At 42.5% G+C, this 72,089-nt stretch overlaps 2 protein-coding genes across 4 annotated transcripts in view; both read left to right on the top strand.

Moving 5' to 3' along the window:
- dmc1 (DNA meiotic recombinase 1) overlaps positions 1 to 14,251 on the top strand; it is a 190,276-nt gene extending 176,025 nt beyond the window's left edge. Inside the window, exon 14 of the mRNA XM_072588265.1 lies at positions 14,182 to 14,251. Within this exon, the coding sequence (XP_072444366.1) occupies positions 14,182 to 14,251 (70 nt within the window). The remainder of the gene's footprint in view (positions 1 to 14,181) is intronic.
- Positions 14,252 to 30,584: 16,333 nt separating this feature from the next.
- Positions 30,585 to 69,332, top strand: LOC140489163 (probable ATP-dependent RNA helicase DDX17). Of its 3 annotated transcripts, none has more exons than XR_011963107.1 (13): positions 30,585 to 30,820; positions 31,932 to 32,100; positions 44,655 to 44,751; positions 45,575 to 45,708; positions 46,744 to 46,809; positions 47,533 to 47,674; positions 48,638 to 48,798; positions 49,026 to 49,198; positions 49,731 to 49,841; positions 50,186 to 50,247; positions 53,253 to 53,312; positions 53,490 to 53,952; positions 60,087 to 60,238. XR_011963107.1 is itself a non-coding variant. In XM_072588395.1 (13 exons), the coding sequence occupies exons 1-13, from the start codon at positions 30,774 to 30,776 to the stop codon at positions 66,076 to 66,078; spliced, it is 2,088 nt and encodes a 695-aa protein (XP_072444496.1). In that variant the 5' UTR covers positions 30,588 to 30,773; the 3' UTR covers positions 66,079 to 69,332. The 3 variants fall into 3 exon arrangements, 2 of the variants coding, with proteins under 2 accessions (XP_072444497.1, XP_072444496.1); XM_072588395.1 differs by lacking the exon at positions 53,490 to 53,952 and adding an exon at positions 65,447 to 69,332 and having other exon boundaries at positions 30,588 to 30,820; positions 60,087 to 60,320; XM_072588396.1 differs by having other exon boundaries at positions 53,490 to 60,159.
- The last annotated feature ends 2,757 nt before the right edge of the window (positions 69,333 to 72,089 follow it).

The following is a 72,089-nucleotide window of genomic DNA, read 5'->3' as shown; positions in this document are numbered from 1 at the left end:
GTTTTTAGCTTGGAGTAGGCATTGTCTTGCTCGGGACCCCATTCCACCCTCTCTGCCCTGGGCCTACCCCCCTTCACCAGGCGCTGGATGGGCTCAGCGATGGTGGCGAAATGCGCTATGAAGGCGCGGCAGTAGTTGAAAAGGCCCATAACGCGGCGGATACCCCTGACCGTGTCCGGCCGTGGCATGTCGGTAATGGCCGACTTACGATCGGGAGGCAGGGTCCTGCTACCCTGGCTAATGTCGTGGTCCAGGTATCGATCTGTGGTCAGGCCGATCTGGGCCTTTATGGGGCCGATTCTAAAACCTGCCCGGGAGAGGGTGCGCAGGACGGTGGTCAGGGCTCCCAGGTGGGAGCGCGCATCCGTGGACGCGATCAGGAGGTCATCCACGTACTGCAAGAGGGTGCTAGAGCAAGGGGATAGGTCGCATTCCTCGAGGGTCCGACTCATGACCCTGTGGAAAATGTTGGGGCTGTTGTGAAAGCCTTGTGGCAGCCGGGTCCATGTGTATTGCCTGTCTCGCAGCGTGAAGGCAAACTTGTCCTGAGAGTCTCGGTGCAGCGGGATGGACCAGAAGCCGTTTGCCACATCCAGGACCGTAAAGATCTGGTGGGAAGGCTCTAGGCCGTTAAAGATGGTGGATGGGCTGGCAACAATGGGGTGCTCTTTGGGTGTGACCCGGTTGAGTGCCGTATAATCGATGGTGAGCCGATAGCTCCCATTCGGCTTACGGACTGGCCATATGGGGGAGTTGGTAGTGGACACCGCGGGTCGCAAGACACCGCGGCCGGTGAGTTCGGCCACAATGATCTCTACGACGCACAGCGCCTCGGGTTTGATCGGGTACTGTCGGTGCGGGGGGTGTACAGGTCCGAGTATCCGCTCGGGAGGGGAACGGGCAAGGCCGCAGTCCTGCTTGCTTGTGGCCCAGACCTTCGGGACCAACTGACAGACTGTTCCGAAGGCACCGTCTCCGGTCCAGTCCCGGGTGATAGGGACGCAGTGCAGTGACCGATCTGGTGGGGACCCATCTACCCTCAAGGGCACTCTTATGGGATTTGCGGGACGTCCATAGGAGGCGCCGGTGGAACACGTCCACCACCGCTCCCAGTTCGCCCAGCAGGTCAATGCCCAGGATTGTCCCTTCCGAGTTCGGGCAAACCCAGAAGTGGACGGGGAGTAGAATGTCATCGATCTCCAGGAGGGTGGCCTCACTACGGCGGGCCACCACCGAGCTTCCCCCCACCCCGTGATGGAAATGGAGTGATGGGTGGAAGGGAGGTCGAGGTCGGTGAGGGAGACTGACGCCCCCGGATCTATCAAAATGTTGCATCGGCGGCCCCCAAGCAATGCAGAAACCCAGATACGGGGGTCGGCTCCCTCGGCGGGGGCCAACGCTACTCAGTCCTTACGCCGGGCGAGTAGCTGTAAGAGCTCAAGCAGCTGCCCGCAACTGAGCTGATCCCAGTCGGGGGAGGAAGGCTTCGGGCTAGGGCTGCGGGGTTCGTGGGGATTTGCGGCTGTGGGTCGCCGTTGGTTCCCTGCTTGGGGGTTCCTTGTTTACTGGGGTGTGAGGGGCGCCGACGGTGGGCATGCCGCGGTGGGGAACGGCCCCGGTGCTGACCTGGGTCGGGGTCTCCGGGGCGTCGGAAGGAGAGTGGGCAGTTAGACTTGTAGTGACCTGTCTGTCTGCAGCGGTAGCAAACGAGCGGCCTGGGTGTCGACAGTGCCGCAACGGTGGCCGGGGCTTGGTTATCGAGGGACATGGCCCAATTCCCGAGCTCCGTGAAAGAGACGTAGGGTACCAGGCCTGTCCGGAGGACAGCCTGGTGTCTGGGGCCTAACCCGTCCTTATATAGTTGGATAAATGCGGGGTTCTGCTGGTCAGCATCGGGGATCCCGCTATGCGCCTGAAAGGCCTCGGACTTACGGGCCCCATATTCCTGAGCACCCTCGCCAGGTTTCTGGGTGACGGCCACAATGGCGTTCCAGTCGACCGGCGTGTGGCCGAGAGCCTCGCTGACATCGGCCTTAAAGTCCGCAAGGGCGGCCTCCTGTTTGCGACGGCTGTCGCTGAGGTCGGCGCACCAGGACCCATTCTGGTGCGCAGGTCGGAGCCTGCACCACAGGTTCTCCGGGAGTTTGGCCCGGACCAGACCGGCCACGTCCCTATTGTGGAAGTTGTGGCAGATCTGCATCTCCCTAAGCCGCTGCCAAAATTCAGCATTGTTGTGGCGGGGCTTGAGGGTGGGGAGCCTGTCCAGGAGTTTCATGGTATCACCCGGGGTTAAGGAGACATATGTCATTTTAAGGCGGGGGTTGTGGGTTTGGGACGCTGGTTTCCCCTTCTCCCCACCCCCAGGGGTATATTCAACTTTAACCGGGGCAGCGCGAGCTAGACTCGCATGTGATTCCCGGGGACCTGTGTTGTCCACGAGCCCCTCCCAGTCCCAGGTGGGGGACGGGGGGGTGCTTGGAGGCTCAGATAATGTCGGTAGGATCGTACGGTTGGCAAGCGCCTGGGCTTCGATGTGTTCTGAGGCCTGTTTCTGCTTATCTTGCACGTAAAGTTGTACCTTGCTAGCGAGCCTAACATGTGCCTGAAGCACAAGGACGCAGGCTTTCTCGTATCTATCCCTTTTCTGACGGACCCACCACTCCCGCTGGGCATCCAGCGGGTCGGCGGGCCGCCAGCCCGATCAGAGCATAGCCTTGATGACCTTTTTATTCTCATCGGCTATGAAACGAGTAAGGGAGCCTTCTGGCCCCCATTCTAAATCGCCTGCCGTGCAGCCAGCCATGTTGGGGGTGGGGTGGGGGGGGGGCGGGGGTGGGGGTGTGCAGCGGGCTTAGTGGAAAGAAGACTTAGAAATGACAACACTACCAGTGTGGGAGCGCAAGAGATTTAACTGGCGCTAACTTATTCACCTCCCAGTCGGGGAGCCCACTCCCTGAAATCGGACCCTAGCCCCCGGGTCGACGAAGGCAGGTGTGGGTTAGGTACAAACGGGGCGCGTGTCTATACCCGATCGCGCGACCCCAGGTTACTGTGAGTCTCACTCTCACTGCCTAACGCCCAACGACCGTGCGTGCCCGCAAACACCGGGCGTGAACCAGGGGCACGTGTGCAAGGGGGAGAACGGCGTGAGCGCAGACCACTAGAAAAACAAAAAAAAATGAAATAAAAAGGGCGCAGTGCGGGCCTGTACCAGGGCGCGCAACCTTAAAAAAAACCCCGTGAGTCTTTCTCTCACCGCCTGAGGTTCAGCGGCCGTGTGTACCCGCCAGCACCGGGCGTGAACCAGGGGCCCGTGTGCAGGGGGGGGGGCGTGAACTCAGACCTCTCCGCGCGAATCCCACAGAGGCCACCACCCGGGACTGCGGAGGCAATGGGCGAAAGCTTGGCCCAGAGGCTCCGCTCGTCGGGCTGGTTTGGAGGACTTCCCGTCTTGTCGCGCGCGTAGGCCTTCCAGACCCTACCGCGGACTCAAGGAATGGCGCCAATACAAAAACCGGGCTCAACGTACAATGGGATCCCCTAAACTCCCACTGCAGAGGTTATCCAGGAAGGCTTTGTTTCTCGGTGTTTTACACAGGGGGGTCAATCTGTCAAGGTCTCGTGCCTAAAATCGTCGGTCCAGGGAAATTCAGTCCATCAGTTCCTGGAAGCCGTCAACAATAAATGACAGAAAACGAAAATCAAAACGGTCTCATGCACACCTCTACCAGTGCTTCGCGATCCCAATCGCCCACCCGCGGAGGATCACTCACACACGCGCACACACACACTCTTACAGAGTACTCTATCGTTAGGGCAAGTTAGGGCAGCACGGTGGCACAGTGGTTAGCACTGCTGCCTCACAGCGCCGGAGACCCAGGTTCAATTCCCACCTTGGGCGACTGACTGTGTGGAGTTTGCACGTTCTCCCCGTGTCTGCGTGGGTTTCCTCCGGGTGCTCCGGTTTCCTCCCACAGTCACAAAGATGTGCGGGTCAGGTGAATTGGCCATGCTAAATTGCCCGTAGTGTTAGGTAAGGGGTAAATGTAGGGGTATGGGTGGGTTGCGCTTCGGCGGGTCGGTGTGGACTTGTTGGGCCGAAGGGCCTGTTTCCACACTGTAACGTAATCTAATCTAAAAAAAATCTAAGTTACCTGACTGCCGGACCCACTCTGTTCACAGGTTCAGATAATGGCCGGCAGCGTGTCTCTTGCGGGGCTCTGGGGAACTTTTACGAGAGAGGTAAAAGAGTAAAGATACTCACCCAGAGCCTTCGCAGAGATCCAGCAGCCGTCGTCATCCCGGACGAGCCCCCAATTGTTAGCGCGGATGAAATGATCTCAGTCCGAGCCCAGAGTGCGGTTCGATAATCGGTAATTTATTAAAGTGTTTAAAGCCGGCGGAGCCCAACCGAGGTCCGAATCTCGATCGCTCTCCCGTTCCACGTGCGATGTTACAAGTTATATACTTCATGAGTCAGGATGTAGGAGATTGGTATGAATGAGTGTGAATGGTGGCAATCATGGCTGGAGTATGTGTGAATGTCAAACAATGAGTGTGAATGGTGGCAATCATGGCTGGGGTATGTGTGAATGTCAAGCTTCCTGCCGTCCTTGGAGAGTCGGCAGCATACACAAAAGGTGTGCTGTTTATCTTTACGTAAATGGGTCCGGGTGCTATCTGCTTGTCCCTCCGTGAGGGCTGGAGGCTAGCACCCCCCTTTGTTACTTCCAAAGTGTCTGTTGGATTCATCCTGTTCGGTTGGTGTTTGCCTTTTGTGTAGGACTGTTTGCATGATCAGGTTATGGGTGTGTGTCAGTTGGAGCCTTGACGAGATTATAAAGTGGGTTTCGATCTGTGAGTCATGACCATTGTCTGGAGTCCTGACTAGTGTCTGGTCCGGTGTGTATTCGGATCTGTCTTTGGGCCCCTTTCTCCTGATCATGTGGTCAGGCTGGCAGCTGCTGTTTTAGAATGAATACTGTTTGCTTTAAAATGGATACTGCTGGCTCTCCCGATGTGGACCTTGCTCCACGGTAAACACGGGGCGGTTTATCACCCCCCTTCAATGCCATCCTTTACAGTTATCTGTTCTTTCTGGTCCAAAAAAGTTTTAATTCTGGTTGTGATGGCTCTTGGGTTTCCCAAATCGCCACCAGCTGTTTTAGTTTCACCAGGACCAGATCCTTCTGACAATAGACAATAAGTGCAGGAGTAGGCCATTCTGCCCTTCAAGCCAGCACCACCATTCATTATGATCATGGCTGATCATCCTCAATCAGTATCCTGTTCCTGCCTTATCCCCATAACCCTTGATTCCATTATCCTTAAGCGCTCTATCCAACTCTTTCTTGAAAGTATCCAGAGACTTGGCCTCCACAGCCTCCTGGGGCAGAGCATTCCACACACCCACCACTCTCTGGGTGAAGTAGTTTCTCCTCAACTCTGTACTAAGTGGCCTACCCCTTATTTTTAAACTGTGTCCTCTGGTTCGGGACTCACCCATCAGCGGAAACATGCTTCCTGCCTCCAGTGTATCCAATCCTTTAATACTCTTATACGTTTCAATCAGATCCCCTCTCAGCCTTCTAAACTCAAGGATATACAAGCCCAGTCACTCCAATCTTTCAGCGTAAGATAATCCCGCCATTCCGGAAATTGACCTCGTGAACCTACGCTGCACTCCCTCAATAGCCAGAATATCTTTCCTCAAATTTGAAGACCAAAACTGCGCACAATATTCCAGGTGCGGTCTCACCAGGGTCCTGTACAGCTGCAGAAAGACCTCTTTGCTTCTATACTCAATTCCTCTTGTTATGAAGGCCAGCATGCTATTAGCTTTCTTCACTGTCTGCTGTACCTGCATGCTTGCTTTCATTGACTGATGTACAAGAATACCCAGATCTCGTTGTACTGCCCCTTTACCTAACTTGACTCCATTTAGGAGTAATCTGCCTTCCTGTTCTTGCCACCAAAGTGGATAACCACACATTTATCCACATTAAACAGCATCTACCATGCATCCGTCCACTCACCTTGCCTGTCCAGGTCACCCTGTATTCTCCTAACATCCACCCTGCCACCCAGCTTTGTGTCATCAGCAAATTTGCTAATTCACCTATATCATTAATGTACATTGTAAAAAGCTGCGGCCCCAGCACTGATTCATGCGGCACAACACTGGTCACCGCCTGCCATTCCAACAGGGAGCCATTTATCACTACTCATTGTTTCCTGTCAGCCAACCAATTTTCAATCCATGTCAGTATTTTGCCCCCAATACCATGTGCCCTAATTTTGCTCACTAACCTCCTATGCGGGACTTTATCAAAAGCTTTCTGAAAGTCCAGATATACTACATCCACTGGATCTCCCTTGCCCATCTTCAGAGTTACACCCTCAAAAAATTCCAGAAGATTAGTCAAGCATGATTTCGCCTTCATAAATCCATGCTGACTCTGACCTATTCTGTTACTGCTATCCAGATGTGTTATAATTTTGTCCTTTATAATTGACTCTAGCATTGTTCCCACCACTGAGTTCAGACTAACTGGTCTATAACTGCATCCAAAGTCTGATATTGCCAGGAGTGACTGGAAGTGTGTCCAGAAAATTTAAAACCATTAGAGACTCTTCCAATGGTGGTACTATCTGCAGTGTATCTGCCAGTGGGAGGCGGCTAAATGCACATGCATTTGTTACTTGCCCTCATGGACATGTTCCAATTTGTAATTGTCTGCTCTTAGTATTAGAGCCCACCAGTGGTAACTGAACCAGCTGTCATTTCAGTGATCATAGAAACACTCTAACAAATTTCACTTTGGACTCCAGCACTTAAGATTGCACAAGACCTCGTCTAGGCTGAGAACATATACCTGGGAACCTTTACAGATTAAGATTGAGAAGCAGTTAGTTCAGTTGACACTAATTGTAATAAAAAGCTTCATGGGATAAAATTGATTCAGAAAGATTCACTTAGATTGGCTCTTGATCGGCTGCAGATGCCTTAAACTGCCTTCCATTGGCAGATATGCCACCAGTAGTACCACCACCGGTAATGGTATTAAAATTTCCGGACTTATTTCCAGTCGTAGCTGACAGTATCAGATATTGGACACAGAAGGATTTGGTCCTGGCAAAACTGATTCAGCTGGTGATGATGGAGGAAACCAAACTGCCATCATAAACAGAATTAAAACCCTTTTGGTCCCAGCGAGATCAGATGTCAGTAGATGATGGCATATTATTAAGTGGAGCAAGAGAGATTGTCCCGAGTAAAGATTACCATCAGATACAGGCTGAGATCCACCAGGATCATCCAGGGGTTTCCAAAATGAAGATGTTGGCAAGAGGCTATGTCTGATGGCCAAGTCTGGATGCACAGTTGTGTTGGTGGGGCAGTGCCCAGAGTGTCAACAAGGACAAAATTACCACCCAGCAGCTCCCCCACATTTGTGGGAATGACCGGGTAAACCCTGATTTGATTATACGTCAACTATGCGGGTCCTTTCATGGGCTCAATGTTCTTGGTCATTGTGGGTGCCCATTCAAAGTGGTTGGATGTGCATAAAGTTCATTCATCAAACATAGAGGCGAGGATAGAAAAACTATGGTCATCTTTTGTAATACTTGGAGGGTCACAGATAATGGACCATCTTTTACCAGCAGGAAATTTAAATATTTCCTAAAGTCAAAGGGCATTCGGCATGTTCGGACAGCACCATATCATCCATCATCCAATGGTCTGGCAGAAAGAGCAGTCCAAATTTAGAAGGCAAACTTAAATAAACAGCTTACATCTACACACAATACCAAACTGTCCCAGTTGATTATAGAACCACTGCTCATGTAACTACATGGATAGCTCCAGCACACTTATTGAGAGGGCAGTGGAGGCCCAGTCTATGGATTAATTTAAGAAAGAGTTGGATAGGGCTCTCAAGGATTGTGGAATCAAGGGTTATGGAGATAAGGCAGGAACAGGATACTGATTAAGGATGATCAGCCATGATCATATTGAATGGTGGTGCAGGCTCAAAGGGCAGAATGGTCTACTCCTGCACCTATTGTCTATTGTCTATTGATGGGGAGAAGACACTGCACCAGCGTAAACCTGATATTCCCAGACCTCAGGGTGGGAGGGTGTGATAGAAGACCAATGCCAGCCACATGCCTACTCAACGTGAGAGAGACAGTTTATGTCAGGGTGTGAAATTTGGTGTTGAAACTACAGAAATGGTCCTGCATGGGTATGAGATCAGATTGACACAAGGCCAGGTCCCATGACAAACATGTGAAACAGCCCTGAACAAACATGTGGATCACATGAAAATGACTACCTTGCAAATGAGGCAAGAGAAAAACATACCTGGCTCCTCAGAAAGGCTGTCATGAGGTCTCACCCTCCGTCTAGTATCGAAGAAACCTCAGAGTCTGAGACAGATGCAGCCTTGATACTGTTAGTGCCTGAAGAAGAGGGGGAGTTTCTCCCAAGATGCTTGGGCACAAGAAACAGGCTATGGTCCAGTACATGCCGCCCATATCTGAGTCAACGTCAGAGAAGCCAGACCTGGGGAAGCCAGATGAAGCTACAAGAGAAATTACAGGCTGACATCTCTGAACTTAGTGGGGGAAGGATGTAATAATTGGAAAGAGGTTGGCCAGGTGGACCTCCTTGAATATGAGATTCCTGATTAGGGCCATTAACCTGAACCAATCAGGGAGCCCTGGCTGATAAGTATAAACAAGGATCTCAGAGTGTCTCCTTATTCTAGAGACTAGCACTGAGCTGTCTAGTCAGAGTCCATACAAATAAAGGGTGCTTTGGTGACAGCCTGGCAGTTATTTCCTACTCTCAATCTCTAAAGGCTCCTTAGAATAGGTTCTCAGTCTAGCCAAGGTCTTGCACAAATGTAAAGGGTAGAGCCCAGAGAGAAGTTTGTTAAAAACTGATACAACTGACCAGTACTAACCTCCATTAGAGCCAGATAACCATTTAACCAAACATTTATTTTAATTGGCTCTGATCTTGACGTTGCTGAGCAGTTTAGCTATTCTAAGCCAAATGTAGGTGGACTTTACATGTATGAACTCTCCTTGATACCCTCCAGGATACTAACCTATGAGTTATCTTACTCAATTTAGGTCTAGTAAGACTTCTCTCTCAAGTCTGCATACCAGCAGCAACCGCAATGGTTTGCTGGCCCAGATCATGAAGAAAATGTTTAATGGTTTGACTGAGGCTTGGTTTTGTTTTGTTGTGGAGTTGCCTATAGTGCCTCTTTCATGATATGTCCTGAATGAGGCTGTGCAATTGCCTGCACTCCAGTGGTGTTCCCCAAGCCCAGTTGGACTGGCAAGGGTGTCTACATCCATCGGAATACCCGGCAACTCTTATGGTCTACTTGCTGCATTTTTCAATGATAAAGCCACTTGTGGTGCCGGTTTGAAATCCAGTTGGGGTTTGCATAGTTTCATTATTAATTCCATATACCAAACTGTCTCTAACATATCATATAGAGTTAAACCAAAGTCACAGGTTTCTGCCAGTTGTCTTAGTCTAGTCAAACATCCTGATGTGAATTCCCCTGGTTCTCAAATAGCCATGTGAAAACCATAGTCTCTCAGAATTAGAGAAGGCTTGGGTTCATAACATTCTTTAACTATGTTGGTCCATCCTTGAAAGGTTTTAGTATATGGTGCCTCAGGGAAAATGTGACTCCTAATAACTGGCTGTCTGGAGAATTACCTGTTGCTTTTTTGTCTGCTACAATGTCATTTACCTGGAAAAAATAACATATTCTTTCCATGTACTGGAGCCAGTCCTCAATGGCAGAGTCAAACAAGTCAAGCTTCCCAAACAAAGACATGATGTAAGAAATGCTTCCCCCATTACAAAGAAGACTGCTGCGAGTGAGTTTCTTCAGGTCCATGCTTTATTTTTGTTGCCATTGAAATTCTTTCAAAGAGGCCAGTATCCCGTAACCAAGTCATCCTTTATTTACTATCGGAGAATTGAGCCCAATTGAAAATAGGGAAAATAATTTAAAATAGGGAAAATACAATGGTCTTGATAATCAAGTAATCCACTTACAATGATGATAATATCAAAGCAGTTATCAGAAGGATAACTAGATACAATGAAGCATCCTGGCAGCATCAATCAGTTCTTAATGGGATCAAGAGATTCCAGCTCTCTTTGAGGGGAGGTGAGAAGGTCCCTTTTCTTGACAGTAAGGTTGCTCTCCCATGAGAGGGGTATTCTGGTGCCTCTCCGTCTAACCTGTCCTTTGTGTGGCTGGTATCACTGGGGTATGAGACTGCTGTTAGGGCTTTGGGACAGCTGTGCTTATTGGGTCCAGGAAGCCTATTGTCAGTTTGCCTTGGGAAGTGTATTCCCTGGTCTGTGAGTTACTATGGTCATGTCTGGCTTCCCTTGTCAGCCTGTTTGGTCAATGCTGAGGCATTCTGGGTGTTTCTTGTATGGTTTGGACAGGTTTGATTTTCTGCTTTCTGTGTGGCCATGCTGTGGGTAGGCAGGGTGGTAGATCTTTTCCCACATTTACACATAAGTGATCCCTGACTTTAGTCTGCCTCTGCCGAGTCAGCTCTCAGAGTGGCAATATCTCTGACACTCTCCTCTTTTTTTTTTCTTTTCTTTTTTTGTAGTGCTTGTTTTTCCCCAGCACCCCATGTTGTATGTGTGCAGGTGAGCATCTGCAGTCCTTTTTTTCTCCCCCACACTACCACCTAACTGCAGTAGTGCTTATTATTTTTTCCCCCAGCACCCTTGTTGTGTGTGCACGCCCCTCTTTTTTTTTCCTGTTTATATATTTTTTTATTTTATTAACCAAATTACAAAACACAGTTTACAAAAAACAGTTAACATTTACAGCTGTTTACAACAGCAATTTTACAAGGGAGAGGAGCAGCAAAGCTAGGCACCAAACCCTACCATTCAAACAGTTTATAGGGAGAGGAGGACAAACCCCAAATCCCAGTTCCACATATAAAGGTCAGCGACAATGACATTTGTACATAAAAGCCAACCCAGTTACATAAACAGTGTACAATACAGACCCAGCAAGTCCCCGTCCCTCCCACCTTCCGGCCACTCTAAGACAGCCCGCCCTATGTACCTTCCGGCTCTCGGTCCACCCCATGCCCCTTCCAGTTCTCGGTCTGCCCTGACACACCTACGCCCCTCTTTTATCTGTCACCCAGGGTTCCCTGATTGGTCCAGATTATTAGCCCCAATCAGGGAACCTATATTTTATGAAATCCAGTTGGCTGACATCATTATAATCACTAGACCCACATGGAATAAACACAACTGTCTTTGTTGAAATGACTAATTTTGTCTGAAGAAATCAAAACCAGGCAAGTAAGACATCATCAAGAAATTTGCATGCCCTATTTTAATTCACACTTACATGATAATTTCAAATGTGCTGAGATGTCAGTTTCACATGCCAGTTAGCCAGCTTGGAAATATAAAGGAGTTCGACTTCGGAATATACATTGAAAATCTAACTGAAAATTGAGTTGTCAACAAGAACTGGAAGACTCTTGCTCTACCTCGCTGCCTTTCTCTCATTATCTTGGAAAACAGAGTCTCAATAAATGCAAATTAAGAAACTACCATTTAATAATAATTCAAAGGTATCACTAACTTTGTTGCTACTAAAGATGTCAATCAACAATTAAATAACTATAGTCTCAGGTTCTAACACCTCCAAAATTCTAATAGCTCTTTAAACATTACCACCTTCATTCTCTCTGTCTCCCTGTAACAGTATACCAGATACATGCCCTTTCAAACTTATTACTTTTGTTTGCGTATGAGTTTGATGTCATATTTTATTAGTATTTCCTTAGGATTAGTAGGTATTAAAATTCTTCTTTCTTTCACACAAGAAAACTTGAAATTACTTCCTTCATTTTTCTAGCAAACTGACTACATTTTAATTTAAAATGTAAATTACATACTATGTTTTAATTTAAAACGTGCTCAAAAGAAGCAGAAATATTTATTGTGACCAGTGGAGGGGGAATTAAAAAGAGGGGAACCAATTCACATGTATTTATCTGAGGAGCAAGAGTAGCCCTCTCCTGGCCTACCATTTCCTCAACTCACCACACCCCGTTCCCTGCTGAACAGCACTTCCTATTGCCTTACCTTGCCTAACATATATACTGTCAGGAGCACTACCAACAACACAGGAGGGAAAGGAGGATGGAAAAGTATGAAATAAAAATAATACATTCAAATACACACACAGATCTCACTTCCCAAAAATTGGTAATGCTTGTTTGTTTCCTCTTTTCAACCTTAAGAGCTTCATTTAGCTTCTTCACTAAGAGTGGGCGGATACACATCTGAAGCTTATCATTTCACCTAAGGGGAAGCTAGATACTGTAATTAAATGAAAGAAGAAAGATTATGATATATTGGTGGCATAACAACTACTGACAGAAACTGCCAAAAAAAAATTTCAGGGTGAAACATCAGCAGACAATGATGCAAGGACCAACTTTCAGTAGTGTACACACATGAACAAATGAATTAGCAGTAAGAGTTGGCCATTTGACCCCTCTGGTCTGCTGCAACGTTTATCTACAGCAGATCTGATGTTGGACCTCCATAACATTTGACTCCCTTGTCAATTAAGAATATATATAACTCATGATTAAAAATGTTCTCTGGCCCTGCCTCTACTGCTGTCTGGAGAAGAGAATTCCACAGATCATTGACATGCTGAGAGAAAAATAATTCTCTGAGAGACCCTTTTTAAATTGGTTTCCCTGGTTCTATTTCAGCACGAACCCGATCAAGTCCTGGATGTAGGTTTACTCGCTGAGCTGAAAGGTTCATTTTCTGACATTTCATCACCATACTAAGTAACATCATCAGTGAGCCTTCGAATGAAGCACTGGTGGCATGGCCCACTTTCTATTTATGTGTTTAAGTTTCTTTGGGTTGGTGATGCCATTTCCTGTGGTGATGTCATTTCCTGTTCTTTTTCTCAGAGGGTGGTAAATAGGGTTCAAGTCAATGTAATTGTTGATAGAGTTCTGGTTGGAATGCCATGCTTCTGGGAATTGTTGTGCATATCTCTGTTTGGCTTGTCCTAAGATGGATGTGTTTTGCAAAAATACTTTGCAAGAACTGTAACAAACACTACATTGGACAAACAAGCAGAAAACTTGCCACCAGGATACATGAACATCAACTAGCCACAAAAAGACATGACCCACTCTCACTAGTATTCTTACATATAGATGAGGAAGGACACCACTTCGACTGAGACAACACATCCAACCTAGGACAAGAGACATGCACAAGAATTCCTAAAGGCATGGCATTTCAGTGGAAATTCTATCAACAAACACATTGACTTGGATTCCATTTACCACCCCCTGAGAAAAAGAACAGGAAATGACATTACTACAGGAGATGACATACCATATGGTGACGAAATGTCTGAAAATGAATCTTCCAGCTCAGCAAGCAAACCTACATCAGGAACCTCAACCTGAGCTAGAAATCTTCTCAAAACTCCCTTTTAAGTCCCTTCAGGATCTTTTTTCAATGTGATTTTTCTAAATGCCAATGGATACAGGCCCAACCTGTCCAAACTTTCTTCATTAGATAATACCTTCATCGAATAATTAGGTTGAATTAAACTTCTCTGAACTGTGTTTAATGCCAATAAATTCTTTCTTAAGTAAGGAGACCAAAACTACACAATACTCTACATATGGTCTCAGAACACCCTGTAAAATTGTAGTAAAATTTCCCTATTTTATATTCCATTACCCTTGCAATGAATGACAACATTCTATTTGCCTCCGTAACCATTTACTGCACCTTCATACTAACCCTTTGTGATTCATTTACCAAGTCAACTAGGTTCCTCTGTGCCACAGTTTGGCAATTTTACTCAATTTCAATAATACATCATTTTCTATTCACATTTTGTCTCATACTCCATCTGCAAATATTTTGCCCACTTTTTTAGCCTATCACTTACATGACATACCATAACATGACTGATAAATCGAGATGAAAACAATTGAAAGGAGGGTTGGGCAGAAACAAAAATAGTCTATATTTATGTTGAAAATTGGATGCAATTCTGGTTTGGTGTTGCTTCTAACTTTTTTTTTACTTGCTTTCAGCCCAGACTTACCAGAGAATGAAGCTACATTCTCCATCACTACTGGAGGAATTAGTGATGCCAAAGAGTGACACATCTAAAATGGAGATGGCCAGAAGTATCAGATTTTCCTTAGTATTTATTACTTGCTTTAGAAATGCAGAAGGTCAGAGGTTCTTATTGATTCATTAACATATAAAGAATTGTAAGGTTAAAGATATTGCTCAATTATTGGGATACGTTGCAATGTGTGTTATGATATCCTGATAATTATCACTTGTGGTTTCCACAAGTTGGCCACTTTGCTGTAGCACAGAAGGGCTCCCAGTGCCTGTGGAACTGAGCTGGCGTAGCAGAAAACATGAGAAACCTATCTCGCAGAACCTACTTGTCTTGTAGTGTTGCACATAGTGAGTTCAAAGTGGTTAGAGGATGATAGTTAATTTGTCCAGGGTATGAAGGTAGAATTCAGCTCCCATATTAAAATCCTATTACTGTCATTTTTACGATTCTACTTTGATTTAACTTGTTGCTAAAGAGTGAAACGTGCTGTACATAGTGGGGAAGCAGACGTTGGTTGTAGTGCAGGCTGAGGAAACTGAGGGTGTACAACATCACCACTGGAGAAAGAGTTATAGGGTTGACAAAGAGTTTTCATTTTATACAAGAACACAATAATAATTATTTAATATAATTTATTTAAATAGAAATATAATATCTAAAAGTCTTGTACATAATACTGCGTTCTTAGGTCACTTATCTCCTGTAAACTTTCCTTATCACATTCTCAGTCCGGCTGAGTGGAATGCAATGAGAAATCCATTAGAAAACATACAATATATGTTATGCAAACCTACATCTGCTACAAAATTAAATCCTGTAATAGTGAACTACCTACCAATTTTCAAGTGGCTATTATACACTCTGTCAATGTCATAACCCGACATTGTAGTATTCGTGTAAATAATAGACATGATGCTGTGTATTACTTAAAGTAAACTACCTGAAAGTGAAGTAAAAGCTATACTTGATCCCAAGGGTCTGATGATCAGATGATCTCAAAGTGTATGAACGTCAGTTTAGTCAATCCTTTGACTGGATTATGGAGTTGTGATTCACTCATAGACTCCTATTCCCAAGGATTCTTACACTCAATATACTGGAGGGCTGTCTCATTGTTTTCAACTTGAATAGTGGTCATGCAGGTAATAGAGTTCAAAGAAAACAAAAGCTAATCTTGCTTGTAAATTAGACAGGCAGGAGGCTGGAAGAACACAGCAAGCCAGGCCCCGCCCATTCCCCCCCCAACTCCCTTCTCAGCCCCTCCCCCTCCCTTCCACTGCTCTCTGCCCACCAACCAAATTAATTCCTCCCATTGACCTTCCTGCCTGTTTTCACTTATCCCCACTTCACCACCCTGTTCCTGCCACACCCTTTATCTGCAGCTCCCCCCGCCCCCCCCCCCCCCCCACACACACACTGCAGTCCTGAAAGCTGCTTAGCTTGCTGTGTTCTTCCAGCCTCCTGCCTGTCTATTTTGGATTCCAACATCTGCAGTTTTTCTGTCTCTATTCTTGTTTGTAACAGCATGTAACAGATCCCAGATTCCTGTATACCCTCTGAATGCCATGTTGTTTATGTTGTTTCTTGGGATTGCTTTCTTGTGTCAAATAGAGCATGGTCAATGACCTTTCTCCATTGCCGAGTTGCATGGCACACGTACAGCACACTGTAATGCTTAAGTCAAGGAAAACTGACAAGGCCTCTTTGAACTCTTTGTTTTCTTTCCTAAAACTTGATGTTTTCAAAAGTACGGTCAGAAAAGAGTTGCTTTCAAAATGTTGAGTTTTTGAAGATCTTGTGCAATTGGACAGCGTTTTAAGATGAATAGTGAATTTTTGAATGAGTGAAGTGTTTTATGTAATTTGTTCCTGTGGGTTTGTTAGCATAATAAAACAGATCAGAAATAATAATCTTTTCAACTGTTTTACAAGATATTGTATCTGCTATCTGTGATGTTAAAAAGATATAATTTTTACATAATTGATATTTCATTGTTTTCTATTACCTATGACATTGCACACCCAATTACTTCATTTTCTACAAGAACACAATAATAATTATTTAATATAATTTATTTAAATAGAAATATAATATCTTGTCCTGTAATTACTTGTCCTGTCCTCTGGAGTTAATGGAACATACTTCAGGAACACAAAAAAGACCTTTGAGCCAAATTAAAAATCCATTCATTTGTATTTTCATATTTCATTATCTGCATCCAAGATTATAACCTTCTGTTTGTTCTCACCTTTAAATACATCAATACTAATTGCTTCACATCAACCACTCTCTGTGATAGTGAGTTGCACATTGTCACCACTCTTGGGTTAAAGAACTTTCATCTAAATTCCCCATTGGATTTATTAATGACTATCTAATATAAGTAGGCTCTAATTGTGCTCTTCTCCAAACCAGGAAACATTCTTTCTATATTTAACTCTGTTAAAAGTATTTAATTTTCAATGGATCTGTCAGGTCATCCATTTGCATTTTATTAAGGAGATCCAACTGCCAATCCTTTCCCGATGTAAGCACCCGGCATTTCTGGTTTGATTGTACGTCTTCTCTGCAACCTTACCAGCACCTTTTTAAGTATTCTTTTTGCAAACTGGTAACCAGAAGTGCACATGGTACTCTAAATGTTGTCCATTCTGTTACTGGTTTGGTGTTAATTTCTCTACTTTTCAATTCTATCCCTTTTTTATATCCATTTTAATGTGTAGCACAGTATTTTTTGTTTTTATCCTTTGAGATTAATTTTGTCTACTCCACCTGGATGTTCACCTTTCAAGTAATACATGCCATTATTATGTCAAAGGGAATGGAGTATAAAAATAATGAGTTCTTCCTAAAACTATACAAGACACTGTCATACCACAACTAGCATACTTAAATGAAGAAAAATACACTGGCATTGGAGGCAGTGAAGATCTGTTTCACTAGGTTGATCCCAGGTGTGGAGGGATTTTCATTTGAGGAGAGGGCTTTTACTCATTAGAATTTAGGAGAATGAGAGGAGACGTTAACGAAATATTTGAGATTTTTAGGGGAGCTTGACAAAATAATGTGGAGAACTGATTGTCCTTATGGGAGAGTTCAGGTCTCAGATTAAGGAATCATCCATTTAAGACAAAAATGGTAGAGAATCTGTGGAATTCTTTGCCACAGAGGAACACCAAAGCTGAAAGAGGCAGATTTTCAATCAGTGAGGGAATTAAGGGTTACGGGGTAAAGACAAGGAGTTGTGGATTATCAGATCAACTGTGATCTCAATGAATGGCAGAGCACTAGATGGACTGAATAGACTACTTCTCCTATGTCATAAAGATGTACAGCATGGAAACAGACCCTTCGGTCCAACCCGTCCATGCCGACCAGATATCCCAATTCTGTCCCACCTGCCAGCACCCGGCCCATATCCCTCCAAACCCTTCCTATTCATGTACCCATCCAAATGCCTCTTAAATGTTGCAATTGTACCAGCCTCCACCACTTCCTCTGGCAGCTCATTCCATACCCGTACCACTCTCTGTGTTAAAAAGTTGCCCTTTAAGTCTCTTTTTTATCTTTCCCCTCTCACCCTAAACATATGCCCTCTAGTTCTGGACTCCCTGACCTCCGGGAAAAGACTTTGCCTATTTATCCTATCCATGCCCCTCATAATTTTGTAAACCTCTATAAGGACACCACTCAGCCTCTGACGCTCCAGGAAAAACAGCCCCAACCTGTTCAGCCTCTCTCTATAGCTCAACCCTGGCAACATCCTTGTAAAACTTTTCTGAACCCTTTCAAGTTTCACAACATCTTTCCATAAGAAGGAGACCAGAATTGCACGCAATATTCCAACAGTGGCCAAACCAATGTCCTGTACAGCCGCAACATGACTTCCCAACTCCTGTACTCAATACTCTGACCAATAAAAGAAAGCATACCAAACGCCTTCTTCACTATCCTATCTACCTGCGACTCCACTTTCAAGGAGCGGCACGGTGGCACAGTGGTTAGCACTGCTGCCTCACAGCGCTGGAGACCCGGGTTCAATTCCCGCCTCAGGCGACTGACTGTGTGGAGTTTGCACGTTCTCCCCGTGTCTGTGTGGGTTTCCGCCGGGTGCTCCGGTTTCCTCCCACAGTCCAAAGATGTGCAGGTCAGGTGAATTGGCCATGCTAAATTGCCCGTAGTGTTAGGTAAGGGGTTGATGTAGATGTAGGGGTATGGGTGGGTACGCTTCGGCAGGGCGCTGTGGACTTGTTGGGCCAAAGGGCCTGTTTCCACACTGTAAGTAATCTAATCTAATCTAAACTGCACTCCAAGGTCTCTTTTTTCAACAACACTCCCTTACCATTAAGTGTATAACTCCTGTTAAGGTTTGCTTTCCCAAAATGCAGCACCTCACATTTCTCTGAATTAAACTCCATCTGCCACTTCTCAGCCCATTGGCCCATCTGGTCAAGATCCTGTTGTAATCTGAGGTAATCCTCTTCACTGTCCACTACACCTCCAATTTTGGTGTCATCTGCAAACTTACTAACTGTACCTCTTGTGCTCGCATCCAAATCATTTATGTAAATGACAAAAAGTAGAGGACACAGCACCGATCCTTGTGGCACTCCACTGGTCACAGGCCTCCAGTCTGAAAAGCAACCCTCCACCATCACCTTTCTACCTTTGAGCCAGTTCTGTATCCAAATGGCTAGTTCTCCCTGTATTCCATGAGATCTAACCTTACTAATCAGTCTCCCATGGGGAACTTTGGCAAATGCCTTACTGAAGTCCATATTATCACATCTACCGCTCTGCCTTCATCAATCCTCTTTGTTACTTCTTCAAAAAACTCAATCGAATTTAAAATCACACAACACCAGGTTATAGTCCAACAGGTTTAATTGACAATCACCTAATGAAGGAGCGTCGCTCTGAAAGCTAGTGTGCTTCCAATTAAACCTGTTGGACTATAATCTGGTGTTGTGTGATTTTTAACTTTGTACACCCCAGTCCGACACTGGCATCTCCAAATCAATCAAGTTTGTGAGACATGATTTCCCACGCACAAAGCCATGTTGACTATTCCTAATCAGTCCTTGTCTTTCCAAATACATGTACATCCTGTCCCTCAGGATTCCCTCCAACAACTTGCACACCACAAAGGTCAGGCTCACTGGTCTATAGTTCCCTGGCTTGTCCTTACCGCCCTGCTTTTTTAAAATCAATATTTTTATTAGAAATTGAACATTTTTACAAGTTTACAAAAATAAACAAAACTCTCAAGTACAAACATTGATATACAATTTAATCTTAAATATATAATAACCAAAATTTAACAAAAGAAAAATACAGAGAAAAATAAACAAAACTCAGCTAACTACTAATCTAACCTACAACTAACCAGAGTGTATATTTAAGTCTCTTACATTATTCAAATAAGAGAAAGAAAAAATAAACAGCGGAATACATAGAAATTGGGTAGTGAGATGCATACTCGGAATGTGTTAACACCAAATGTAACAAAACCCGTATTCGTGCGGGATTCCTCTCCTAAGGGGCCCTGGACCAGCCAGGTTTGTAATCTCAATTAAATAAAAGCCCTTGTTAGGATAGCCGAAATATCTGTATTCATATAATTCAAGAAGGGCTGCCATATTTTATAAAATAATTCGGTCTTTCGGTGCACCATATTTGTAAGGAGGTCAAGGGGAATACATTCCATAATTAATCTGTGCCAATTTGAAAGTCCAGGGGGACCCTCAGCCACCCAGTTTACCAAAATATTTTTCCTTGCGCAGAAAGAGAGAATAGAAAATAGTCTCTTCCCATGCACGTCCAGGGAGAATAAGTTCGAAAAGACCAAAAGGAGAGATACGGGGTCCACTTTAATTTCCGTTCCTAAAATTTCTGTCAGGGCACTTGCCAGTATATACGAATCTTATGACAGGTCCATAGACAATGTACAAGAGTGCCCACCTCTCCTTACCGCCCTTCTTAAATAGTGACACCACGTTTGCCAACTTCCAGTCTTCCGGCACCCAGCAATCACTTCTCTAGCTTCCCACAGAGTCCTCGGGTACACCTAATTAGGTCCTGGGGATTTATCCACCTTTCCCAGTTTCAAGACATCCAGCATTTCCTCCTCTGTAATCTGGACATTTTGCAAGATGCACCATCTATTTCCCTACAGTTTATATCTTCCATGTCCTTTTCCACAGTAAATACTGATGCAAAATACTCCTTCAGTATCTCCCCCATTATCTGCGGCTCCACACAACGGCCACCTTGCTGATCTTTGAGCGGCCCTATTCTTTCCCTAGTTACCCTTTTGTCCTTAATGTACTTGTAAAACCCTTTGGATTCTGCTTAGTTCTATTTGCCAAAGCTATCTCATGTCCCCTTTTTGCCCTCCTGATTTCCCTCTTAAGTATACTTAAGGATTCACTCGATCTATCTAACCTTACATATGCTTCCTTCTTTTTCTTAACCAAACCCTCAATTTCTTTAGTCATCCAGCGTTCCCTATACCTACCAGCCTTTCCTTTCACCCTGACAGGAATATACTTTCTCTGGATTCTCGTTATCTCATTTCTGAAAGCTTCCCATTTTCCAGCCGTCCCTTTACCTGCAAACATCTGCCCCCAATCAGCTTTCGAAAGTTCTTGCCTAATACTGTCAAAATTGGCCTTTTTCCAATTTAGAACTTCAACTTTTAGATCTGGTCTATCCTTTTCCATCACTATTTTAAATCTAATAGAATAATGGTAGCTGGCCCCAAAGTACTCCCCCACTGACACCTCAGTCACCTACCCTGCCTTATTTCCCAAGAGTAGGTCAAGTTTTGCACCTTCTCTAATAGGTACATACACATACTGAATCAGAAGATTGTCTTGTACGCACTTAACAAATTCCTTTCCATCTGAACCTTTAACACTATGGTAGTTCCAGACTATGTATGGAAGGTTAAAATCCCCTACCATAACCACCCAATTATCTTGCAGATAGCTGAGATCTCCTTACAAGTTTGTTTCTCAATTTCCCTCTGACTATGGGGGGGGGGGGGGGGGGGGGGTCTATCATACAATCCCAATAAGATAATCATCCCTTTCTTATTTCTCAGTTCCACCCAAATAACTTCCCTGGATGTATTTCCGGTAATATCCTCCCTCAGTACAGCTGTAATGCTATCCCTTATCAAAAATGCCAGTCCCCCTCCTCTCTTGCCTCCCTTTCTATCCTTCCTGTATCATTTGTATCCTGGAACATTAAGCTGCCAGTCCTGCCCATCCCTGAGCCATGCTTCTGTATTTGCTATGATATCCCAGTCCCATGTTCCTAACCATGATGCCCTGAGTTCATCTGCCTTCCTTGCATTGAAAGAAATGCAGTTTACTTTATTAGTCCTACCTTGTCCCTGCTTGCCCTGACTGTTTGACTCGCTTCTGTTCTCAACTGTACCAGTCTCAGATTGATCTCTTTCCTCACTATCTTTAAATCCTCCCGAGCAGCTCTAGCAAATCTCCCTGCCAGTATATTAGTCCCCTTCCAATTTAGGTGCAATCCGTCCTTCTCATACAGGTCACTTCTACCCAAAAGAGATTCCAATGATCCAAATTGGATTCAAAATTGGCTCGATGCTAGGAAGGTGATGGTTGTGGGTTGTTTCTTGGACTGGAGACTAGTGGCGTGCCACAGGGGTCAATGCCGGGGCCTTTGTTATTTACATAAGTGATCTGGATATGAATGTATAAGGCATAGTTTAGTAATCGTGCACTTGATACGAAATTAGGAGATATTATTGATCATGAGGAAAGTTATCAAAAATTATAGAGGGATCTTAATCAGATGGGGAAGTGGGTTGAGGATTAGCAAATGCAATTCAATACGGACAAGTGTGAGATGTTGTACTTTGGAAATTCAAACAGAGGTACGATTTATATAGTAAATGCTAAGGTCCTAAGGAGTGTTGTGCAACAAAGGGACCTAGGAGTACAAGTACGTAGTTCATTGAAAGTGGCGTCACAGACAGACAGGGTAGTGAAGAAAGTATATAGCATGCTGACCTTCATCAGTCGAGGCATTGAGTACAGGAATTGGGGTGTTATGTTACAGTTATATAAGTCATTGGTGAGGCCGCCCTTGGAGAATTGTATACAGTTTTGGTCACCCTATTATGGGGAAAGACTTAATTAAACTGGGAAGAGTGCAAAGAAGATTTACGAGGATGTAGCCAGGACTTGTAGGCCTGAGTTATAGGGAGAGGTTATCCAGGACAGGATTTATTCATTGGAATGTAGGAGAATAAGGGGTGATCTTATAGAAGTGTATAAAATCATGAGGGGCATAGACAGGATGAATGCATATAATCTTTTTCCCAGGGATGGGAATTGAAAACTAAAAGGCACAGGTTTAAAGGGAGAGGGAAAGATTTAAGAAGGACCTGAGGGGCAACTTCTTCACGCAGAGAGTAGTGCATATATGGAATGGGCTGCCACAGGCAGGTACAATGGCAACACTTAAAAAACATTCGGATAGGTACATGGACGGGTAGGATTTAGAGGGATACGGATCAAATGTGGGCAATTGAAATTAGCTGAACGGGCACCATGGTCAGCATGGACCATTTTGGGCCAAAGGGCATGTTTCCATGCTGTGTGACTCTATGACTGCTGATATCCCTATTCATGAGTCTTTTAAAACTCATGGTATTATGATTACTACTCCTGAAACACTCCCCCACTGAAACTTCACTCACCTGGCTGGACTCATTTCCCACAACCAGGTCCAGTATAACCCCTTCCTTGGCTGGACTGTTTGCATACCGTGTCAAGAATCCCTCCTGGATGGTCTTTATAAATTCTGCCCCATCCAATCCCCTAACAAGTAGTGGTTCCTCGTCAATATTGGGAAAGTTAAAATCACCCACCATAACAACACTGCTGTGTTTTACATCTTTCCAAAATCTGTCTAAATGTTCTCTCCTCTATGACCCACTGACTGTGAGAGGCCTGTAGTATAGCCCCAGCAATGTGATTTTACCTTTGCTGTTCCTGAGGTCTACCCATATTGCCAAGCTGCACAAGTGCTTTGATGTATCCTTCCTCAGTACAGCTGAGATACACCTTTACCATTAATGCAGCTTCCCAGTCCCCTTTACGTCCCTTCCTATCGCACCTAAAACATCTAAATCCTGGGACATTCAGCTATCAGTCCTGTCCACTTTCAGCCAAGTCTCTGTAATCACATTGGTGTCATGGTTCCAAGTACTAACCAAAGCTGTATGTTCATCTGCCTAGCCATTTATACTTCTTGCACTGAAACACATGCGTTTCAGATTACCTGCACAGCTTTTTTCAGCAGCGTTTCCCTGCTTGTTCTTATTATTAATGTTTGCTTTGGTTTCTACTTCACTCAAATTCTGCATCCACTACTTACTCCTTTAGTTCCCATCGCCCTGTCACACTAATTTAAACCTCCTCAACCACTCTACCAAGTATCCCTTCAGAGACATCAGTCCCAGTCCTGCCCAAGTGTAATTCTTCCAGTTTGTACAGGTCCCAATGCCCCACGAATCTGAAAACCTCCCCCTCACACCATCTTTTTAGCAACACATTCATCCTATATATCCTGCTGTTTCTATTCTGACTAGCTCGTGGCGATGGTAACAATCCTGCGATAACTACCTTTGAGGTCCTACATTTCAACTTTCTCCCTAGTTCCCTGTATTCTAATTTTAGGACCTCGTCCCTTTTTTACCACTGTGTACCACGACCACTTGGTGTTCGTCCTCCCCCTCCAGAATGTCCTGCAACTGCTCCGAGACTTCCAGGACCCTAGCACCCGGAAGGCAGTATACCATCCTTTGTTTGCAGCCACAGAAATACCCTTACGATTGAATCCCCTATTACTACAGCATTTCTGTGCATATCTCTCCCTCCCTCTGCAGCAGAGCCAACCATGGTGCCAGAAATTTGGCTGCTGCTGTTATCCCCTGAACAGTATTCAAAATGGTCTATCTGTTTTGCAGGGGAATAGCTGCCAGAGATTCCTGCACAACCTGCTTAGTCCTCCTGCTTTGCCTGATGGTCACCCATTCCCTTCCTGCCTGTGGAGCCTGCGATGTGACCATTTCTCCATATGTTATATCCATGACACTCTCCACCTCGCAAATGCTCCACAGTGTTCCCAGAAGCCACTTCACCTCATTTGGTGTCATCTGCAAATTTAGAAACTGTGTCTTTGATTCTAAAGGCAAAATTATCATGATTTTCTTGCTTCTCTTTTTGAAGTATCACAACTCAAAAGATTAAAGAGGTGATGCAGACCAATAGTAAAAAATGCTGTAGCCCATGTTTTACAAATAATCAAAAAGCTATTGCAGGTAGTTTCTCTGGAACCCACAGGATTTGGGCATCTTGAACAATTGCCAACAATGTTGGATAAACCTTCGAGTGTCCCAACTGATTGATATTGTGCCACGGTTTACATGTAATACGATTTGTCCCCAGCATATATGTCTCTTTACTCATGCAGGAAGGAGAAAAGGCCATTGAACATGGATATATTGACCCAAAGATTCAATTTCATCTTAATGTATCAAGCCTTCTAAATGATAAAACTCAAAAGAAGTGATGAGGGAATTGGAAAAGTTTGTTTATCTGTTGTGTCCTCAGTCTCTACTTTGGAACCATTACCTTTTTTATGTTTATTAATGATCAATGCAAAGGAATTCAGGAACTAGAGTAAGCTGTTAATCCCTTCAAGCTGTTAGAGCGTGTATGATCTTGATCTTAATTCTGTCGACCTACTTTGCTTCCATAATCCTTCATGTTCATGAGCATCAAGAATCTAGCCGTCTCAATAGTGAAATTATCAACTGACCTCATCTTCAGCAGTTCTTTAAGGAGAAACTTCCAGGCGTCCACTTTAGGTGCAGAAATGTTTTCTAATGTTAGTCCCTGAAGACTTTATCCCTTATTTTGATTTTCGTTCACAAGAATTAGACTCCCACCTCTTAATCTTTTATACTGAATACTCAGAACAAATTAATACATCACTTTTCATTTAAACTCTTCAGGGTTTGCTTAAAGAAAAATCATTCAGGGGTTGTGGACTGTGCTGACTGGATCAGCATTTGAGAAGGTGAACTGCCTTCAGATTAATTATTCGCGTCAGTTAATGCTACATCCTTTCACAGCTGATATTCTTCCTGAGGATTAGGACCCAGACTGAATATGGTATTGCAGAAGGAATTTGTCCAGAGCTCTGTACATTTGTTAATATAATTTCTACCTTTGTTGTATTGAGGTTAACATTTCATTAACCTTTCAAATTATTCTTTTGTACATGTGATTTCTGTGTGTGAACCCCTAAATGTCTGCTGCTCCAGACTCCTAGCTGGGCTTGGCTATTGGGACAATGATTTTACAGTTCATAGGTGGCACAAATCTCAGAACTATAGAAAGCAGTGAGTAGGATAGTATCAGAAACAAACAGAAAAAAGATTTCAGCAGGACTGGCAGCATCTGTAGAGAAAGCAGAGTTAACATTTTGACTCCTATGATCCTCCTTCAGAATTTTAAGAAGGGGTCACAGGACTCAAAATGTTAGCTCTGTTTTTCTGTCTCTCCACAGATACTGCCAGACGTGTTGAGATTCTCCAGAACTTTGTTTTTGTTTGTTTCAGATTTCCAGCATCTGCAATGATGTTTTATCTTATCAGACTTTAGTAAGATGAACAAACTGGTGAAATAAGCAGTCATATGGAATATACTCACAAGAAGTGTGAAGTGATACTTCTGGATTTCTATTTCATATGATTCAAACCAACATCATTAAAAACAAATAAATTTCTCATATTTCAGCCCCGCCCAAGCCCCTTTATAGACTCACATCATTTAATTATCTCAGCATTTATTCCATTTTTGCCTGTTCACATTGTTGGCAACACTGAAGATCCTTTGCTATTCTCAACTAGACACCACAATCTGATCAAGTTGCTCTTGATTTCTCACAATGTAATCTAACTTTATGTTGTTATTGATATACAGACAAAAACTATACAAAAGAGCAATTATTTGAAAGTTGGATGACAAAGTGTTGATCTTTGAGGCATTTGAACAGTGACTATCCACCATTCTGACAACTCTAACCACTGCTGCAGCCCGGCTATCAACATTCTATGCTTAACTTCCTTATTGGACAATCTCCGACATGGCACTACATCAACAAGCTTGGGTGATATCTAAGAAAAAAAGAAAACCATGGGGTGCCCTTCAGCCATAAGCTTTGATATTTCCTAATAGCTTAGTTTCTTCACTTTTGCCAGGAGTCATGAATAGGTATAGACAATTGGGATCAAGTGAATCTCTTGAAGAATATAAAGGGTGTAGGGGCTTTCTTAGGAGGGCAAAAAGGAACTATGAGATAGTCTTGGCAGATAAGGTTAAGGATAATCCAAAGAGATTCTACAAGTACATTAAGAGCAAAAGAGAATCTAGGGAGAGAACAGAATCCTTTAAAAATCATGGAACCATAGGAGGTAGGAGAGATACAAAACAAATATTTCATGTCAATTTTTACAGTGGACAAAGAAATGGAGGCTAGGGAACTGGGAAAAATAAATATTTATGTCTTGAAAACAGTCGATATTACAGAAGATGAAGAGCTGGAGATCTTAGAAAAACATAAAGGTGAGTAAATCTCCAGTACCTGATCAAGTGTATCCCAAGATGTTTTGGGAAGTTAGGGAACAAATTGCAGTCTCCAGCAGAGATATTTGTATCATCTACAGTCACAGATGAGGTGACAGAGGATTGGAAGGTGGCTGATGTTTTGCTTTTATTTAAGAAAGGCTATAAAGGAAAACCTGGAAACTGTAGACTTGTGAGACTGACATCAAGGACAGGGAAGGTGTTGGAGGGATCCTGAGAGAAAGGATTTGCATGCATTTGGAGAGGCAAGGATTAGGGATAGTCAGCAAGTCTTTGTGTGCAGGATATCATGTCTCACAATTTTGATTGAGTTATTTGAGGATGCAACCAAAAAGATTGATGAGGACAAAGTGGTAGATGTTGTCTTCATGGATTTTAGTAAAGCCTTGGACAAGGTTCCGCATGGTAGACTAATTAGTAAAGTTAAATCACATGGGATTTAGGGAAAGCTTGCCAAATGGATGCAAAATTGACTTGACGGTAGAAACAGAGGCTGGTAGTGGAGGGTTGTTTTCCTGACTGAAGGTCTTTGACCAGCAGTGTTTCACAGGAATTGGTGACGGGGCAACTTTTGTTTCTTACTTATATCAAGATTTAGATGAGAATTTAGGAGGCATAGTCAGTAAGTTTACAGATGACAGCAACATCGGTGGTACAGTTGACATTGAAGAAGGTTATCAAAGATTACAAAGTTAAAAATCACACAAGACCAGGTTATAGTCCAATAGGTTTATTTGGAAGCACTAGCTTTCGGAGCATCACTCCTTCATCAGGTGGTTGTGGAGAATAATGTCACGATCACAGAATTTATAGCCAAATGAGTTCAGTGTCATGGAGATGCGATACATTAAACAATTTCAGATTAAATCTTTCATCTTTTAGAATGTTTCTAAATATTAGAATCTTTTAGAATGTGAATCACCATGCAACAATCACCAGGCAGGAGTGTTCCCTGCCACTCGGGGAACACTTCAGCGGTCCAGGACATTCGTCCTCGGACCTTCGGGTGACCAACCTCCAAGGCAGTCTTTGGGACAAGCAACAACGCAGAGTGGCTGAGTGGAAGCTGATAGCAAAGTTCAGTACCTATGGGAATCGCCTCAACCAGGACTTTCATCCCACTGCATGATACACTCACAAATACACACACGCTCCTAACATACTCACACACCCATGCAGACCCCCCTCATAAACAAGCTCTCTCTCATATGCACACATACACATACACACACCCTCTCAGACACATACCCCATCACACTAACACACTCTATCAAGTGCACTCAATCTGCCACTCTTAAACGCGCACACATATATATTTATGTGATGAATTTGTTTTGCAGGATTACATTTATTTTGCTCAAGAACTTAATGAATCCATGTAAAACTATGCAGAGGACTTGTCAGTCTGACTCAACATCGAGACACAGACAGACCACACACCCATTTGTAAGAAAAGCTGAGCTATCTTGAGAATGTAATTTAAAAGAAGTTCTGGGATTTACATATCAAAGAACAGAAATAAGCATATCCTATTCTAAAAGATGAAAGATTTAATCTGAAATTGTTTAATGTATCACCTCTCCATGACACTAAACTCCTTTGGCTATAAATTCTGTGATCATGAACTTATTCACCACAACCACCTGATGAAGGAGCGGCACTCTGAAAGCTAGTGCTTCCAAATAAATCTGTTGGACTATAACCTGGTACTGTGTAATTTTTAACTTTGTCCATCCAAATCCAACACTGATACCTCCAAGTCATAAAGATTACAAAGGAATCTTGATCAATTGGGCCATTGGGCTGTGGAGTGGCGGATGGAGTTTAACTTGGATAAATGCAAGGTTTTGCATTTTGGTAAAACAAACCATGGTTAATGGTAGAGCCACAGGTAGTGTTGTCGAACAGAGAAACCCAGAGTTCTGGTACATAATTCTTTGAAAATAGATTCACAGATAGAGTAGTTAAAAGAAGACATTTAGCACACTTGCCTTCATTGCTCAGACCAGTATTGGAGTTGGTACAGGATGTTAGTGAGGCCACCTTTGCAGTACTGTGTGCAGTTTTGGTTGCCCTGGCATCAGAAGGATAGTATTGGAGAGAATTCAGAAAGGTTTACCAAGATGTTGCCAGGACTACAGTTATAAAAATTAGCTGGGACTTTTTTTAACAGAAGTGTAGGAAGTTGAGCGGTGACCTTATAGTGGTTTATAAAATCATAAGGGGCATAGATAAGGTGAATAGCAAAGATCTTTTTCCCAGAGTGGGGGTTCAAAACTTGTGGGCATATTTTTAAGGTGAAAAGGAACCTAAGGGGCAAATTTTTTCACATGGGGGCAATTTGTATGTGGAATGAACCAACAGTGGAAGTATTAGATGCAGGTACAGTTAAACATTTAAAAGACATTTGGATAGGTGCATGAATAGGAAAGGTTTAGAGGGATATGGGCCAAACATAGGCAAGTGGGACTACTTTAATTTGGGAAATTTGGTCAGCATCAACGAGATGGATCAAAGGGTCTGCTTCCGTGCTGTGTGACTACAGAATGCCTTTTCTACAGCCCTCTCACACCCTTTACTAGTGGGACCTTTGACTCTGATTCTGGATCTGATTTAAACTCAGGCTGTCATCCTGGTTACAGCTGGAAATCAGCAAGTTTTAGAAATACTGTCTCCATGATTTCAATACAAGCATACGAATTAGGTGCAGGAGTAGGGCATTCGACCTGTCCAGCCTTTCCACTATTCCACATGATCATGGCTGATCTGATTGTGGCCTCAGCATATTCTCCTGTTTCCTTACCCTTAAATTCTTTTTGTGGACAGTCACACAGAACACCAGGTTCTGTCCAACAGGTTTATTTGAAATCATGAGCGTTTAGAGCGCTGGTCCTTCGTCAGGTGAAGTGTTATTCTTGACAAAGGAATCAATCTACCTGCACTTTAAAAATATTCAATGTTTGTTTTTATATGTCCCTCTCTCTGGGATAGAGTTCAACACCTCCCATTCTTGAGAGATCACTTCTTATACAGGACCTTTTAATTTTAAATTGTACTTCCTGACAAGTGGAAAAGAGCCTCTCAGAATTCACCCAATTAAAATCCATCTGAACTGCAACAGATATAGGAGCTGGTTCCTCATAAAATAACCTTCATCCAAAAATCAAGTTAGGTAAAGTTTGTCTGAACCTGCAGTGGCATCTTTCATAGATAGAGTATACAATACTCCAAAAGTGGTTGCGTAAGTTTCCTATATTTATATTCCATTCCCCTTACAATAAGCGACCTTTGTATTAGCCTTCCTGTACTTAGCTGTGACATCGCTTTCCAATGCCTTTGGAAAAATATGAGGTGGTATTTAATGTACACACAGTGTTCAGCTTTTAGTAAACTAAAATTACATAACGTGAGGTCTGAACTAGGGAGTTAACAGCGAGTTTTGGTAAACAAGGCCTTATTTTGCAGGCCGCCCTCGGATTGCTGCACGCGAGCGGGGATGTGACGTCACTGTTGCTAGGCAGACCTTGACCGGTGGGGAGGAGCGGCTGTTCCCGACAAGGGCCCGGCGGGAGGGACTGTCGCCCAGAGGAAGTCGGGGGGCGGTTATTCTTGGCAGGGGTCCGGCGGAAGGGGTTGGGGTAACGGTAATTGTTCTTGACAGAGGTCGGAGGGGTGTCTGCTTCGGGAGTCAGCAGGAGGTAGAGCACGGCTGTTCACGACCGAGATCCGGCGGGAGGCGGCTGTTCCCAAGCAGCATCCGGCGGGAGGGACGGCTCTTCCGGCAGCTTGCTGTTGATCCTATCGCAGGCACTGCGGCTTTTCTTTGTTCGCCGACGCCGAGAACCGAACGAAAATGAGAGGATTCGGTGGAGACCGTGACCGCGGTAGAGACCGAGGGAGGTAAGAGGCTGACCGGGACCGCATACTTAACGTGCCGGGTGAAAGGAAGCAATTCACAAGGACCGGTTTGTCAAGGAAAAGGCCTCGCACTTCGGCCAGGCCTGTTTTTTCCAGGCCCGTTGCCCCTCCCAGGCCAGGCGGTGAATCGTGGCTTTGCCGGGGTTGCGTGAGCCGCGATCTATGGCGAGGAAGCATCCGACCCTAGCCGTTTGGCAGCTCCGGGTTTCTGAGAGACCTGGGGTTTGGGATCGGTGATGTTCCGGGGGCTCTGACCGACCCTCTGTTGAGCGGGGCGCAGAGAGTCTGGGGTTGTGTGCTGTTCCTCAGGGTATGAGGGGACTCTGAGTCCCGGGAGTGGGGGGTGGGATGAGTCCGGGAGGGTCTGCGTGACCGGGTAAGGATTTAGGTGCGATGCTTCCGGGGCTGTGCGTCAGGGAGGGGGAGGTGGTTATGACTCTGTGCCGTGGTGGGGGAGAATAAAATGGAGGATTCCGTATGACTGGGAGATGGGGGGGCGGGAATGAGGGCGTCGGGGTTGGAAGTGGAGGGGTCCGGGAATGGAGATGGAGGTTCGCTTCACGCCGGTCGGATTGAGATTCGGTCCCGCCTTCCGAAGGTACTGCGCGCTTATTGGTCGGTACATGTTTTCTCCACATTTGATTGGGTGGTCTTGGTGTCTGTTTGTGGGCCCAAAGGGTCTTGTGTGACAGATGGTCTGTCCAATCAGTGTGACTCTAGGACCAGCCCCGCCTTCCTGTTAGCTAACGTCACTGACCGTGTCCAATGAGGGGGCAGTCTTACTGTACTGTGTCTCTCCATTACTGTCTGCTTTTGGTTCAGCCATTTTATTGTCAGAAACATAACCATGCCTGATCTCCCTGAGTCCTCCAATCCCTGTACATCACATCTTTTCAAGCCCCTTTCAGGATCTTACACCTTGGCAATATTTTTTAAAAATGGTTTATATGACATTACTCAGGGTGGCCCAAAGTATTTACCAACTGTACTCATAATAAAATAAATGTCACGTCGGATGTGGGCTTCAAATGCAGACTGCCCTCTGACCTGCAGTTACACCTATTTCTGACTAACACTCAACCTCCTTTCATAGCAATGGCCCACGGTTTGGTGGAGGGCCGAGCCGTGGGGGTCCTTCCCTTGGGAAAAAATTTGGACAGCCCGGAGAACGCTTGAGGAAGAAGAAGTGGGACCTGGACGAGTTGCCTAAATTTGAGAAAAACTTCTACGTGGAGCACCCCGAAGTGGTTCGATTAAGCCCGGTGGGTATCTGAATATATCTAATTGAGAAAGGTAATAGTTAACTAAGGTGTCACTAACTTAATTTAATATCAGAATTTTGCTGTAATCCAGGACTTTACAGCAGTGGCCCTATGTTGTATCTAGAAATGCAGAGGGCTGAACGGCCTCCTCTAATCATTCTGTAGTGGCTTTGACATTTACCCTGATGCTCCAGAGCTTTCCACAGACACTGGGTTATTTTGAGATAAAGTTGTAATTTTGACTTCATTTGAAAGTACCCCATTTGTGGGTGCACATGGAAGTTGAAATTATCTATTAAATGAAAATGGGAGTTGGTTAGGAGGGGGGGCACTGAGTAGAGATACATGGCAGAATTTGTTTTGTTGTGAAGATCATGTCAGTTGCTCCTGTTAATAGACTGAATCTGCATTGTGACTCCAAGATGAATGGTCCAGCAACCTTGGCTTCTCACGATCCTTTTAAATGGCTTGTATGAAAGAACAGAGGGCTGAACAATTTTGCTGACATTGCATAGTTAAGCACAGTAAATCTTCTCAGGCAGTCCTTAAGGACCATTGATGACTTTCTTCTGGTGTTGTGAATGCTGCAATGACTAAACAATCTGAACTATCTGCACACCTTGCCATAAGTGGTGTATGTAGCTTCTAATGTTTGCATTTGTCTCGACCTATCTGAGATGGTTGCAACAATTGGCATCTTAGTTTCTTTTCCAGTTCGATTGGTCTTGGGCTTGAGATTTCCACAAGTCAGTTGGGATATTGCATTTTTTTTTCAGAGAAGCTTCTCTGAAGTACAAGTTTTTGTGCATGATTACTTCTATTTTAGTATCTTGGTGGTAATTTCATCTGCACCAAGGTATGGGGTGCTTGGGTTACAGTAGGTCTTAACTGAAGAATCCACATACTGTGAGTGTCAGTTGCTGGATTTCCTACAGACTTGCCATTCACCACCTTTTTTTAAAATGCATTGTGTTTATTGTTTGTAGAGCTGCTTTCTCTCCTATTAGTTTTGGTTGTACTTAGAGCTCAGAATTGCTTTGTGTTTGTAATTTAGTAGCTCCTGGTTATTCTCATTGAACCAGTCTTGATGTTTTTTGATAGAGTGGCCATGAATGTCATAACCTATCGCTATTACAATTTGATAAATTAATAGCAGAGACTTTGTGAATATGGTAATAGTAATCATTGCAGTATTGTGACTACAGGATGGTCAGAATTGGAAGTTAAATATACCAGATTAGAAGATCTACAGGCAACCATAGAAGAAAATGAGTAAACATTTGTTGAAGAATAAAATTTTAACTGGCTCTTGGAATAAAAGCATTGCTGATAAAGTCTGAGATTCCCAACTGTGATTGCTCAAGAAAGTGGTGGTGAGTCAGCTTCCTAGAGCTATTGCTGGCCATTGCGTGGAGTTACACCCAGATAACTGCTAGAACCAGGATTTTAACACTGCAGTCATTGGAGGAACAAATTAAGATAGTCCATATCTTGAAAAGGGACAACCTGCTGAATTTATATGCACTTTGTATAATTACTGAACATTCCAAAGTGCCTTACAACCAATTAAGCACTTCAAAATGTAGTTACTATTGTATAGTGTAGGAAATGTGGCAGTCCATTTGCACACAGCAAACTCTCACAAACTGCATTAATGACCAGTTCATCTGAGTATTTCCAGCTAAGATAGAATGGAATGTGGTAGTGCAAGTTGCAGTGGTGCCTCTTGCAGTTAGTAAACACTGCGGTTCTGATGAGTCTATACTTGGGGTTCTGAACCTTTTTAAAGTGGTGGATTGAGCAGGTGATGATCAGTTGAGCATGCTGTGCCCTGATATTGTGATTCTTGAATGTTGTTGGAGCAGCTGTCTTTCAGGTACCTATTACTTGTGCCTCATGGATGGTGGACAGCCACTGGGGAGTTAGGAGATGGGTTGCTCCCTTCAGAATTCCCAGTCTCAGATTTGCTTTTGTCGCCATAATATTTATGGTGTATTCAGTTTGTCAATGGTAAGCCCCAGAATGTTGCTAATGGGAATTTTGAAGATTGTAATGTAATTGAATGTCAGATGCAGTTGTTTAGATTCTCTCTTGTTGGGATTGCTTATTTTCTAGCTCGTTTGTGGCATAAACTTTACTTAAATCACTTTGGCGATTAAAGGGAATACATGAGACACGAGCAGGCATTGGCAATTTAATTGACAGAATTAAGATATTGAAAAAGATTCCACACTATAGGAAATCATCTACAGTACCAATAGTGGAAGAGGTTGCTTGAGTAGGTAGAGATTAGACAAAGACAGTGTGCTTAGAATAAGGTTTTTTTTAACAGTACCTTATGTGCTGACACTTCTGATAAACTGGCAAAAGTTATATACGTCAAACACTGTGAAGATTACTGTAATATTCTGACTATTTATTATAGTTTTATTTACCCCAGTGTAAACATACTTGTTGAATACAAAAGACCACATGAAATATCAACTGTTTAATTCAATTTTTTAGCCAATTTCTCATCAAATACCACAATTTTCCACAATGTCTAAGTAGTGCAAGTGAGAAGGCTCTCTGGTAAGTTTTATATATTTAAGGCAAAGTTGCATTATTATTTGAGTTGTGTCTTTAAATAAATTAAAACAGTGATTTATACACCCCCTGCATTAAGTTTCCATGACTTAGTGTATTTTTCCATCGATAATGTGGACATCTTGATTATCCAGAATATTTGATCAATCAGCACACTTTTAGTCTCAAGTGCTAGATAATAACAGTTAACTGTATTTAGATAAGCAACAAACAGTAGCACGTATTGGAAAGGTAGAGACTTTCCTGTGCTTGGGATTGTTTGCTATAGCAGTATGTCCTAGAGCAAACAAGAAGTGAGCAATAATTTAGTAAACGATTGATATTTATCTAATCGTGATCATGATGTGATTGAGTTCAACATGGTTTTAGAAAGGGAAGAATGTAAAATCAGCACTAAGTTTCCAGATTTTAGCGTGGCCAGACAGTTTCCCTTGTGAACTGGATAAAATGACAAGTGAGATATTCGGAAGCAAATCTGTTGTGATACGCAACCAAACCCTAAGAAGCAGTAGCTCTGCTAACCAAAATGGATACATACAATTGAAGAAATAGAGAATATAAAAAAGCATAAATGTAGCGAAAAATAACACACTGGCGAGTGGAAATAATGTGAAAAGTAGTGAGGGGTGTCAAAGTAGATAATGAGGAGTGTGAAAAAGAGGGCAACAAGGTTAACTTTGCTTCTTATTTCCCTAATGTGGTTATAATGTGAGCCATTTGAACTGACTAAAGAGGAACCTCGATTATCCGTATGAGATGGGTGGCACTATTTCGTTCGGGTAATTAATTGATTTCCTCTGGGGCTCTGAGTTTTACGTGAAGTCTGCTTCTGTTCGGGACACTAGGCAAAAGCATAATGAGCACGAGACCCCGCTTGCTCCCAACCCCAGCCCCACCCCCTGGCCGACCCATGTTGTTCTTGCCCACCGCAAAATCCCGGGGCAACCGGGCTGTACGGCAACAATATGACTGCTGCTGCCTTTGTGTGGTAAGTCTTCAAACAGCGCACATAAGTGCGTGCGCACAACCTTTTGACAAGTTCCACCTTTTGTCCTGTACAGGACAATGTTGGAGAGATTGGGGGTTGGTTACGGTTCACTCTTATGTAGAACTCCAGGAAATGTGTGGTGGGTTGGGGGGTTGAGAGAGAGGGTGAGAGTCAGTGATTTAGAAACAGTGCCTGGATTGTCCAGGACTGTTCTCGGCAGTATTTCAGTGAGCGGAGTTTGTTTTTAATCATTGTACCTGTAAACAAAAGACACAGTCAGGTTGAAACAGCTCTTTGACGTAATGTTTCTATCAAGACCTTGACTTTCCCCTTTGGATAATCCGATATCAGGATAATTGATATTCAGGAATAATTGAGGTTCCCCTGTATTGTGATTTTGACAGTGAAAATCAGGAAATTGCATGTGTTGAATTGGTGTTATGATTAAGAAAACTTGGGAAAACAGCAGTAATGAGAAACTAATGATCAAAGGGAGTGACAAATCCCAGGACCAGTTGGTTTTCAAGTTTTGGTTAACTGACAATGTTGTGTGTCCCTAACTGATGTTTTACAGCTCATAGAGTTCCCATGGTGTGGAAACAGGCCATTCGGCTGAACAAGTCCACACCGAGCCTCCAAAGAGCATCCCACCCAGACTCACCACCAAATCAAACCTTTAAATCTTTGGACTGTGGGAGGAAACTGGAGCACCCAGAGAAAACCCATGCTGACATGGGGACAATGTGCAAAATCCACACAGTCACCCGAAGTGGAATTGAATCCGGGTCCCTGGTGCTGTGAGGCAGCAGTGCTAACCACTGAGCTCCCATGCCGTCCCTCTCTTGTTTCACTTAAAATTGAAAAATTAATGTAGATCACTCTGAAACTGAGAGGAAAGCCAGAGAATTCTGGACCAGTTAGCCCAACCTTCTATTGGGGAAATTCACAAGAGTTTATTTTTTAAACGATAACAACTTTAAAGCTTTCTGCTGTTCAAGTAAGGTCACAAGTGAACAATCATTCATGACTAATGAGTATAGGCTGAGTTAAAAATCAGTTACCTGATGAAGGAGCAGCACTGTGAAAGCTAGTATTTCCAAATAAACCTGTTGGAAGGTATAGGGGAGATGTCAGGGGTGGGTTCTTTACCCAGAGAGTGGTGGGGGCATGGAATGCGCTGCCCGTGGGAGTGGTAGAGTCAGAATCATTGGCGACCTTTAAGCGACATTTGGATAGGTACATGGATGGGTGCTTAATCTAGGTTAGAAGTTCGGCACAACATCGTGGGCCGAAGGGCCTGTTCTGTGCTGTATTGTTCTATGTTCTATGTTCTAACCTGGTGTTGTGATTTTTAACTTTGCCCACCTCAGTCCAAAACCAGCACTTCCACATCATGAATCACCTACCTTTGTTCATCTTGAGCTTGCTTTGCAGTTCAGACAGTTCATGTCCACTCAGCTCGCTCTCTCTCTGCAATTCTTTTTCTCCTTGATATCATCAGTATCCTGAAATTTACCAATTTCTGTCTTGGGTATGTCAGTTGACTGAGTTTCTACTGCCCTCTGGAGTTGGTGATTTGAACTTTTTGAAGAGGTAGTTCAAGTAATGGAAAGGATGTCATTTTCTGTGGGTGTTTATGTGGACTTAAGGCATTTGGTCAAAGTTTCTCAAAACACAGCTAAAGTTGCAGCTTGTGGAATAGAAGAAGATTATTGACCTGGTTAGGAAATGGATTGAGCAGGATAGGGAGTAGGGAGTAGGGATAATGGGCAGGATTAATGATATTTTGTAGGAGGTGTTGCAGCCTCAACTATTCACCATCATTGTTAGTGACTCATAATGGGGCAGAAAGTCACATCAGATTTTGCTGACGACGCAGATGTTATTGTAAACTGTGTAGATAGTATTACAAAGTAATATAAAAAGGTTAATTGAATAGTCAGAACTAAATTCAATCAAATAAAATTTAATCAAGTGTGAAGTGATTCAATTTGGCCCTAAAATATTTTAATGGGTCACCTTTCTCTGGAAGTAGAAAGCTAGAAGCAATGAGGTCTAGATCACTAAACTGTCCTGAACAGATCAAGAAAAGCTGATGGGATGTTGACTTTTTTGACTAGAATATAAGGGTTAAAGTGGCACTTCAACTGTACAAAACATGCTTCGACCGCAGCCAAATGCAATGGGCAGTTATCTTCGTGTTCAAGAATGCAGAGAAGAGAGTTACCAAAGTAACATTTAACTCTTAGAAATTTTAAAGTACAGAAATCTGTTTTGTGCTTTCTCCCAACCTGGGACGGAAAGTCAGATAAATTTTTTAAATGGTCAACTTTGGCGACATCGCCAGGAAGAGCAATGTTTACAGTATGTTACCCCAGTGAATTGTGACAGTATCTAATCCCCTTATAAACTCTCCCTTACATACACTCTGTCACCCATAGGCAGCATGGTGGCTCAGTGATTAGCACTGCTGCCTCACAGCGCGAGGGACCCTGGTTTGATTCCAGCCTTGGGCGATTATTGTGGAGTTTACACATTCTCCCTGTGTTTGTGTGGGTTTCTTCCCATAGTCCAAAGATGTGCAGGTTAAGTGAATTGGCCATACTAAATTGCCCGTAGTGTTCAAGTGCATCAGTCAGGGGTAAATTGGAGTAATTGGATGGGTTCCTGTTCGGGGGGTTGGTGTGGACTTGTTGGGCCGAAGGGCTTGTTTCCACACTGTAGGGATTCTATGATTTACATGCACACACGTGTGTGGGATTGGGGAGGGGGAGCCATGGAAAGATGCGAAAGCAGTTCAGTAGTCTCTATTCACAAGATCTGTTGAGTTTGTGCAGTTCAGAAGGTTTCATCTTGATCACCCGTTTCCAAATTGCTTCTGCTGGTTTGCAAGAGGCACAGGACGACTGATTCACTTATAAATAGTCTCTGAGTTCTCAATTAAAAGTCGATTTACAGCAACTACTGAATGAAAGGTAAACCAGATTTCTCCAGAGAGCAGAAAGACAGCTCGTGAGCCGGTAGAGATCTGATCACTTCTCTGTTGTTCACAGCCTTCAAGTACTCAATTACCCAAGAACCAATCACACAGTTGTGAGCAAGCAAAAGGCCTTTGTCATCAGTCAGTGGTCACTAGTCCATAGACCAAAGTTGAATACAGAACTGATTGGATTCAGTTCATCAAAGTCAGCATGGCTTTATGTATGGGAAATCGTGTCACACTAACTTGGTTTGTTTTTTGAAAAAAGTGATGAAAATGATTGAAGGCAGAGGAGTGGACATTGCCTATATGGATTTGAGTAAGGCATTTAACAAGCTTCCACATGGTAAGCTGATTAGCATGGTTAGATCACATGGGATACAGAGAGAGCTAGCCACTTGGATACAAAATTGGCTCGAAGGTAGGAGACAGAGGGTGGTGACGGAGGATTGCTTTTCAAACTAGAGGCCTGTGAACAATGGTGTGCTGCAAAACTTGGTACTGGGTCCACTGCTTTTTGTCATTCATATGAATGATTTGGATGTGAATGTAGGAGGCATTATCAGTAACTTTGCAGATGACACCAAAATTAGCAGTGTAGTAGACAGTGAAGAAGGGCATCTCGGAGTACAAAGAGACCATGGGCTGTTGAACCAAGGAGTGGCAGATGTAGTTTAATTTAAATAAATGTGAGGTGTTGCAGTTTGGTGATACAGATTAGGGCAGGACTTGTATACCTTAATGTTAAGATCCAAAGAAGTGTTGTATTGCCAAACAGAGATGTTAGGATGCAGGTTCATAGTTCCTTGAAAGTGGAATCGCAGGTTGAAGAAGACATTTGGTGTGCTTGTCTTTATTAGTCAATGCATTGAGTATCAGAGTTGGGAAGTCATGTTGCAGCTATACAGGACATTTTTGAGGCCACTTCTGGAATACTGTGTTCATTCTGGTCTCCCCGTGACAGGAAGAGTGTTGTGAAATGTGAAAGGGTTCAGAAAAGATCGGATGTTGCTAGGATTGAAGAAGTTGAGCTTTTAGGGAGGGGCTGAGTAGGCTGTTGGCTATTTTTCCTGGAGCATCGGAGGCTTACAAAATCATGTGGGTCAGGTGACTAGCCAAGGTGTTTTCACTGGGGTGGAGTAGTCTGAAACTAGAGGGCATAGAGTCATAACGATGTACAGCATGGAAACAGACCCTTCAGTCCAACTTATCCATGTTGACCTGACCTGACAGAATTAAAAGGGACCTAAGGGCCAACTCTTTCATCCAGGCAGTGGTGCATATATGGAATGAGCTGCCAAAGGAGGTGCTGGAGGCTGGTACAATACAACATTTAAAAGGCATTTGGATGGGTACATGAATAGGAAGGATTTAGAGGAACATGTTGGATTGATTTATAATAACCTTAGACAAGTGCTGTACATCTCCCTGGTTATCTGTAGCCTTATCTTCAATTACTGCTTCTTCAAGCATGCTTGCAATGTGTGTCAGATTACTTGCTTTTCAAAATATGCAGCAACCGGGGTTTTTAAAATTGTTTTGTAGTTTGGTCCACAATTCTTAAAAAATTAAACTAAAAAGGCATAGGATAGGGAATCTAGGGCTAGGAGCATAATCTGAAAATTAGATGTGGACCCATGAGAAATTGGAAAATGCTTCTTCCCAAAATCTGGTCGAAATTTCTCAGGGTGCAGAATGTTCTCAAAGCGGGGAGAGGCCAGCAGGAGGTCATTGTACACGTTAGAACCAACGACATTGAAAGGGAAAAGGTTGAGATTCTGAAGGGAGATTAGAGAGTTAGGAAGTAATATATCTGGATTCCTCTCGGTGCTACGAACTAGTGAGGGCAGGAATAGGAGGATAGAGCAGATGAATGCATGGCTTAGGAGCTGGTGTATGGGAGAAGGATTCACATTTTTGGATCATTGGAAGCTCTTGGGGTGGAAGTGACCTATACAAGAAGGACGGATTGCACCTAAATTGGAAGAGGACTAACATACTGGCTGGGAGATTTGCTTGAGCTGCTCGAGGATTTAAACAAGTAAGGTGTAGGAGTGTGACCTAGAGAGATAGTAAAAGAGATCAATCTGAGACTGGTACCATTGAGAAAAGAGACGAGTCAAACAGTCAGGGCAGGCAGGGATAAAGCAGAGAACAAGGTAGGAAAGATCACTTAAATTGCATTTATTTCACTGCAGGAGGCCTAACTGGGAAGGCAGATGAACTCAGGGCATGGTTAGGAACATGGGACTGGGATATCATAGCAATTACAGAAACATGGCTCAGGGATGGGCAGGACTGGCAGCTTAATGTTCCAGGATGCAGATGTTACAGGAAGGACAGAAAGAGGCGAGAGCAGAGAGAGTTACGTTTTTGATTATGGATAATATTACAGCTGTACTGAGGGCAGATATTCCTGGAAATACATCCAGGGAGGTTATTTGAGTGGCACTGAGGAATAAGAAAGGTATGATCACCTCATTGGGATTGTATTATAGACCACCCCCCTAATAGTCAGAGGGAAATTGAGAAACAAATTTGTAAGGATATTTCACTTATCTTACAAATAAAAGGATGGTTATGGTAGGGGTTTTTAACTTTCCAAACATATATTGGGACTGCCATAGTGTTAAGGGTTTAGATGGAGATGAATTTGTTAAGCATGTACAAGAAAGTTTTCTGTATGTGGATGTACCTACTAGAGAAGGTGCAAAACTTGACCTACTCTTGTAAATAAAGCAGGACAGGTGATTAGTTGCATTTTAGAGTTGTTACTCAGGTGTTGGGTGTAAACCTCACCCATGATATTGTTATTTCACACTGGGATAGATAGCCTGCCTGGAAAAGAAGCTCTATATTTTGTAGATGTTGCAAAAGTTTAGAGGGTACTGCTCATGTGGTGGTTTTTGAGGCTGGAAACCTGTATTCACCGGCGTTCCTCCCTTGTTGTTTGTGGTTTATAGAAATGACTTTAATGTAGAGGGTTGATCAGTAAGTTTGTGGATGATGCAAAGTTGGGTCAGGCGGTAACCAGTGAGAAGGGTAGCCTTTACATTTACAGGAGGATATAGACCTGGTCAAATGGACTGATTAGTGGCAAATGGAATTCAATCTTAAGCATGCAATTATGCACTTGGGTAGGACAATCCACACGAGTGAGACTGGAAGGCACTGAGGATCAGTAGGCCTTTGGTATGCATGTCCCTTAAGTAGCAGGACAGGTAGATAAAGTAGTCAAGAAAGTATATGGGACTCTTGTCTTTATTGATGGAACTGGAATAAGTAGCATTGGTTAGACCACTGCTAGAGTTTTGCAATGCTCGAATCCACATTAAAGGAGGGATGTGATAGCACTAGTGAGGGTGCAAAGAAGATTTACCATGATGTTGCCTGAGTTGAAGAGTTTCAGTTATGCAGAGATTAGACCGCCCAGGAGCAGAGGAATTTGAGATTGGGATGTGATTGAGATGCATAAAGTTGAGTAGCATAGATAGGAGGAGATTTTCGCCTTGGTGGACTGATCAGTGACCAGGGGCTGTAGATTTAAGGTAAGGGACAGGAGGTTTAGAAAGGATATCAAGATAAGACATTTCACCCAGAGGATGTTGGGAATCTGGAACTCACTGCTTTATGGGTGTTAGAGGCAAAAACCTTCAAACCATTTGAGTGTTTAAATGTGTACTTGCAATGCCAAGGCTATGAGCCAAGTGCTGGGAAATGGGTTAAGAATATTTAGATGGTTTTTGACTGGCGCAGACTTGGTGGGCCAAAGGGCCTTTTGTCAGTGTTGTAGTTCTGACACTTCTTTGTCGTTTATGTCACATTTAAAACACAAAAATGTATGGTCCTTATAGTATGTTAATTTGAGAGTTTAGCTAGACATTGGCAAACTTTAGAATTTATTTGAAGTGGTAAGTGGGTAATCCAAGATGGAGGATGAGGAACATTTCTGGCTGTAACGGGCTGCTCCTTTTTTTTTGAGGTAGTTTGTGTTGGAGGTGATTTCCTCAAAATCCAGGAGCAGCAATTACTATCTTATATGCCGTTGCAATTGTTTTGGAACTTTGGGGAAAAAAAGTCAAAACAACAGCACTTTTAAAAGGGGGAAAGACAGACAAAGGCAGCAAGCACATGGTCTGTAAGGGAGAGAGAGGAAGAAATCCGCACTGCTACCTGACACAGCAGTGATTCTGTGCAGTTTACGGCCTTTGCTGTTTGAATTCATGTATTGCTGAACATTGGAGTGTGTCTTGGAAGATTTAACAAACAGTGAAATTCACAACTGATCTTGGAGAGATCAGTCAAGTTTCTAGTATCAAGACTGGCTCTAATGTAGTGAGGGGTATGTTGGGTTCCAAGAGATCAGTTGTGATCGGGGACTCTAGTCAGTAGCTCAGACAAATGTTTCTGTAGCCAGTAGTGAAAAATCAGAATAGTATGCTGCCTCCCTGCTGCCAGGATCAAGGATGTCTCAGAGGGTGCAGAATGTTCTCAAGGGGGAGAGAACCCAGCGGGAAGTCATTGTACACATTGGTATCAACGACATAGGAAGGGAAAAGGATGAGATTCTGAAGGGAGCATGTAGAAAGTTAGGCAGGAATTTAAAAAGGAGGTCCTCGAGGGTAGTAGTATCTGGATTACTCCCGGTACTACGAGCTACTGAGGGCAGGAATAGGAGGATAGAGCAGATTAATGCATGGCTGAGGACCTGGTGTATGGGAGGAGGGTTCACGTTTTTGGATCATTGGAATCTCTTCTGGGGTAGAAGTGACCTATACCAGAAGGACGGATTGCAACTGAATCGGAAGGTAACTAATATACTGGCTGGGCGATTTGCTAGACCTGTTTGAGATGATTTAACATAGTGGGGTAGTGAGGGAGGACCCAGAGAGATACTGAGGGAAATGATCAACCGTACGGTTGAGAAAAGGAGCGAGTCAAACAGGCAGGGACAAAGCAGAAAAGAAGGTAGGACTGATCGATTAAACTGCATTTATTTTGATGCAAGAGGTCTAACAGGGGAGACAGATGAACTCGGGGCATGGTTAGGAACATGGGATTGGGATATCCTAGCAGCTACAGAAACGTGGCTCAATGATGGACAGCACGAGCAGCTTAATGTTCGAGGATACAAATGCTACAGCAAGGACAGAAAGGGAGGGGGGGGTGGCATTTTTGATAAGGAATAGTATTATAACTGTAATGAGGGAGGATATTCCTGGAAATACATCCAGGGAAGTTAGGTTGAACTCAGAAATAAGAAAGGGATGATCGTCTCATTGGGATTGTATTATAGACCCCCTAATAGTGAGAGGGAAATTGAGAAACAAGTTTGTAAGGAGATTTCAGTTATCTGTAAGAATAATTGGGTGGTTATGGTAGGAGATTTTAACTTTCCAAATATAGACTGGGACTCCCTAGTGTTAAGGGTTTAGAAAAAAATTTACAAGAATGTTGCCACAGTTGGAGGATTTGAGCCATAGGGTGAGGCTGAATAGGCTGGAGCTGTGTTCCCTCAAGGGTTGAATTCAGAGGTTTATAAAATCATGAGGGGCGTGGATAGGATAAATAGACCAAGTCTTTCCTAGGATGGGAGGTGGGCATAGTGGTGAGAGGGGAAAGATGTAAAAGTGACCTAAGGGCAACGTTTTCACGCAGAGTTTAAGAATGTGTTTGGAATGAGCTGCAGAGGAAGTAGTGGAGACTGGTATAATTGCAACATTTAAAAGGCATCTGGATGGGCAAATGAATAGGAAGGGTTTAGAGGGATATGGGCCAAGTACTGGCAAATGGGACTAGATGAAGTTGGGATATCTGTTTGACATGGACGAGTTAGACTGACGGGTCTGTTTCCATGCTGTACATCTCTAATTGGCTAAATTACAGAGGTTTTGCCACTGAAAGCTAGGATCTCTCTCTCGCCGCTTGCCATGCGTCTGGGGGACTTGTTAGTAAATCTGAGCTATTTTAATTGAAACCCCTTTTTGACTTTGTTGACAGTATGATGTCGAGGACTTCCGCAGAAAGAAAGAAATTACAACAAAAGGAACAGACTGTCCAAAACCAGTATTCCAGTTTCACCAAGCAAACTTCCCTTGTGAGTGTCCGTGCGTGCAATGAAGTTTTTCCTCATTGAGGTTTTTCTTGACTGTAATCTTTTGCTTCCTGCTTTATTTTACTATATGTTAAAGTGCTCACATATAAAATCTAAATATGTTTGAAGGGAAACTTTGGACTCTGGATTTAGAATCATGGGTTATCTGTTGTATCTGACCTTGAAACAGATGAATTATGTAATTAAGATTATTGTACACTTGCTAACAATGAGATCACATTAGGTAATGGATTCCACACAGGTGTATTTAAATATTGTGGTTCTAGTTACTGGAGATCCAAAATCACCATAGATTTGGGGCTTGCTGGGACCCTTTTGTTCACATTATTCCTATAAGACTAATGAATTGCATTGTTTCAAATGGTCACTGGCTATAATGTTGCACAGACCTAATAGCTATAGTTAAGTGATTTTCTAAAGACTGCCTGTGATGGGCTTTTAAATACCAAAATTAGGAAATACAGGCCAAATTTAGCAGCTTTGCATCCCATATTGTACTTCATCAGAACTGGAAAGAAATTACAACAGAATTATTTAAAAAGGACTAGAACGCAGAAAGGAGAATAAAATACAGATATACATGTTATCAGAAATATGGTGGAAAATAGGCAGTTGTTATATATTTGAAGTGGTATTAATTAGAAAAATAATAACACTTTACAGGTCTCACAACCACTTGTGTATTCCCTCTTGTCTGTTCCATTCTTTTTAAGTACTGTTAATCTATAATTATTATCTTCTGACAAAGCTGCCTGAGGGTTTGATTTCCAAGAAAATGTCCTTGTGAATGGTTTTCTTTTCCTAGCCTATGTGATGGATGTTCTGTGTTCACTGAATTTTGTGGAGCCGACACCAATCCAGTGCCAGGGCTTTCCAGTGGCACTTAGTGGGCGTGACATGGTCGGAATTGCACAGACTGGATCTGGCAAAACGCTGGCTGTAAGTATTTGCAATTTTCTTCCATTAAAATGTAATGATTCTTGGGTAGGTTAACTCTAACCTATTTAAATTGCAACTAGAAAATGTGTTCATTTGAAGTTATCCAAGGCCCTAAAGGAGCCTTCCACATCCATCAAAGTTTCACCTGCACATCCACCAATATCATTTATTGTATCCGTTGCTCCCGATGTGGTCTCCTCTACATTGGGGAGACTGGGCGCCTCCTAGCAGAGCGCTTTAGGGAACATCTCCGAGACACCCGCACCAATCAACCAAACCGCCCTGTGGCCCAACATTTCAACTCCCCCTCCCACTCTGCCGAGGACATGGAGGTCCTGGGCCTCCTTCACCGCCGCTCCCTCACCACCAGACGCCTGGAGGAAGAACGCCTCATCTTCCGCCTCAGAACACTTCAACCCCAGGGCATCAATGTGGACTTCAACAGCTTCCTCATTTCCCCTTCCCCCACCTCATCCTAGTTTCAAACTTCCAGCTCAGTTACTGTCTCCTTGACTTGTCCGACCTGCCTATCTTCTTTTCCACCTATCCACTCCACCCTCTCCTCCTTGACCTATCACCTTCATCTCCTCCCCCACTCACCCATTGTACTCTATGCTACTCTCTCCCCACCCCCACCCTCCTCTAGCTTATCTCTCCATGCTTCAGGCTCACTGCCTTTATTCCTGATGAAGGGCTTTTGCCCGAAACGTCGATTTCGCTGCTCGTTGGATGCTGCCTGAACTGCTGTGCTCTTCCAGCACCACTAATCCAGTACAGAGCTCTTGGTGCCATATGCATTTAAAGTTGCAATGCATCAGTATTAATTAGAAAACCCAACAAATTTGTCAATAAAATTGTAAGAAAGGTTGGTTACAGGAATGGACACTGCTAATTTATAGTGATCTAAATCTAGATTGTAGCTGCAGAGGTGGGAAAAGAAAACATCAAGACGTTTGTTGTTTAACAGTTTTATGAGCAAACGTGTAACATGGTTAGATTGTTGCAAAGAATTGTAACTGAGTTTTTATTTTCCAGTACTTACTGCCAGCCATTGTGCACATCAACCACCAGCCATTCCTGGAGCGTGGCGATGGTCCCATTGTGAGTGCTTTACTTTAAACTCATTAATGTCAAGCCCCACTTCTTTGTTTGAACACGTAATCTAGTTTGACAGTGCAGAAGAGCCCTGGGGGAATGTTAGATGTTAAAAGTGTGGTTGTTTCAATGAGAGGTTAATCCAAGATACAGTCCATCTGTTCAAGTGAAGTGAAGGGATTTATCCATTCCTCAATTCAATATTTCCTCGACCAAATCTACAGAAAACAGCTTTCGAGGCAATTCTGATATTTTTCTTTTCCCCCCTGTAATCTTCACATAAGTCGCCAAAAAAACAAAAGCTGCAAGTTTTTGGATGTGAACGCTTTGCCATTGGAAGCATTGAAAATTCAAAGTATTTTGTTTCAAAAGTGAAAATTAGCTAAATGTTTGAGCCAGAAAATCTAGAACTGCAGGCGATGTTAGTAGAAGACACATTAAGAATTACATTTACAATTAAATTTATTTTTCTTAATGCTGTTTCCCACATCTGTCCTTAACGTCCAAATGGCTGATCCCAGCTTTATAGGTGGCCTCCATAATTCATAGCATAGAGGAGAAATTACAAAGCTAAAAAGGGTTAATAAAAGTTTTGAAGGAAAAAATGTTTTAATTTGAATATTATAGAAAAGAAAATGAAATCACTGACACTTACACTTACACTTGTTCTATTATTCTGTGCTAAGCCCATCTTTTCTCATGTTCTGATTGCTGGGTTTTACTTTTCAGTGCTTGGTATTGGCACCAACTCGAGAACTAGCACAACAGGTTCAGCTGGTTGCTGAAGACTATGGAAAATCTTCACGTATAAAGAGCACTTGTATTTATGGAGGGGCACCTAAAGGCCCTCAGATTAGGGACCTAGAGAGAGGTATGTGCTAACCCCTTTATCGTGAAAACAAATCATAATTGTTGAGCATTTTGAGGTCTACTCTGTATGTTTACACTGCTAAGATGACTACCCAGTAGATCTTTTTAAAATTTATTTGCAGGGAATGTGTATTTCTGTAGCTAAAGCTTCTCCTGGACATACACGGCTCAGTAGGTTTAAGCAATAAGTAGCTGAGTCACTCAAACAAAGAAGATCTCAAATTCTATCTCTAATCTGTCCTATTTGAACTTAGCTGGTATAGTGGTATGGAGTTTTTTAAATCTTGGAAGGAGTGCCTTGACCTGAGTTAAGTCCTTTTAGAATTTAGCATATGCAAATATAAGGATTGAGCTCAGCTATTCTACATATCACAAAGCAATAGTCTGCAACTGACAAAAGTAAACAATGTGCTATTTGTGCCACTAAGGTACTAGGACTGTTCCAGGAACTTGATGCTTCTACACTTCGTCAGTCCATATGTACAGACTGCTAATGCAGTGTATTTCTGGCCCAAGAGATTAAAGCACTACCCAAGATTCTAGTGTGTTTGTACTCTGCTTCACTCTAGATAGATCAGTTATACTTGCATTTAGAACTCTGTTACTGTGTTCATCATTTTCCTTTTGTCACTGCAAAGCTGATTTAAGCTAATCTTGTACTCATTTAATCATGCAAAATAAAACCATACAGTTTATTTTTCCTTGTTTTGCAAATATCAAATTCTGTTTACACAATTTTTATGCAAGTTGGATAGTGATCTTCAAATAACACTTCCATCCTCTCACCCAGTTCACTCCATTTTAATTTTACATGCAAATTTGAACAGCTTAATGTAGGTTTCTGAACCTGGGTTGGAGGTAGGAATTCAAATAAGTATCCATCTTTCCCACCTATCACTGACTCTTAGTTCAGAGGCTTGCTCTGGGATCTGTGTTTTCTTCATCAGCTGTTTCTCTGTTTTAGGAGTAGAAGTCTGTATTGCAACCCCAGGCCGTCTAATTGACTTTCTCGAAGCTGGGAAGACCAATCTGCGTCGATGTACTTACCTGGTCCTGGACGAAGCTGACCGCATGTTAGATATGGGGTTTGAACCTCAGATCCGGAAGATTGTGGAGCAGATCCGGGTAAGAGTAGTGTCAGTTGAAAGCATTGTGAAAATTGCACTGTCTCTGTAAGGCAGTGTAATGCTATTAAAATCGGGCACTAGTTCACACAGCTTGAGAATAAACGCCCTTCATTCTGAACAAAGTAATGCCATCAGTATTTTCATAGTCTGAAACTGAAGTAATTGAAATTGACACTTTGTGGAGATGCATGGTGTGAGAAACTGAATAACATCTCTTTTGTTCAGCCGGACCGACAAACCCTGATGTGGAGTGCTACTTGGCCTAAAGAGGTGCGGCAGCTAGCAGAGGATTTCCTGCGTGATTATATCCAGATCAATGTTGGAGCCCTGGAGCTGAGTGCGAACCACAATATTCTCCAAATTGTTGATGTGTGTCAGGAGACTGAGAAGGACCTGAAGTGAGTGTGCCTTGATGCTTTGTCAGGTGGTACCTCACTCTGTGAGGTGGAGGACTTATCATAATGATGTCTGTATTTATAGACTCATAGGAAATTTGCACAGAGTGGAACTGCTCGGCCCATTTCAATATGTGTCTAACTCATTCTTAATGTTTCTGCAATCAGCTTCCACCATCTTTTCAAGCAGAACAATCCATGTGCCAACCACTCCCAGTGGTTGAATGAGAGTTGAGCATTCTTAACTCCTATATAATAATTTACCAACAATCTTGAATGTTTTTGTTGTTTTTGGTCAGTAGTATAATGTCTTTTTGGAGATGTTCATTACCTATATTTGTGTAACACTGTTATTTCCAACTGATCAGAACTACTCTAAATACTGCTTGAAATGTTTTTATCTCCTGCTGTCTACTACTTTGTGAAGTTTCATTGCACAACCTATTTCCTACACTAGCATCTAAGAGTAAAATGCCTAAAACTGACTCATTAAAAACACCACCTCTCAGTCTTGAGTGTGTGTGTTCAATTGTAGATTGCTACATCTGATGGAGGAAATCATGGCAGAGAAAGAAAATAAGACCATCATCTTTGTAGAGACCAAACGTCGCTGTGACGATCTGACTCGGAGAATGCGGAGAGACGGGTAGGTGTTGTTATGATCCCCAACCCTCAGATTTGAAGGAAGCATTTTATATTTATAGCTATATCAGGTATATGAAACTTGATTTTTTGATATTTTAGTGAGAGCTTATTAATTGACGCACAGCACTGTAACTTGGATGAATGGATAAGACGTACCAGGGTATAGAGACTGTGGAGCAGTTCAACTATTGTGCTTTCCAGACTGAGTAGCATTTGTGCCAGGGAAACCCAAGAGGGCAAGTGCAGACCTGCTTTCAGAAGGAATTGACTTGTGGGTGGCTCCAGAATATGGTGACAACCTTTTTTTTTGCCTTTTTAAAGCCTTGCTCCTTTTCATTCTTGTAGGTGGCCAGCAATGTGCATTCATGGAGATAAAAGTCAGCCTGAGAGAGACTGGGTCCTAAATGGTAAAAATGGATGTCTTTTTCATGTTACAAGCAAGAGTTTTTTTATGTAATTAATAACTTAGTGTTGTTTTAGTATTATGAATTTCAGTTACTCAAATGAATTGTAGTATTTAGGTTTCTAATCATTTTCGACGTTATCAATGAATCCCAGTTTCAAGACAGATGTGAACTCCCTAAAGACCATTATGAGAACCGATAACACAAAAAGACCTTTGGTTCAACCCATTCTTTCCACAGTTGATTTAGTTTCTTTAACTCCTTGAAGCTACTGTGTAAACACTCCTCAGTCCCTAAAAGGTGGCCATCAGAGTTTTGAAAGTGCAATCAGCAGCCTCTAGATCTGCTGAATGAAGCTAAGTCCTGATTTGCTTGCATTCACTGGCAACAGAGGGTGAGATTGGGGGGTCAAAGGAGAAAGATGCTTTGGTGAGTTCAGTGGGGTGGAGGAGGGTTGTATAGATGATCGATTGTATCGTTGCCCAACCTCGTCATCTACTGTAAACTGACTTTCCATTTTACTTATCCAAATTGTATCCTTTCACACTTTGCCATGCTGATCGCCAGAGGCTATGCTTCTCCACTCTCAGCATTCAGCCTGTCATCCAAAAGGCCATAACTAAGCATTTTAAGTTTTAGAACATAGAAGAATACAGCGCAGTACAGGCCGTTTGGCCCTCGATGTTGCACCGATCCAAGCCCACCTAACCTACACTAACCCACTATCTTCCATATGCCTATCCAATGCCTGCTTAAATGCCCATAAAGAGGGAGAGTCCACCACTGCTACTGGCAGGGCATTCCATGAACTCGCAACTCGCTGAGTAAAGAACCTACCCCTAACATCTATCCTATACATACCACCCCTTAATTTAAAGCTGTGCCCCCTCGTAATAGCTGACTCCATACGTGGAAAAAGGTTCTCACGGTCAACCCTATCTAAACCCCTAATCATCTTGTACACCTCAATCAAGTCACCCCTAAACCTTCTTTTCTCCAATGAAAACAACCCCAAGTGCCTCAGCCTTTCCTCATATGATCTAGAACATAGAACAGTACAGCACAGAACAGGCCCTTCAGCCCACGATGTTGTGCCGACCATTGATCTTCATATGAGGTAAACCTAATGTACGAACTCTCAAATTTCTGTGACCATATACATGTCCAGCAGTCTCTTAAATATCCCCAATGACCTCGCTTCCACAACTTCTGGCAACGCATTCCATGGCACGCTCAACTCTCTGCGTAAAGAACCCGCCTCTGACATCCCTGCTATACTTGCCGCCAAACAGCTTAAAACTATGACCCCTCATGTTAACAATTTCTGCCCTGGGAAAAAGTTTCTGGCTATCAACTCTATCTATGCCTCCCATTATCTTGTACACCTCAATTAGGCCCCCTGTCTTGCTGTTTTTTTCCAATGAAAAAAGTCCGAGCTCAGTCAATCTCTCTCCGTAAGATAAGCCCTCCATTCCAGGCAGCATCCTGGTAAACCTCCTCTGCACCCTCTCCAAAGCATTCATCTCTTTCCTATAATAGGGCGACTAGAACTGGACGCAGTATTCCAAGTGCGGTCTAACCAAAGTTTTATAGAGCTGCAACAAGATCTCACGGCTCTTAAACTCAATCCTCCCGTTAATGAAAGCCAAAACACCATATTTTTTCTTCACAACCCTGTCCACCTGGGTGGCAATTTTAAGGTATCTATGTACCTGCACACCAAGATCCCGCTGTTCCTCCACACTGCCAAGAATCCTGTCTTTAATCCTGTGCTCTACTTACAAGTTCGACCTTCCAAAATGCATCACTTTGCATTTATTCAGGTTGAATTCCATCTGCCACCTCTCAGCCCATCTCTGCATTCTGTCAATGTCACGCTGCAGCCTACAACAGTCCTCTATACTGTCAACAACACCTCCAACCTTTGTGTTGCCTGCAAACTTGCTAACCCATCCTTCAATCTCCTCATCCAAGTCATTAATTAAAATTACAAAGAGTAGAGGCCCAAGAACAGAGCCCTGTGAAACACCACTCACCACTGACTTCCAGGCAGAATATTTTCCTTCCACTACCACATGCTGTCTTCTGTTGACCAGCCAATTCTGTATCCAGACAGCTAAATTTCCCTGTATCCCATTCCTCCTGACCTTCTGGACGAGCCTACCATGGGGAACCTTATCAAATGCCTTACTGAAGTCCATATACACAACATCCACCACTCGACCCTCATCAACTTGTCTAGTAACTACTTGTTTGTAGTATCTACAAACTTCATAATGCTACTTCCTGCATAATAGTCTACTTCATTTACAAAAGTTGAGAAGAATATGAACTGAAAACTATCCCTTGTGTAACACTTACTATGTGGGGGAAAAAAATTATCCATCTATCTCAATTACTCTACTACTTTCTGATTAACTCCATGTACCTCCATCTATTAATAAATTTCTTGTATGACGTTTTGTTAGATGCCTCCTTAAAATCCTATATGTATTTGTACAGCACTGTCTTTCCTCGACTGTTTTCCCCCACATTGCTAAAGTAGCTGCTGCTTGTAGCTCCCTTATACCAAGAGATCTATCATGCTATGCCACACTCCTCTGTCTTGTGCCATCCTATCATATCTGCAACTGCTTTTTGACATCCATTATCCCAACTATGCTTAGATTGACACTCTTTCTGCACCCCTTGACGTTGTCCTCTAGAAGAGATTTCTATAGCTTTTTAACTTTGAACAAATGGTCAAACTGGTGACATTTTCTTCTTTGGGTATCACTCTTTTTAGAGTTCTTTTTGCTCTTGCAATTCCTCTTTTGTGAAATTTTTTTTGATATGTGTTTTTGAGCTCGTATGGCAGCATACAAGTATTTAACGTTTTCAATTGCTTGTAAATAATTTACACATAAAATGAATTGAGTTGAGCTTCCAGTATATTGAAGGAATGAGAAGAGATTATATGGTTTTACACATAGCGTTTGTAATGAAGTGCTTTTCTCCTATTCCTGCAGAATTCCGATCCGGAAAGGCACCAATCCTTATTGCAACTGATGTTGCATCTCGAGGTCTAGGTTTGTACTCAACTTGTTTGCAGGAAAAAGTATTACAGATCAAGCTATGAAATTGCCTAAACTGAAAGAGGAAAGCGATATTTAAAGTGACGTAGTGTGATTTCCCCACCATCTTGAGCTTTTTAAATAAGTGACTTATTTTTGTTTTTTAAAATGTCTCTTTGTTTTTGTATTAAGGTACAGGCCTGCGGCAAGGCCTAGGCATGACAAAACGAGCACCAAGAGGGAGAGGAGATATCCATCTACCGCCACCTACATAAACCAAGCTTAGCCTTACCGTGTGGGGTCTTAACCCCTATGCACTGGGCTGGCTGTCCCAAATTTGGGGTCTTCGGATAATGTTTACCCCGACTTCTGTTATCCAGCTCGCCCTGGCACTGTCTGGTTCAACCTCTGCAGCGGACTGGTTCGTTAAATAAATAGGGTCTTCAGATAATGTTTTTTCCAACTGACTGAATATCCAGCTTGTCCTGGCCTTGTGGGGTTCAAGCCCTGCTCCAAGCCATCTTATTGGAGAGAATACTTAGGGGACTTCATAGATATTGACTTGCCCATCAAACCAGCATAGCCTAGCAATGAGGCAATAAGGCTCTGTACTACCCGAGTTCACCTATCAACCAGGATACTATACAGGTTCCAGGTAATCTTACCCATCTTAGTCAGATGGTGTACAGTGGGGTCCAGCTGAATTTATGGCTCTGTGCACAGTCTGGGCACATTTAGTTGAGATTTCTGGATACATGTTAAATGTTGCCCCTTACTTGATGAGAGATATTCCAAAAATGGGCACATGTATTCAAGTGTACTTCTGAGAGGTCAGTAGACATAGTACACTTAACCATAAGGCTGTTTAATAGCTGGTGTAAATTTGTTCTGTGACTCCAGAATTCCTTTTGAAAGTGGAGCACTGAACCTTTTGGATACTTTATTTATCAGTATTCACTCTATGAAATCTGGACTTCAATTACAGAAACTTCTATTACTGCTATATTCTGGATTCCACTTGCATAACATCAGCTGTTGCCCTCAGTTATGCTAGAGTTGTTGATGAGGTTTGAGTCATTATTATGATCCAAACAGAAACTATTGTTTTGTGTAATGTATGTGAAAGATTGCATGGGTACCTGTTAGAAGTTTGGACCCTGCAGTTGCGTGATCCAGATGCAGGAAAGCCTTGCCTTTTGAAGTATTTTTTTAATGGCAATTGTGTTGTTCAGGTGCTGCATTTGTTTTCCTGGCACATCTAACACTGTGTTAGATTAATAACAAGGGGCAATAGAAATTGTGCTAATGTGCTCCCTGATTGTGCACATGTAGAGTACCCTTATTGCACTAGAAGCACTTAAAGAGCCCACATTTGAAAGAGATTAATGTAAACTGCTTTTGAATGTAGCAGTGAGGCAGGCTGAACCCTTGATTTGTGGGCATCCTATGGCTAATGGGCTTTGAAACCAGTTACAAATAGATTTGTTGTCTAAGGGATACAACTTAATTCTGTGTATCCCCAGCTTGGTCTGAAAGAGCCTGTTTAGCAATTTATCTCTTCAGTTTTCTAACAGCTGGAATTCAGTATAATTTCAGTATTTTACTGACAAAAGTGGCTTTATCTGAAACCCTGTTCATTGAAAACCAGCACAAAAGCCAGTTCCAAGATCAGAAAATTGAAAGCAGAACCAAAATTCCCTGTTAAATTCTGACATTTCCCTTGTATGATCCAAATTTGATTTACTTATAATTGGTTTACTGCTGAAACTAAGGGGCGTGTGGAATTGTCTGCTGATTAGGGGTTTCACACCAAGCACTACATTTACATGGCCGGCCAGTTCTGCACTCAAACTGTTAAGTGCCTCAGAGCTAGAAACAAATCTTTCTAGCCACTAATGGTAACACCATGCATGCACTGACAGTGGCCCACTGTTTCACACTGAGATGGACAGACTGTTCCGAAGTAACTTCCCCTTTAACGGGCACTGGTAATAAACTAGGAATTAATGGCGTATATGTTTTTGGTCTCTTTACTTTAAAGGGTTAGAAGGTTTGTTAAGTGTGGCTGTTACAAAATTAGGGCCCCTTAATGGGGAAACTCCAGATGGAACAGTTTGCTCATTCTTAGTTCATACTGCTAAAAGAAACTACTGAATCCCCGCTGGTTAGCAACAATTGCAGCCAACTGATCCATCTGCTGGATTTGTGGCTCTATTGCAATCCCTGGGGTATGGTTTCTGATGAGAACTGGAGTAACGTGGTGCAAACAGTTTACTCTCAACTACTGTGAAACCCCTACTGCCAAGCATGCCAAGTATCTCCCTCACCTTCACAGGACGTCATGTCGGGGCTTGTCCGGTAACATCTTGGGCCTGTCTGAGTTGCGCTGCCCGAAAAGCGGGTTGCAAAAAAAGTTTTTAAGGTAGGAATGAGTAGATTGCTGTTTTCTGCATTTTGCCTAGCCATTGTAGAATTTACTACAAAACAAAAAACTATTTCATGTAGGTTACAGTCTGTTTCTTGTTACCGACTGATTCTACCAGGGTGGGAAAAGTTTTGTTTTGAAACGTAATATTGTGGAGAGCCAGTAGACAATAGTTTATAAGGCCAGCTGTGAACATTGTGTTAGGGGCTTGAGGTTTTCTGGTGCGAAGCAAACTTTCTCTGTAGGGAAGTGCTAGTTGCAAGAGAATGAAATATCTGCCATGTGTTTTGATCAAATCATAGGAGCAGCAACATTTCTTAATATTTTTCCTAGTCTGCCATTAATAATGGGCTCTGAGTTTTAAAATCTGCAGTCTGTAGTGCACAGCAATCATAGCAGGGTAATATTAAAAAGCGATCAAAATAATTTTAAAGAATTTGGAAAATCTCAATTTTTATGCTCCACACTTTGTTTCTCTGTCCCTTATTCCTTAACATAGCTTTTCCTGTCTTTTGTTGCCAACTGGGAAAGAATTATCGGAGCTTCTCCATAACTTCAATGTCAGGGACATCACTTAGATCTTTCACTTGGCAATAATTTAAAAGATATAGTACACGGGCCCCTTGCATTGCTTCACATAATTATAACCTTTTGTCATGGTTTGGGTTTATCATTCTAATACCTTTTACTTCTCCACATAAAAGGCCACTGGAAAAAATGCTCCCTGTGGTTAGTTGAGTATGTGCAAGTTATCTGAAAAATACCAACCAACTAGCAGAATACCATATAATGACACTAGAGCTGATCACTAAGTGTTGGTCATACCTGAGCTCATCCTAGCACACTGTAATACAGTACTGGTGCGGTGCGTAAGATCACTCAGCTTCTTTTCAGTTCAGTTTGCAGTACCTCTAGTGTATAGTTGCAGGCAGCTCACTGACTGGCATTTAGTTATTCAGTAAACCTGTCTTGTGGCTTGCTATTGGTGTTAAGGTGCCCATTTTGGTGATCCACATTCTCCAAGCTATGGAAATAAATGTTAACATTGAAAAGTACTGTCTTCTTGTCACTTGAAGCTGGCAAGTAAGTTTGGCTGCATACTTGCAGCTTTCTGAGATGCAGACCTTTTACAGTTAAACAATGAGATCATAAAATATGGAAAGGCGGCTGTCATTTGTCAATAACTATGGATAGTAGGACACGGATGATATAAAAGCTTTTGGCTTTCACTATTGTAATAGATTTTTGTCCTTTAGGATGGGCTGTCATTTAAACCTTGCTACTTGAGATCCATATCTCTGCTGTTTGTCTGCTTCCGTCTCTATTTGATATCAATATGTGCTATAATGATTTGTTTTTCATTTTTCATGTACATTTTTCATATCTGTTTATCTCTTTACTTCTGACTGTCTATTGGGGTGAGTAGTTCAGTCACTGTAATGTTCATCCTTTTTATTTAAAATAGGAAGAGATAGCATAGTGAAACTTGAGCCCATTCTTGTAATGAGAAACAGACTTCAATAATAGTTTGTCAGTAAATTTCAAAGAAAAATATTCTGAAATGTTTAAAAGTAAAGTCTGGGATTGGGATACAGCATGGATTGGGAGTTGCCTTGTTTTTGGAGAGTGGGTTGGAGGACCTAATTTAATGACAAACTGCAGCCCTTTGGTGCCCCCTGAAAGTCGGGCTACAGAAATGTATTCAGCCATCCATCCCAGCGTGTGGGACCCCTCGCTACAAGGGAATGCTCGATGCATGCTCTCCCAGCTCCACTGCTCCCGTGTCGCAGGGCGGAGGTCGAAAGGAGACCACCAGAACCAAAGAAACGGGATTGGCTGCGGCAGTACGATGGAGGGAGTGTGCATCGGACTGGTAAATACTACTCAATACAGCAGGGAGGAAATCTGTTGTCTAGGCATCTAAAATGCAGATTGTAAAGGGTTAAGTTGTATCATTAATCTGGAATTATCACTGATATTTAAAATTATCATGCAGTTACTACTACAGTAGGAGCTAACATAGGGCGTGTTGTTGACCTTAATCATTGGAGTCTATGGGTACAGTTAAAATGTTTGTCGAAATCAGTTGCTTAAAAAAACTCAGACTAATTCCCTGCAGAAGGGCTCCTTTATAATTCAGAATCTGAACTGAAAAATGCTTGCTGCTTCAATAATTTCACGATATTGTTGGCCACTCAGCTTTGTGCCCATTCACTAAATGCGAGAATAAATTGTGGTGATTGCCAGTAGAACAGTGTAGTTTTGGTTTTAGAAGGTTGTCACAAGTAATCAGTAGTTGCACGAAGCCAAATTCCAAGCACATTCCAACTCTCCGATTCCAGGGTTGTTATAAGTTAGACATCATTGAGACCCAGTCTTCAGTATGAGATAATGAGTGCCTTGTCATTTGTAGTGTTTTGAAGCATTATAATTCTTGATCATATAAATATATATGTATACCCATAAATATTATAATCTAGCCAAGAAATTTACTTGAGAATATTGTATAGAAGATTTCTTACGTGATTACTCCATTCAGAATATTGCAGTAGAATCTGACACTTTAGTCTAAATCTAAATATGTCAGTCAATGGTCAGCTAGTCAGTGTTGTGCCAGCATTCTGGAGTGCCAGAATAGATTCTAGTGGTCAGATACCAGTGATTCGATGATAATTTCTAGCCCTAAAGAGCATTGTGAACTGAAGTTCACGTTACTGCAGCATTTAGGAATTGGAGACTTGAAGTATTCATTTACAGATCTATATTTGAAACCAGAGTTAAATAATAATTGTTATTTAAGCCAATCAAGCTCTCCGTGGGGCTTTTGGGAAATATTGGTGTGTTTTCTTATTTGACAGAGTCAGTAGCTATAACTTGAGCACCACTGTGTGCCTACATACTATGTTCAAAGTAACATCATTAGTAACTTAGCTCTTCCTGTAAATGTATCTCTGGTAGCACCATTAGCTGTTATTTTGTTTAGTATGGTGCCTGGGGAAGTGTTGTATATGTTGACATTTGGTACTGGAGAGTTATTCTCATTTTATCCTTTATTGCTAAATGACCGGGCTCCTTGTTTTCAGGAGTGCTTTAATCTGTAATTTAAATTTAATTTTAACTTAATTTAAACTGTACTCTAGTATCAAATAGTACAATAAATCTAAGTTTACTGGACTTTGTGTAGCAATTTGTTTTTCCCCCAAAGTAAAAGTCTGAGCTTATTTGACTGAAGCAAGAGTGAGGAAATCTTTGTTATTCGTATATCCTTCCTGCAAGGGTGTTGGGTTAGTCACTTTTCAAAGTTAAGATTGTTTGTTTGATTTTGTTTGAAGGTATTGGTGGTTAATGGCAGGTTAGGATTTTAGTCTGAAGTTTGTGAACTGTTATATTAAAAACTGAAGTTTCAGGGTTTTGTGAGCAAGATATTCAGATCCAGCAAATGTCCACTGTGAGATACGCCCTGCCATATAAGTTCTGTGATTCCATTGGTACTTAGAGGACACTTGTTCTTGTGTTGTTTCTTTCATGGCATGAAAGTGGGATGCAGAATAGTACAATTATAACAAGCTTCGCCAATATTGGAAAGGGATTTGTGCAGGACGGGTCATGTTCCATCTATTTTTGTGGAACTAACTCCCTCTTTCTTGTCTGTCTTTGGATCAGCCACTGTTACATCTACAGGCTTGTCAAAGCTCAGCTATTTCTTTAACAGTTTTTGTTTGAGCTGTGTCTACGATACAAGAAGTTGGATAGAGATCAGGTCCTGTAAAAGTTTAAAATACCTTGTTTTTGATTATGTAAAACGGTAATGCACAGCCTTTCTTGATTGAACCAGATTTATCTGCATCTCCTTTAGAAGTTAAAGCTGGTGAACGGAGCACTTACAGGCCTGAAAATGTGTTAAAATTGATGTGCAATGATGTCTAGTTTTCCCAAATACATAAGCTCTAAGTCAAGAACTTAACTAAAGAGAAGCAATGCGTCCCAGAAACTAATGGTCTGTGTTCTGGAGCAATGTGTTTTGAGAATTCCAGTTGATTTTCTGGTTGGTAGATTGGTGGATCTGCTCTCCTGAGAGAGATATGTGCACTATAAGTAGTTCAGAAAAAGCTGTTTTATGTTTGTGCTCCCTGTCCTGCTGTTTGATATGTGAAGTTTCCAAGCATGGTGTGGGTTTTTAAAACTCTGCATGTGATGGGGATCTGCATATGCAGTATAGTAGCATAAACTGTAAAGGTACTTGTACTCGAATCTTTGTTTTAACTGATCTCTTTCTACCTGGCTGTTGTGGTGTGCTGTTTGTGCTGCTTCAATTTGGCACATTCCCCATCTCTCCACACCACACTGCAACTCTGCTTTTACAGATGTGGAAGACATCAAATTTGTCATCAATTACGACTATCCCAATTCCTCTGAGGACTATGTACATCGCATTGGCCGTACAGCACGCAGTACTAATAAAGGCACGGCCTACACCTTCTTCACACCAGGCAACGTGAAACAAGCTAGGGAGCTGATCAAAGTGCTGGAAGAGGCCAATCAAGCCATTAACCCAAAACTCTTACAACTTGTTGATCATGGGAGAGGAAGCGGAAGAGGTAACTGAATTCTTTAATTTCTCATTTTTCTACTGGTGGGGCACTTCACTAGACCAGATCCTGTTAAAAGCTGATTCCTGAACACTAGCTTCCATGTAGCGAACCTGGGATCGGGAACTCAGGTCATTTTAGGAATGTCATTGCTGAGACACTTGTAGAAGGGGCGAATGTCAAATGTTTATTTCAAAATCATTAATCCGTGTTTAAGATGCTTGCTTGTCTTCCTTTTAATAGGCAGTGCCCCTTAGTTAAAACTACCTCATTATCGTGAATGTACACTGTTTTATCCTCTTGCATCTTCCAATCACTGATTACACTCAAGCCAAGATCTGAGCTCTGATTTTTAACACTTTTTCCTGTCATTTCTTGCTCTCAGTCCTTTACCTTGAACACTTTAGCCAAATAGGCAAATGGGTGGCAGGCATGGTAAGCCTTTCTAAATCTGCAAGTGTGTGGAAATCAAATCTGGATACCGAACTTTTAGAAAGATCTTGTGGCCTGGGACAGGGTACAAAAGTAAATGTGCTGGAATGGAACAAAGTTGTGGAATAGTAGTTATTTGGAGGATTAAAGAATATGGGATTGTTCTATTAAAAGTAGAAAAGACTGAGATGCTTGAATTGAGGTATTCAAATTAACCAGTAGTTTTGACAGAATAACATAAAGTCATAGAACACAGAAATAGGTCCTTTTAGCCCATCATGTTTGCTCCCATCAAAAACAATCACCTAACTATTCGCCTCTCATTTTCCAGAACTTGGCCTACAGCTTTGGTATCGCCCGTGGACATCTAATACAACTTAATGTTATGAGGGTTTATGTCTCTCTATCACCCTCTCTATAAGCAGTGAGTTCCAAATTCCCACCACCCTCTGGGTGATTTTTTTTTGCTTCACGTTTCTTCTGAACCTTCTGCCCTTACTTAAAACTATGCCCTTTGATTATTGATCCCTCAGTCAAGGAGAAAAGTTTCTTCCTGTCATAATTGCCCTTCATAATTTGAATACATCTCAATCATGTTCCCTTTCCATCTCCTTCTCTGGCTGTTGAGAAAACAAACCAATCTCCAGGCCAGGCAACTTTCTGGTAAATCTTCTCTGCACCCTCTCCAGTGCTATCAAATCCCCTCCATAATGTGGATTCTGTATACTACATTCTGTACACACAATATTCCAACTGTGGTCTAACTAACATTTTATATAATTCCAACATAGGCTCCATGCACTTAAACTCTAGGGCTTGATTAATGAAGGCAAGTATACCATACAGCCTCTTGATTGCTATTCTCCATCTGTCCTCCTACCTTAAGAGACATTGACACTAAGGATCCTCTGACACTCTGTGCTTCCCAGGATCCTGTTGTTCATCAATATTCCTTGCCTTGTTTGTCTTAGCCAAGTGCTTCACCTCTCACTTCTCCAATTGAATTCCATTGATAAGCTATCACCTGATGGAGTGTCACTCCGAAAGCTAGTGTGCTTCCAATTAAACCTGTTGGACTAAACCTGGTGTTGTGTGATTTTTAACATTGATCAACTGATCAGCCTATCTGACCAACCCGTCTAAACCTTCCTGTAATCTTAGGCTAGCCTCCTCACTATTTACCACTGCACCAATTTTTGCATTATCTGCAGACTGGTAACCTTCCAACATTCAAGTCTGAATTATTTATATGAAGCACAAATAGCAAGAACTTCAACTTTAATCCCTGTGGAACACCACTGGACACAGAATTCCAGTCAGAAAACAGTCTCTGCTTCCTGCCACTTAGCCAGTTGTTGATCCAATTTGTCAAATTCCATTGGATCCCATGGGCTCTTGCCTTTGCTATCAGTCTCCCATACAAAATCTTAACAAGTCCCAAGTAGATGATGTCAAAAGCATTGCCCTCGTCTACGAGGTTGGTCACCTCTTTAAAAAAAAATTAAATCAAGTTGGTCATTCATGTCCTCTTAACAAAACCGTACTGACTCTTCTCGATTAATCCCTGCCTCTCCAAATGAAGATTAACTGTTTTTCTTGTTCCATCTTGTACATTCTGTACTCTTGTAGGACTTCTGCTGTTTTGAGCATTTGATATCTGCCATAAGCCTCTCTCTTCTCTTAGTTCAATGTAATATTGCTCAATAGCCAATAATTCATAAAATTTGTTTTGTGCTTTTTCTTTAATGGAAGACATTGTCTCTACACTCAGTATTCCTTTCAAGTTGTAACTGGAGGGCACAGAATAAGTGACTAAAATAAAAGGATGTGATTAGGTATTTTTCTTGCACCATCAGTTATGATCTGGAACACTACCTGAAGTAGAAGTTATAGCAGAAGTTTTTCTAAAGAGCAAATTTGTAAGACCTTGAAATAGAGCACACAACATGCTGTAAGTGCTTTGAAAGAATTCAGCTCTTGTGTGAGGATGCTAGTGGCTGCTATGAGATTAGATAACCAGATAGAATATCAAGTGGAAGAATACACGTTCAACTGAAAAATGCTGCAATTTGCATCAGCAGAACCTAGGTATTCAAATACTTAACTAAAAGTGTGAATGCAGATAGATGTAACCATCAAATATGTCACATGTTTTATGGAGTTACCATAAGGAGCCCTCTTGTAGCAAAATGGTAGTGGCTCAGCAGTTAAGAACATCTCTGAGCAGGTTGAATAAGAATGCAGGTTAAGCAACAGTACTAGTGCTAGAAAGTAAGAAATAAATGTCCCTTTGAAGATCATGGATGCAGCAGGACAATGCCAGCGATTGTTAATGAAGGAGGAGTGGCAAGTAGCTAATGTTGATTCCCTGTTCAAGAGGGGAAATAGGGATAATCCAGGAAAAATTAGACCGGAGAGTCACATTGGTGGTTGGGAAGCTATTGGAGAGAATATGTGCATTTGGAAAAGCATGGCCTAATTAGGGACACTCAGCATGGCTTTGTGCAAGGCAGGTCATGTCTTACTGATTGTCGTCACCTCAAAAAATACAAAGGTAATCGATGAGGATAGTGCAGTGGATGTTGTCTACATGGATTATACTTAGGCTTTCGACAAGTCCTTCGTGATATTCTCATCCAGAAGGTTAAGATGCGTGGGATCGAGATGCATAGATTCAGAAAGTATAGTGGTGGAAGGGTGTTTTTTCTGGCTGGACATTCGTGATGAGTGGTGTTTAGCAGGGATCTGAACTGGGACCTTTGCTGTTTGTGATATAGATAAATGATTCTGATGAAAATGTAGAGAGGGGGGTGAGTGAGTGCCTTTTTAGGCAATATAAAGATATGGGGGGGTTGTGGATAGTGTAGAAGGTTGTCAAAGGATACAGATGTATATAGATCAGATAAGGGTGGAGAAATGGCAGGTGGTGATTAATCTGGATAAGCGTGAGGTGCTGAACTTTGGGAGGTCAAATGTTAAGGAAACATATACAGTTAATAGCAGGACCCTGAACAGAGGGATCTTGGGGTTCAAGTCAATAGCTACCTGAAGGTGGCCACAGCAGTAGATACGGTAGTTAAGAAGGCGTATGCTGTGCTGGTTTGGGAATTGAGTATAAGAGTCAGGATGTTATGTTGCAGTTTTATAAGATTTTGGTTAGGCCATGCTTAAGAGTATTGCATTCACTTCTGGTTACCACATTACAGGAATAATGTGGAGGCTTTGGTTTACCAGAATGTGGCCTGGTATGACGCTAGTAAAACTCAGGTTGTTTTCTCTTGAGCAGTGGAGGCTGAGGGGAGACTTCATAGAAGTCTATGAAATTGAGATGTACGGATAGGTAGTCAGAATCTTTTTTTCCAGAGATGAAATGCCTAATTCTAAGAAGTATGCATTTAAGGTGAGAAGGGGAGAGTTCAAAGGAGGTGTGAGGGGCAAATATTTTACACTGGTAGGAGTGTAGAACACACTGTTCGGGGTAGAGGCAGCTATAATAGGCGTTTAAGGGATGTTTAGATGAGCATGTGAATATGCAAGAAGTGGAGGGATATGGACGAAGGACAGGCAGAAGGGATTTGTTTAATTTGGCGTCATGTTAGGCACAACATCGTAGACCAAGTGCTGAACTTCTCAGTGTTCAAAGACTGATGTAGAGGTTTTTAATTGTCTAGAATTTTAACAGTACATAACCACCTTCTGGTTGAAGGATCAGTGATGTCCTTAATTATAAATTGTCACTGATGAGAGGAGAATTTTCAAAACACAGATATTGTTCAGTGAAAGAAGAAAATCTTCTTTTGGTTCACATTCTGCCTGTAGCACAATATGGGAGTGGAACTGTTGATTGATTAGTTGTTGCGAGATTGATGGTGTTGAGGTATTGAGTGGGGCAGGGCATCATTAATTTGAGATTGCAGCAGAGAGAGGAGGTCAAAAAGGCCTTCTATGCTGTAATATAAATCTCTGGTTCAGTACAACAACTTCCGTCTTGAAAGATTTCTCCTTATTTCCAAGGAGACCTGACTAATGTCGGACTGGCGATGACTTTGTGAATACCAGAACAGATTGTTCAAAATTAAATTCCCTTAACTTTTTCCTCCAAATGTTAGCTGTTGCACTGAGACAGTGAAATGGTTTTGAATAAAAGCTCTTGAAATACTGTTCTGCCCAATTTCAGAAGTGAAAATTTTAATATTTGCAGCTTTCTGTAGCTTCAGTTTGACCATAATTTTGGATTTGAAACCTTTTTTTTGTTCAATTTATTACAGGATTTTCCGAGTAATCTTACATTTGTCCAGAAGGTAAAAGGGGGAAGAGCTGTAATACATGGTGCTGTAAATATATAGGACACACACTCAGTTCCCTGCATATGCAGAGTGAGAGGTTCCTCACTGAATAAGATGGGTCTCTATGCTGGACTGCACTCACACAAATTACTATGGCAACCTGTCAAGAGGTTTCGAGCCTTTCACCTGAATGGTTTATTGTGTGACCTGAGAGAATATGCTTCATTAGGTGGACAGAGGGGAGGAGAAAGTTACCTACATCTTTATTGTAAATTTGAGGCGAATGTATGTGGTCAAATCGGGTATTTCATTCAGCAACAAGAGATGGAATAATTTTTTCCAATGTGGATGTGTTATACAGATGTGCAATTTAATTCTAATTCACTAAGCATGTTTCTATTCCCCCCCCCACTCTAGGAGGCCGCTCTCGTTACCGGCCCACTGGCTCCAACCCTAACACCATGTACAGAGACGATCGTGACAGAGGCCGCAGCCGGGCTTTTAGAGATCTCGATGGGGATCGCAGAGACAGGGGAGATGGGGGCAGGTTTGGGAGCCAGAGAGATACCCGAGACAGTGGCGGTCCATTGAGTAAGCAGAGTTTCCGATCTGCACAGACCAACAATTTTGGGACCCCTGTGTATGGCCAACAGTCAGTCCAGTATCCAAATTTTACCCAAAGTGGGCTGTACGGGGGGACTAACCAAAGCACATATGGGGCTGTAACTCAAGCAGGATTTGGGAAAACGGGTACCTTCCAAAGTTCAAGTGCAGGGAGCAGTTACAGTACCTCCGGTTATGGTACTGCTGCCCAAAGCACGGCTTATGGTTCAAGTAATTATAGTGCTTCATCCACTGCCACTGCAGGGCGAACCCCACAGTCCTCTGCACAATTCAGGCAGAATGGGATGGGGCAGCAGCCACAGCCACTGATGTCTCAAACATATCAACAGAGCAACTCATTGTTGAGTTACATGTCCCAGGGGACCTATCAGTATGCACCACCTCCCCCACCACCACCTACATCACAGGGATCAAGCCGAAAATAAATTTGTTTTTGTAAATTTCCACTTTATTTCCCCATTTATAAGACCTAGGCATCAGCTCCATTTTCTACTGATGAGTAAAGTTTAAAGAGGATAAATAATCCAATTGCATTCATGTTGACTTCATTACTATAATAGTGTGCGCAGCAAGAAGCAAACTTCCTGACGCTGATCCCACATGATCAAACATGGGCCATTGTGTCAAATGTTACTACTGACACCTACTGTAAATCCTGCTGAAGTGTAGGTTGTGTGTTAATGCTTGCAAATCATGGCCCAGTCAACCTGTCGATCACTCACTAAAATGGAAGCATCTATTGGTCAGTGTTTGAACCTTGATTCCTGCTTATCTCCGAATAAGTGTTTGAATCCTGTAGTGCCCTAGGTTCAACCACTCTCCAGAATGTTTTAAAAACCAGCTTGTTCCATTTTCAAGTGTATCCTTTAAAAGGTAGGTTTTTTGTCTGATATTCTTGTAGTGTAATTTTACCAGGACGTTCTACCAATTCTATAATTTGGCTGTAAATTGAAGCTAAAAATTCAGACTGCCCTTTTCACTGTCATAGCAAGTTTCCAGTGCAAATTAGGTTACTGTTTGTGATCTGATAAAAGAAATAAGTTGAGTCAAATGTTCAATTTTTGGAAGTCTCTATACAAACCATCAAAACTCTTTTTTTTCAATTAATGTCGCTTTTATTTTAAGTCTCTTCTAGTTTTAATTGTTTATAAACTCACGATGTGGATAAAAGCTGTTCTTAGGCATCTGTGAAATGAAGAATCAGAAAACGTTTTTGGATTCCCTCCATAACTGCAGTAACATTTCCTTGACTGCAAGATTATCAGATTGATTTGCTTTTTAGAATTCTGATCATTGTGAGAGAGTCTGACTAAATTAGCTATTGGCTGAGAAGTTTTAACATGGTTCTTAACTTGCATAGTTGAAGTGTAGAATGGTGCTGTCTGTGACTGCCAGTTTGGGCATTGAAGACTGTCCATACTTAAATGCAGGGTCACAGTGGGAGTTATTGGGTACTTATTGTATCATAAAGTGCAATCTAAATAAAATTAACATCTATTTGGAACAGCCCATAGCATTGAGAAATAAGAACAGCTTCTCAGTAAAAGAGATTCCAAAACAGTGACAGTGAATTGTCTCTTTCTACTTGCATCCTTTACCCCCAATCTCTTGGGTTTTCACAAAGCTCGCTTCAGTTGCCAAAATGAAGTGAATAGTCATGTCCTTTTCATGCAAGCAATGAGATGTGGTTCATGTCAGTACTATAACTTGGATTTTAAAATAGAATTGATTTCTGATGGTTTAAATTTAACAGGTGAAAATATTGAACTATTACTCAACTACTTTCTTGTGGTCACAAGCTTGTTATTCTGCTATCTACGAAGACTATTGCTTAACAGTAAAAAGGGGAGCTATCCTTCACCAGCTGCCAATACACCAAACAACAGATGACTGGAAGTTGCAGTGTTGTTGGGTGCAATCTGATGCTTTAGGCTACTGTTCAATATTTTCCATACATGGGTAGAAGTGGATTCTTCCTGTTCTGTTGATTTGAGGATTTTTTAAACCAATTTCCTTGTTGTTTAATGATTGGCCAGTTTACATACTGCTTAGTATTCATAACAGTAGGTTTTTTTTCAAATATTTGAGTGCTGGATTATCATTAAAGGTAGGTGTTTAATAAATGAACTCATTAAATGTAAAAGTCAATTTTCTTTCTGAGGCATTGTACAGAATATGTAGCTGATCATTTTAAATTCTCAAACCATGTTTTTATTTGAGGTTCAGTTAGTAGGATTGCAACAGTAAAGCTTCACGATTGCTTTCCTAGGTTTTCCTCAGGTCCAAATGTCATCACAAACCACACTGTTAATGAGGTACAAACATTTTGGAGCTTTAAGTTGAGACCAACCAAACTGTTTGCCCTGAAAGGGGGAAGTCTTTGTGGTTACCATCAGCTGTAATGCTATGTTCTGTAGCCAAGTTGTTTGATGTAATTTGAATGACCTGTACCATCTCTCAGTGCTTGCATTGTTTTGCACTTGATTAGTAATGTCATTCCTGTTAATAAAACTTGAACTTTCCCCTTTGTTTACTGTGAATCTGTTTTGTTTGATATTGCAGTGCATGTTGTATATGTGTTGATTAAAATTGCTGTTGGAATATCTGTCAGTGCTGCTGACCTAATGTGGGGAGCTTGGAGGTTAGATTCAATTCCTGGAATGTGCCTTTTTGTTACTGGTGACATCAGGTTATCAGCTACAGTGTCAAACTGCCAATCATGCAGGTGCTTCAGTTTTTCAGATGCTATTCTTGACACAGGCATTATAAAGGTTTTCTGTTCTGGGGACAATGAAGCAGGTGAAGAGACCGTGATGGTAACTTTAATTTCATTGCCAGCAAGCCTTCCTTGAACTTCTCTCGGTCTCCCAGTAACAGAGAAGAGGCAGCCATAATGTTAGCAGTACTTTTAAAAGACATTCTCAGGCAGATTTTCCCAATCAGCAGCTTGTCAACATGAGGGTAACATTATTGCCAGCTGTTCATTAGCCATTTGGAACAAAGGTGTGTGGTCTCTCAGTGAGACACCCTTAATTCAATTTTCCCTTTCCTAACCCTCCTAGATGCTGGTCACTTTTTCATAACACCAGTTCTGGCTCTTTAGATCATTTCGTACATTATGGACGTAGTTGGGCCTTTTTGCTGAACCATTGATAGCTGACATTGCAACCGCTACGATTACCGTAAACCTAAATCCTGGATGTTTACTTTTGTCTCAATTATAGTTAATATTAATTGCTAACGTAACACTGGGAAAAGAAATAGGTAACAACTGGGCAAGCAGAATCTAGGGATAGTGACAACTTTGCAACTTGCACACTTTTTTAAATGCTTTAGATGTTCTGACAAACATTTTTTTCTTATTGCCAGGATTTAACAGTAGTACACAATCTTTGCTTTATTGACAATTGCTCAGAGATTCTGTAAGCTACGTACTTGTAGCCTGTCTGAACCTTTTTAAATCTAGGGGTCGAGTCTCAGCTTTTAAACAGTAAGAATTCTGCAGCTGGAGAAGAATTGCAGCAGTCCAAACAGATCTTGTAATTCTTCATTGTATGTAAAAGATTTCACCTTTGTGAAGTTGTACCTAGTGTCCGTCTTATTAATGTGCTATTTTGATACTGTACTGGTTTTCTTGTATTTTGTAATTCCAGTAATAAAGAGTTATTTACCAAAGACATCTTTTTGGTAACCTGTCTTCATCTGTAGATTTGCTCATAATACAAGCTGAGCAAAATCTGCTCATAATATAGAGGTAGGTGAGCAGATTTTGTTGAAGAATTGCAAGCAAAAAATGTAAAAACTCTAATCAGCTAGGTTTCTCTCAATGATGACGACCAGCTTCAGTTGGTAGAGGATTTAGTAATATTTTTGAGTCGCTATCTGGGGAACAGGAAGAGGAGATTGTAGGAGTGGATCAAAGGAAGTCTGGATTCATCCTGACTTGCTCCATAATTTGGCCATCGTGCGGAACTATCTGTTACCAATGACAGATCTATCCAGATCAATCTCTAGGATGATGATGATGATGATGACGACCAGAAGGTCTCAGAGATGACCCACACTTGAGGGTAGGCACTCATCAACATCACTTCGAAGACTGCGAAATGTTTTTCATCTGATTTCCAAACAGTTCAACCACTTCCTTCTGTTCCACAACTGAGGACCCATTGAGATGTCAGCAATCTACATTTAATTTTTTAAACGCTGTCCACATTTGAATTGTTTAGTTGCCTGGATATTTAAATTTTCTGCAAACAGTAAACTGTGTGCATTAAGTATAAAATTACTGAGTAACTGACATTCAGTGAATGAGCAAAACTAGAGTCTCATCACTAAGAATGAAACTATTGACTTTGGGTCTGAAGAAAGTAAAATGGAGGACATAAAGCTGAAAAGATGCAGCCATACAACTCATTAAACTGTCATGAACAGGTGCAAAGACAAGTCAAAAATAGGAAGACTGGCTGTCCTGACTCTTGACAATTTTTCCATCGAATCCTGCAACTTCAGATCAGAGGGGTAGCTATGGGCATCTGGATGGGCCCAACTGTTCTTGCCTGTTTGTAGAGTACGTGGAATGGTCCATCTTCCATAGCCACACCGGCACCAACCTTCCCCCCCTCCACTTTTTAACTCTGCTACATCGATGACTGTATCAGTGCAGTCTTGTGCTCCCACAAGTAGGTTGAACGGTTCGTCAACTCCACCAACACTTTCTGCCTTAACCTCAAGTACACATGGACCATCTCCGGCAACCAACTGAACATGGACATCTGTTTCAAATACACTGACTCCCACAGCTACCTTGCCTACACCTTCCTCTCTTTCTCCACCTCTTGTAAAAATGTGATCCCATACTCCTAATACCTCTGCCTCCATTGTACCTGTTCCTTGGAGGAGTAATTCCATTCCAGGACATCCTATTTGTCCTATTTTAGGGACTACAATTTCTCCTCCCATGTGATAACAATGCCCTACAGCACCTCCCTGCTACCTGCACCTCCACCCTCATACCCCACCTCTCCAACTGCAACAAGGATAGAACCCCAGTCTGCACTTTCCACCCCAGTAACAGCCAGATACAGCGCATTTATCCTGTGCCATTTTTGCCATCTACAGTCAGACCACCAAAGATATATTTCCATCTCTATCAAGATTCTACAGAAGCCATTCTCTCCATGGCTGTTACTGCCACACGAGGTGTAAAACTTTTACCTACATCTCCCCCTCCTCCAAAGGATCTTTTCATTTCTAGCAGAGACTTTCTTGCACATCAACCCACTGCATCCAGTGCTCACTATGTGGGCCCCCTCTACATTAGGGAGACAGGAAGCCAACTTGCAGAGCGTTTCAGGGAACATTTCTGGCACACACACCAAACAACTTCAACTTACCCCTCCACTACCCTGACATGCAAGTTCAAGGCTGCCTCCAATGCCGAATCAAAGTCACCCATCACCTGGAGAAAGAACGTCTCCTCTTCTGCCTTGGGAAACTTCAACCTCGTTGAATCAACTTCACTAATTTCCAAATCTCCCCTTCCCCACCTCATCCCAAATCCAACCCTCTAACTCAGCATCACCATTTTGACATGTCCATGTTCCTTCCCTCCTATCCACTCTCCGCTATCACAATCACCCCCAACCTACCTTCCTCCCCAGCCTCACGCCCCTATTTATATCTGTCCTCTTTTTCCCCTGATTATTTAGACTAGATTCTGTGCAGTATGGAGACTTGCCCTCTGGTCCAAGTCCATATCAACCCTCCGAAGAGTACCCCACCCAGACTCAATCCCCAACCTGATTTATGCCAATTCACCTGACGTGCTTTTTGGAGCGTGGGGAAAAAACTGAAGCACCCTGAGGAAACCCACACAGTAAAATGTGCAAATTCCATACAGATGGTCGCCCAAGGTAGGAATTAAACCTGAGTCCTTGGTGTTGTGAGGCACTGTGCTGTACCTGATGTCAACTCTTCTGCTCCTTGGATGCTGCCTGACCTGTACTTTTTTCAGCATCACCCTTTTTGACTCTTGCTGCTCCAGCATCTGCAGTCCTCACTCTCTCCTCAAGGAAACTAGCATACAAAGGGTAGAAGTTGTCTCCACTATACAAAGACAATACCTGGAGATTTAGATGTTATGGGTACAATCTTGTCCCTGCAAGACAGTTGCAGTGGCTCCAATGGAAGCTGTGATCTAACTTTTCACAAAGGGCACATTGTTGCTAGATGGAATTGGCAAGTTGCACCACACTGGAAAAGATGCCAAGCTCTGGCTCAAGCCACTGATCAAGCTGAAGATGGCCTTCTGGAATGGCTCCAGGGTAGTGAGCTAGAGCCTATAATTGTGGGATAGTGATCCACAATAATCAGCATGACTCACTATTCTTTCTTCCCAAAAATCCGTGACAGGTAGCATGTGGGAGGTTGATAA

The sequence above is a fragment of the Chiloscyllium punctatum genome, chromosome 18, assembly GCF_047496795.1.
Source record: "Chiloscyllium punctatum isolate Juve2018m chromosome 18, sChiPun1.3, whole genome shotgun sequence".
NCBI lineage: Eukaryota > Metazoa > Chordata > Chondrichthyes > Orectolobiformes > Hemiscylliidae > Chiloscyllium > Chiloscyllium punctatum.
The sequence above is the reverse complement of the archived record's forward strand: the minus strand, read 5'-3'. Positions and strand labels throughout refer to the sequence as shown.

Excerpts from the sequence above, each read along its gene's own strand:
- LOC140489163 (XM_072588395.1), top strand. The coding sequence starts at position 30,774 with ATGAGAGGATTCGGTGGAGACCGTGACCGCGGTAGAGACCGAGGGAG. Across the intron at positions 32,101-44,654 it reads AAGTGGTTCGATTAAGCCCG|TATGATGTCGAGGACTTCCG; the intron begins GTGGGTATCTGA and ends CTTTGTTGACAG. Across the intron at positions 48,799-49,025 it reads AGATTGTGGAGCAGATCCGG|CCGGACCGACAAACCCTGAT; the intron begins GTAAGAGTAGTG and ends TCTTTTGTTCAG.